Source organism: Cryptomeria japonica, chromosome 10 (genome assembly GCF_030272615.1).
Source record: "Cryptomeria japonica chromosome 10, Sugi_1.0, whole genome shotgun sequence".
Taxonomy (NCBI): domain Eukaryota; kingdom Viridiplantae; phylum Streptophyta; class Pinopsida; order Cupressales; family Cupressaceae; genus Cryptomeria; species Cryptomeria japonica.
In genome coordinates this window covers 347,895,358-347,967,446 of record NC_081414.1, presented here as the reverse complement: position 1 = coordinate 347,967,446, position 72,089 = coordinate 347,895,358, and the positions used below count along the sequence as shown (strand labels likewise).

The following is a 72,089-nucleotide window of genomic DNA, read 5'->3' as shown; positions in this document are numbered from 1 at the left end:
TAGCTAAGTTCTTCCCATTTGGATTGTTTATCTATTTTCTTATCATAAGTGGAAGCATCCATACCATTCAAAATGATATGCTGATGAATATCATTAAGTTCTTTTGAAACTGATTATTTTTCCAAGAAAATATTTTTGAATGAGAGCACACTCAAAATTTAATTTGTGATTTAACAAACTGCATTTTCTTGAAAAATTGGTACATCCTAGATCCAATGAAACATGGAGCACTTGATGAATAATGATGAATAACAAATACCCTAATCGGTATTGAGAGGGGGGGTGAATCAGTACATGTAAAAACTTCTCAACAACTTATCAAGTTAAAACAATGCTAACCGGTTGTCTTCATCACTGAACTTAACCATGGCAATACCAGTTAAACACAGTAAGACCTTAGACAGCTAAACCAGTAAAACTGAATACTTGAAATAACATTCAACACTTGATAACTACTTCACCAATATACGCATGCATGTGTTGTATCAGTAATACCATAACCATTATCTTTTCATGCATATTCACCTAAACAAAGACTGCTCAGTCATCACATGAAAAATGCACAACTCATGACATAGATTTTTCATGTGGAAACCCAAATGGGAAAAACCGTGGTGGGGATGAATACCCACAAGCTTGTTTTTTAACTCTTTTGAAGCTCGCTCTATTAGGAGCCTAGTCCGGTTAAACACTTTACAATAAGGTTCTGTTAGGAACCGATCTTGTTAAAGATCGCCTGGTTAAGGGAGTCACCTGGTTAGAGGGTTTGCAATAAGCCTGTTAAAGCTACTCGGTAAAGGGATTTTCCTACTGTTGAAATGGTTAGAAGACAACAGGTAAAGCTCTGATCTAATAACAGCACTACATGCTAAGGCAGATCCTTTTCAGCTCCTCTACTCTACAATCACACTCTGCAGTTTTCCACTCACTATTCTGGCAAGTATTCATCACTCAGATGCAAACACAATATTTTCCAACACAAACAATAACAAACATCATCGACCTTATAGACAATGGTCGGTAGCATAAACCTTATACATTTTAGGTTTACAATTACAAGTGGTCCAATCTTGACCATTCAAACATTTTGCATAGAAGAAAACAATCTCAAATAGATCACAAGTCATTTTACATTATCCATTCTTCACCGCATATGGAAATCAATAACCCATCATGCTCTCTTCACATACCACTAAGAAGAATGTTCATTCTCGAGGTAGACATTTAATGCAATAGATCTTCACATGCAAAATCCTCAAGGAAATCTTTCACATGCACAAAACTAACATGGCATCTTGATCTCATCCTTATTTCTTAGCTAACTCGTCACAGAATATCACTGGTTGCATTGCACAAGCTAGATTGCCAAATTGGAAACCCTAGAGCTGAGACTACCAACCGGTAGTCACACTTAGTGAAACCCTGACACCGGTCCACTTCATCTCTTCATACCGGTTCTCCTACTTGAACATCAATAAAAACTTCTTCCAATCTCCATACCGATTGACCTGCACTTATTGACATCAATGACAACATACATTATCATCATACCAGTTCATCATAAGCCAACAACACTCACCCACCATTGTCACAATAGAGGGAGGAAATGTGGATGCCTGAACCACATTCTCTCAAACCTGAAAGTTGGGTGATGAGAGGGCATTTGAGAGGTTGAAGAAATGGAGAATGAAACAGAAAAGTGATCTAAGAAAATAAGAGGTAAAATGTCCATTTCAATTTTAAAATTTTTAAGCAATAGATTCTGAGAAATAAGAAATCTACCTAATCTCTCAGCAATTTGTGCAAAATCTCTTCTCTTATTTGTCTAAGTAAACATGCCTTTCTGAGGGACTATATCTTGTAAATCATTATCAGAAATGAAACTTACAAAGTCATCAATGGTTTTTTGTGGAGGGATAATACCTCCTAATTTCCCTTGGAAATAGACAATGGCATTGAAATCCCCACCCAGAATAAAATTTTGATCAAGGGATTGTTGAATAATCTTTGATAAAGAGTCCCAAAGCTTATTTTTCTCATAGGTCTATGTAGGACCATAGACATTAATGATTTTAAAAGAGAGATCAAAACACTGAACATTGATCATTTGCCAATTATTATTTTCACCGACAATCTCTACAGTTAACTTCTTTGGATTCCATAAAACTAATAGACCTCCAAATGCCACTATAGCTGCAACATGAGAAGCTTTCCAATTAGAACATTTAGAAATCGTTGATTGAAAAGTATCTGATGATAATTTTCTCTCCTATAAACTATAATATCTCTACCTAAAGAGTCAAGCTAGAGCTTAACTCAGTTTCTTTTGTCAAAGGCGTTAATGCCTCTGACATTCCAAGAGATGATCTTCATTGTTGTCAAGGGGAGCGACATGCTCTCCTCCGTCTTTTTGTAACTGAAAATTTCCCATCTAAGGTGGATTGTATTCTAGCCTTGATCTCTTCTTTAAGTATAGCTACATTTGTTTTTCTCCCTCTAGGCTTTGGAGAATACTTTACATGATCCTGAGGAGTTGGAGACTGAGAGATGCATAGGGACTGTGAGAAATCAAAGGATGATTCAAGATGTTTCAGAGCACCGAGATCCTGACTATTGGAATTCTCATCCTCTTGAATTTTAGATCAAATGGTGATTGACAACAGGAATGATGAATATTATAATCTTCATCATAATTAGATAAATCAGAAGTTTGTGGTCCCTTATTAACAAATGGAAAACCATTAACAATATCAAAATTAGGGGCAGATCATTGTTCTGATGAAACTCTGTTTCAATTTGTGTGTCACAATAATTTCCTAGAATTTAATTAAGATGGTGGAATTCAGGTACATCTTCTTCATGCAAAATATCATCAGTAATTTCATCAAAAAGTTGGGATCCTATAGATCCAAGAAAATCATCAGCCATTAACTCCAGATCATCTGAAGGATTTGGGGGAGCTGGGTGTTAGTACCATTGAAGGTAGGAACATTGCTTGTGGCATTCTGAATGAATATTGTTCAGAATATGGATTGGTACCTTGTTATGACCAATCTCATAAACTAGGTTTTCAAAGAAAGCCATTCTCTCTTTTTTAGGGCTCAAGAAAGTTGGCATTAGAAAAAACCCCTCTTTTAACATTTGGAAAACTTCCTTAGAAATACTAAACTTGGGACATTTTCAATCAAAGATCTTAGGGAGAGCTAAATACAAAATGGATTGATTCATCTAAGATGAATTTACAAAGGAAACAAAGAATTCCACCAATGACTTGAGAAAGAGAAGGAAAGAGTGTTCTGATTTATAATTGGAAAACCCTTGATAGTCAACCATATGTGAATTAAATTCATAATATTTCCAAGAATTTTTAAGAGCACATGTTGAAGGGTCAAAAGAATGATCCTCACACACCTTAATCTCTAAATAAGATGGACCTTGGCATTAAAATTTAAAATGACCCAAAAAATCTAATTGACAGTCAACAACGATCGGATCTTGTATAAACACTATTTGCTCCCAACAACCATATTTTGAAGCAATAGAGATTGGAATTGGAACACCTTGGAGAGATCCAGTAATAAACACACTCAAGTAGGGAGATGGGTCATCTAAAAAGGTATAAGATCATGCTTTCCAAAATCACCCATCTGATTTGAAAAAAGTTCAATTAATTCCATATCTCTGTATTCTAAAGGGAGGGCAGGAAAAGGAACCCAGAAAGGGGCAAACTTGCATATGTTTGAATCTGTTTTGAAATTAGGAATCCATGGGATAGTAAATAAACCAAATCCCTTGCAAAACCAACCTTTAAATCGGTGAATCTTATCTCTATTTTCTTTTGACTCGAAAATTACAATGAATAAATCAAAACCATTATCAATATTAAAAATCTCTTTAACTCCTATCCAATATTTTTTACCCCAATCATTTAATTCAAAGGGTGATGGAGAGGACTTCCAAAACTTACCAATAAGATCCTATTCTTTAAGATGGGAGACATGTAGCAAAAGATGTTCAGGGAGCATGATCAAACAAGCAGCCTTTTGCCCGTCATTTTCTGTCATGAAAGTATCTTTCTTGTGAGGCATCTTATTACCATGTAGCTTCTTCCTCCAAACTTTAAATGAATCCTGAGGCACCCTCTTGAAGCCCTCAAAATATGGCTTCCACACAGTCTTTGCATGATTTGGTTTGAAGGGTGGTCTAGGGCTAGAAGAAGATGCCTGAAGTTTATTATTATCATGCAGAGGGATATTATTTGGGAAAGTCAAAAAGCTAGGTTTATGTAGAGGAATAGAGTTAGGCCAGGAGGGAATCGGATTTTGTAGAGGAATACAGTTGGGCCATGAAAGGGGAGGCCGAGGAGGACCTTTCAAAGGAAAACCATTAGGGTTTCTATATTTTAAATCTGAGTCTACCCTAGATCCCATTTTATCTAAGAATCCTAAGTTTCTATCTGGTTGTTTTGAAATAGGGGGCCAATCCTCCTCACATATGTCAAAAACTGGTTGTTTTTCCTTAGACAACTTCTTGTAAGGGTGGAAGTTATTTGATGACAAATGGTGTAGACCTTTGGCTCCACCTTCTCCTTGTCCATAAACTTTTAGTGACAGATGTTGGTGGAGGCCATAAAAGTGATTTCCATGATGGCCTCTAAAACCTCCACCTGCTCCTTATCGAGAACTGCTCCATTCTTTGCCACTGTACTAAGTCCTTGCCTGGGATGAGGTTTGAAATTTTTTTCCCGCCCAAGTCTAGCTCCCCTTCCTTCGCTCCATTAAGGAATGTTGATCTCTCATCAATCATTTATATTGGATATTATGTGTGTTGTTGTTACTTATTTCTTTCATGCTATTGTCATTCATTAGTAAAAATCTGTGTATGAATGTTGGTGAATGGTTTGTGTTTAAGACATAGGGAGATTGATATTTATACTTTGTTGTGAAGGTCATGTGTGATTAATCTCTTCTTTTCCTTTTTATTTTTGTAAAGTTTGCCTTTTACTTTCTGGTTAAAATCATACTCGGAAAAACCTAAATTTGTATCATAAGGGGGAGTTGTACCTCTAAAATTCATAGGAAAGTTGAAAAGTAATAGAAAATTCTCCAACTATTGTTAATAGTTTCTTCTCTTGTTTGGGTCTATGAGTCAATACTGCCATATTTTGAAGAGAACAAAATCTATTAACCAACACTATCAACAAGCAATCAATCATCCTTGCATCCATGAAGCATTAACAAGAATTTTCAGAGATCTTCAAGGATACATATTCTTCATTCAACCATTGTGGAGCAAAATCACATCATTCATATGAAAGCATGTACGTCGGATTAGCATTTTTTCATGTTCATGCCATTTCATACAGCATAAGTGATTACATTCAAGAATCAAAGTATCATCATCAACAATTTCAGATCTAAGGTATATCTTTCCATTATTTATTTCAGTGTTTACATTTATTCATTTAAGTTTAATTCCTAAACAAAGGTTTGACTTAGGCAACCCCCTATTCTCAACTTTTTCCCTTCTCTATTGTGTGCAGGAACATGTATAGAGCTGTAATTTTCAGGATTAGCATTATTCAAAGAGATGAATAGGTTCCCCTTTGGACGGCAAAAATTTTGGAGGACCAAAGTGATCGACACACCAATCTTGATAATTTAGGTTGACCTTTTGGGAACAAATCCAAACATTCACATATTACTCAAATCTAGTTCGTGACTCTATTTGATGACTATATAGCTCACTTTTTATGCATAATTACTTCAATTTCAACACATTTACCCTAATTTCAATATTTTCACAATTCAACTTAAAATGAGCGAATCATATTCCAACCAATGAATCCAATCAAAATTCTCAGTCCTATCCTTGTTGGATTGAGGCTAGAGTTATTGGATTCACCCCTCTTTAATGTAATTGATCCCTACACAAAAATTAGTGATATTACTATATTAAAGGGTGAAACCCTAATTTTTCACCTATTACATGTTCGAAACCAGAGAAAACAAACTCTTATATGGGATTCTTCACATCTAAAACCAGACATGACTTGCACACACGCACAAGGGTTAGTGGAACTAAAAAAACACAGCTAGACATTTCCTAATCTCCTCCCCAACATGGATCACCTAGAAAAACACAACTAGAATGTGTATCCATATCCTCTCTCAATCTTCTTCTCATGGATCACATAGAAAAACACATCTAGAATGTATATCCATGCTTTCTCTCTTTCTTGTCATAAGCTCATAGCTTTTATATTGGTATTTCATGGATGATGTGTGCTCTTTCTCTTTTTATGTGATCACTTGTGTTCTTGAGATGGCATGTTTCAAGAATGACATTAGTGGTTGAGACATTTTGATATCGAGGTCTCTTCGGCTAGTTGACTTCAGGTCTTGTTTTTGGTTTTTAGCTTTTTGTTGTGTTTCTTTTGCCTTTTTGTCTTTGTTTGTCTTTTTTTTCCTTTTTGTTCTTGTCTTGTTTTGTGTGCTCTTGCATGTGATTGAACGAGTTAAGATCCTAAGATTGGGGGCTTGGTTTTGCAAAATTAGTGATATCTTATACTCCTTGTGATTATGCTCCTAATTGCTCCTCTCTTTCATCTTTCAACTACTTTACAATGAGTATTTACATAGGCTCATACTCCTGTTAAAGTGGGGGCTAAATGCAGCATCATAAATTATAACCGAGCTAATTTACACCTCATGTTTGTGACCCTAGTTTAACGCCTCTTATCCTCATCTCCTATCTAGGTTCATTTAGTGCCTTATCTCCAATTTTGATGCCATATAAACCTACTATTTGATTTCCTAGAGGGGTGTCCTTCTCCATGGGGCTTAATGATGGTCCCTAACTGAGAAGGACCAAGGCACCCATGCCCTAGTCCTAGTACCAAAGTGCCCTCACCCTAGTCCTTCTTAGTTGGGCCCTATTTTGAAATGAGGCAAGGGCCCTATCTCTCTAGCGGGAATTCAACTTTATGCCTCTGCATGACCATTGGAGGTCAGCCTAAACAGTAAATGACCTAGATACCCCTATATAAAGATATTTGATTAAACTAATTTCATCTATCCATCCATTATATCAACAAGAAATCAATATCCTTGCATCTGTGAAGCATTAACAATAATTTTTCAAAGATCTTCAAGGCTACAAATTATTCATTCAAATAGTGTGGAGAAAAATTACATTATTCATATGCAAGCATGTGTGTGTTATTAGGTTTTTTTCATGTTCATGCCATTCCATACAACATATATGATTACATTCAAGAAGCAAAGCATCATCATCAACAATTGAAAATTCAAGATATATATTTCCATTATTTATTTTAGTATTTGCATTTATTCATTCAAGATTAATTCCTAATCTATGAAAGGTTAATTCATGTAGACGAACAAGTTCCCCTTTGGACGGTGAAAATTTTGGAGGACTAGAGAGACCGGCACTCCGATCTCAACAATTTAGGTCAACCTTTTGGGAACAAATCCAAACATTCACATATTGCTTAGATCCATGTTCGTGGCTCTGTTTGACGACTATAGCTCACTATTTATGCATAATTACTTCAATTTCAACATATTTACCCTAATTTCAGCAGTTTCACAATTCAACTTTAAAAGAGGGAATTAAATTGCAACTAATGAATCCAATCAGAATTATCAGCCCTATCCTTGTTGGATTGAGGCTAGATCTATTGGATTCATCGGTCTTTTATGTAATTGGTCCTTAGGCAAAAATTAGTAGCTTTACTACATTAATGGGTGAAACCCTAATTTTTCGCCTATTACAAGAGTGATGAAGATTTTGTTAGATTTGTGTGAATTTTGTCACCGATGTCAAACTTGGTGATCTAGTTGGACCAGATGTAACATATTGAGCAGAGCACTGATAATGAACAAATAATGTATGTAGTAAGCAGAGTAGTGATATTGAAAATTTACTAAGCAACTAATTTTTTATGATCTACTGAAGTTATTTGTTATTTATGAAAGATATTTTGCCTGGGAACCTTGTGTTTTGCTTATTTTGGTTTGTATCGAGTTTGAGTATTAGTTGTGTTTGTTGTATTGCATTATGATTTATAAGTTTTATGCTCTGGAATCTGTGGTTTTCGTATCTTTGAGTTGGAAGTCGTTATGATTGGAATTGGTGCTTATCGGTCTAGTAGACCCTTGTTTTGTTATGGTAATTGAAGCATGTGAAGGAAGCGTGTAGAAGTTCAAAAAAGGTCAACTTGGTTACCCTTTTTGGCTGAGGCATATTTTGATAACGTGTTGATCCCAACAATGTATTATTGTGTAAATCATTTGTGTGTGGCCAATATATTATCCTGGTGAATGTGCTTAATGATATGTATATATATAGAAGGACATATGAGTATGTATTTATGGCAGAGTATGAAGTGTGCAAGCGACAGAACAGCAATATTCAAGTAAAGTGAGAAGACAATGGAACAAAGTGTATGCAAGTAGTGTGTGGTATGAATAGTGAAGTATGAGTGAAGGTGTATGTGAAAAGTGTGAGTATATTTATAGTGTTACAGTAATCCCTTACTGGATCTACTACAAGCAGTTAAGGACAGGTTGAAGAGATCCCTTACCAAATCTGTTGTAAATTGCTTTTTTTATATTTGAGCTTATCTTGGAACTGAATTCATGCATTTGGAGATGTAATTATCTCCAATTCACTTATTTCTATTTTAGTGAGAATTTCAACAATGAGTCATTTTTGTAATCAGGCAGTGAGCCACCCTTTTTGTAAACACCATATAACTAGTTATATTATCTTGAGAGTTAAACCTCTCCTTAGTTTTTCCCATTTGGATTTTTCACGTATAAAAATATAGTGTTTGTTTTGTGGTTATTTTGTTTATTTATTTTACATTTGTTGTTTCATGTTGATGAGATTATTTGTTACGGTTTAAATTGGTGGAAAGTTTTATTAGTGTGGGAATATTGATTCACCCCCCTCTCAGTATTTTGATCCATTCAACCATCCAACAATTGGTATTAGAGCATGGTCCCTTGTTTTCTATCTTAACTACTTGAGGGAGATCCTTATTGGTTAAATCATGACACTGATGAGTATGACTGAAGAATATCATCTGGATGAAAATTTCAAGACTGCTCTTGAAGATCTAGAAACTGTGGAATTAGATAATGAGGAATTGAAAGAAAATGTGGAGGTAGCAAACGAATGTGTGTAGAAATCAAGAGAACTAATTTGAAAGTTCAAATTGAGGCATAAGGAAGTTAATAATCAGTTGAAGCAAGTAAATGAAATCGTTAAAATATGATGCTGAAAATTGAGGAGTAGAACAAAGTGGAAGAAACTCTGAAAGATTCAATTAAGCTAAAGACTGAAGAATGTGAAAAGCCAGAACAGGAAGTGAAGAAGCTGAAGGCAGAAAATAAAGTTCATGAAAGAAGCAAAATTTTGGAAGACTTGATTAACATGCAGAAAGCTCATGTAAACAAGACTAGATTAGGATTTCAGACCGATGAATGTTCAAATCAAATGATAAAGACAAAGGCAAGGATTTTAAGGAAGAAACAAAAAATAAACGTGAAGATGCAAGCGAAATCCAGAATTATAGATCTACTGCAAGAACATCACTGGTTCGTCAACTGAGTGCAAAGGTACCCATCATTTAATGGTTATTATTTTCAATACAATAAATTTGGTCATCAGGCTACAAAATGTATAAATACTCAATGTTACAAATGCATGAAGTTTGGTCACAAAGAAAATTACTATAGGAATCATATTGTGAGTCAGAATCATTATCAATTTGGAATGAATAGGATGAACATGAATTTAAAAACCTATTGTCATCTATGCAACAGTTATGGCCATAAACCTAATCAGTGCAAATCTAGAATACATTCAACAAATTCAGTGCAAAGGAACATCAAATGCTATAAGTGCAATCAATCCACACATTATGCTAATAAATGCATAAATGAGGTTGGCAAGGGGAAGTCTATGGAGAAGAATGTGGTTAAGTTTGGTGAATCAAAGAAAAAGGAAGTTATGGTATGGAGAAAAAAAGAGGTAAATAATGAAAGCAAGCCTAGTGTACTAGAACCCAGTGCGGGCACCTCTTCCTCCGATAATTGAGCTTATTTCTTTGGCTCGGGGGGGGATATCAACGAAAATATTCCATTCCCCCTCTCAAAAGTAGTTCATGTTGTGGGTTTGGCATGAATATGTTTGATATGTAATCTGGTAATTTGTTGAGCATGTTGACGTTATTGACAAGGCACTCTTTTTGGCAGGAAAACTCGAGAAGTAATTAGCAAGATAAATATGGGAATTTGAGATCATTTTCTACATTATGTGAAGAAAAGAGCCTAAAGAGTGGAGCAGTAGTTGACAAGTAGAGAAGAAGATCAAGAGTTCACATCATGGAATCGAATATGATTGTCGGAGAATCGAGCAATGAAGATTTTCAAACTTTGGAAAAGCAACGGTTAGATGAATTCAAGCATGAAAAGATCAAGAAAATTGAGAGCAGTTTAAGTGAAACAAATTTACAAAAGGTTAAGGAATTATGACAAAAAGGATTATATTTATGGAGCAAATTCCCATGGTTTGGTAATAAAGATGTGATCAAATTAATCTTAAGTAGAGTGCAGAATGATTGTATTGTATTGGATAAACCCTATCCAATTACAAAGGACATCATTTCAATTGTTACTGCTCTAGGTGACAAAGGGAATGTATCAGTTAAGAAGACTGTAAAGAATAAGGAAATTGAAACCCTAATCAGAGTAACGAGAGATCAAAGAACACTATTGATTGACAAAATCATCAATCCCGTGGTGAGGTATGTTGCATATAGTATCTCTTATAAAATTAATTTCAGAAATAAGGAAGGTTCTACTTAGCCATTGTTGTGTATGTTGTGCATAAGCGTACTATGGAAAATGTAGTTTACAATGTGTGAATTGTTGAAAAATCACTTGTTAGAAAATATCAAAATGACAAAAGATCAAGGCTACCCCTTTCGGTTTGGATCATTTCTTATGTGTTTAGCAATGTATTTTCTAGAATCTTTGTCGATGAAGATACATATATTATGGGAGTCTCAAGTCTCAGTTGCAAGACAAATTTTTTTGATATCTAAATGGTTTGGAAAAGAGAGTTGAAGCATGTGATGATGATTTTTATACATTTCAAGAGGTTTGGTGTATCAATTTGGTATCTCCTGCTACCGATTCTACTAAGGAGAGTCTGGTTTTCGGAAAGAGAAAGCTAAAGGATACTGTGTTTTCTGGTTCTCTAGAACTTGAGAAGAAGAAGAAAGAACTAAATAATGAAGATGTAATTGAGCTAGATGATCCAGAGTCTCCATTGGCTGGAGAAGAGTTGGAGGTTGCAGAGTAAGAAAAAGATGTTTCAGAGGCAGAAGAAGATGATGTGCAGAATATGGTGAAGAAATGCAATGATGCTAAGAGGACTTTATCAGCATGTGTGTCGACTTGAATTTCATCCTCAGAATGTTACCTCTAATAAGTTAGTTTCACAAAATACAAATGGAAATACATACAGGAAATCCAAACTCAACCAATGAAACTACATGAAATACATATGAAATAAAATATTAATATTACCTTCATGGCTTATGTCTCATTGTGTCCCAACTCCACTGTTCTTGGTTGCAGATGGTGTGCTCTCAAACAATGCACTGATGGCTTCCAAGATGGCATATGAAGAATGGACTAATAACTTGTAGTTAACTGATACTATGATATGCAATGTTACATGATTATGCTAAAATGATATATGGTAATTGCTATTGCTATTTGCTTCAAAACTAAAACTCATAGATGCATATGATTAGCTTGCAAAATGCACTTGAAGTCTCTTGAAGTCTAACTCTCTCTCAACTAAAGCTCTTGATTTTATAGACTTTGAGAGGATGAGATGATGTGGCTCACGTCAACAATCTTGATTAGATCTACAGATTTTGATGGCTCTGAGTAAAGGTGAAGGTTGAGAGAAAGGGGGAAGGAGAAGATAAGTGTCACTCATCTCACCTTGACTGGGTTGTTGACTGAGGAAATCTAGGGATGGTTGGAGAATATTTAGGCATGAGAGGACAAGTGGACTCAAGTCCTTCCTAAGATGTAGAGGGTGTTGGAGAGAATATAGGAAATGGTTATGAAATGTGTGTATGTACACAATATTCATTGAATTTTGGAAGTTGGAGATAAATGATGAATTAATATTTAAGAAATGTTAATTTCCTTAGCCACATGATGGATGAGCTGGCAAAGGAAAGATGAAGTGGAGATGAAGGATGAGTTGGATAAGAAAGATTAAATAATTTAAGAAATTATTTAATATTTGAGACTGTAGGATAGGAGAATAACTATTAAATATTAGATATTTAATTGTTTGGAGAAGATAATTAAATATTACATATTTAATTAACTTGGTTAGAAGAATAATTAAATATTAGATATTTAATTAATTAGAGGAATAGGATAAATGAATTAATTGATAAAATATTAATTAATAGAAAGACATGAAAATGAATTAAATAAATTAAACTTTTCGAATTAACTATTTAATAGAAGAATAATTATTAAATAAATATAATATTTTTATTTAATTGGTCATAGCCAATTCTATGTGGATACATTTTGCCCCTCTTTGAAATAATGTCAAGACAATATTGTTTCAAAGATTAAATCAAGTCTCGATAATGCACCTGATAGAGATAAAAAAATCCTGATTGTGTGCCCCCTCAGGAGATTGATCGTGAAATTGTCAAAAATTTTGTTTTGAACGATTGAACTCATGATAATTGATAAAAATTTAGTCAATTAATTTCATTTGTAAAAAACAAATTAAATTGTCCCATTTGAAATTAATTACTCTTCAAATAGTAAATATAAAATTAACCAAGGCTAATTTTAATATCATTGTTATCCTTGTCAGCATGTGGAGAAAATATTCTTGCTGAGGTGGTGAAATGGTGATTCCCATGGAGAATCATCGATTTGAGCATGTTTGGCGTTATCAGCTACCTATCAAGCATGTATATCCGGTAGGTATCTTATCCCGAGCCTTGTTTGCAAGTTTTCGTTCAAATTTTCATTTTTTAGGCATGTTTTTGAATTTTTTAAAAAAAATTTGAATTTTTTCGGCATTAGGTTAGCACAAATGCAATTTGATTTAGCGCATATGCAATTAGGATTAGCGCAAATGCATGTTTTAGTGCAAATGTCTGTTTTGTTAGCGCATATGTTAAAGTTGTTAGAGCTTATGCATAGGATAGTGCAAATGCATCATTTGTTAGCACTTTTGCTCAAAAAGGTTTCGCTTTTGTATGGGTTAGCGCATATGCTTGTAGATTTAGCGTATTTGTTTGAAAAGATAGTGCATATGCACTAGGTTAGCGCAAATGCCTTTAGATTTAGCTCATTTGTTCAAAAAGATAGCGTTTTTGCTCAAATTTGATGTTTTTGATAAGTGCAAAGGTTAAAAATCACTTTGATGATTAGATTTAACGTGTTTAATACACATTGATGATGAAATAGAGTCTTGAATGAGTGATTACATGATTGATAGATCAATAGATAGCATTGATTGTTGGATTGATTGATAGGATTGGTTTAATTAGCCTGATTGATAGGGTAGCTTTGATTAGCTTGATTGATAGATTAGCTTTGATTACCTTGATTGATAGAGTAGCTTTGATTAGCTTGATTGATAGAGTAGCTTTGATTAGCTTAATTGATAGAGTAGCTTTAAGAAACTGATTTAGTTTCTGATGTAAAATCTTAGTAGAGTTTTGAGTGAACTCAGTGTTTGATAGAAAACCATGATTGATAGGTTTTAAAATGTTTTGATAGCGTAAATTGCTTCAATTTGATTTGATACATAGATAGATGATGATTCGGTTTTGATTTGATAGATAGATTGATTTGATGATTTAGTTTTGATTTGATAAATAGATTGATTTGATGATTGAGTTTTGATTTGATAGATAGATTGATTTGATGATTGAGTTGATTTCTCCTGAAAAATAGGAGAAACATGATGTTCTCCAATGTCGGGAGAAATTAGCGGCAGTGCGTCATTTAGTTCTGGAGTTGACCCAGGCTGAGATTAGACATATAGATGTCTATGGTTTATGCCATTTATTGTATATGCTTGAGATTATGCATAATAGAGGATTATTGATGGCGTTGGCTGAGAGATGGCACAACGAGAATAACACTTTCCACCTGTCGACGGGTGAGATTAGTGTGACTCTTGAGGATGTCTACAGGATTTTGCACATCCTAGTGACTGGCGAGCTAGTGCAGTATGATTATCAGGATCGAGTAGGGATAGAGGCTTGCAGAGTCATGTTTGTTGATGAGAGCATTGGTAGAGGAGAGATTTGATGGGTAGATATGGTGATGTATTACGAGGCTCTTCTTGTGATTCTGGCTGGTTTGATTAGAGGTTTAATATGTCCTGATAGGAGATCATGAGGTTTTTCCATTGGATGGGGTGAGATTCGATATGCTTGGGGTGTTTGCATGTTGGCACACTTATATCATGATCTTCACCAGGTAGTTTATGATGAGAGTGCGATTTTGTCTACAGGATGCACTTTATTACAGATCTAGTGCTGGGAGCATATTGTTGTTACTCGGCCTATCCATCATGGAGTTCGAGGAGAGAGGCAGCCATATGTATATTTCTATGCAGGTATCCTTACTCAGCATAAGCTGGATAAGATGGAGTATTGGTGTTCAGTGCTTGATTCATTGAACAGCATTACTTGGAGACCATATGTTGATTGTGAGCCATGGATGGATGATGCATAGACATTACCATTTATCATGTAGAGTAGATATCTCATTGGTCAGAGACCTTTCATTGTTGAGCGATAGTTGATTGGTCGCATTTTGAGACAGTTTGGTATCATCCAGCCTATGCCTATTGGTGTGACGATATATGCTCGGCAATACAGAGATAGGCGAGATTGGGGACCTTCTTTGTCATTTGAGATTGCTCGTGCAGAGTTTGTTGCTACTCCGAGAGTTGCTTATGATATGAGATTACACATTCTTGATCCCGGGGTTACTACAGAATATGCCCAGTACATATTAGCTCATCCATTTCCTTGTATTACTGATCCAGCAGATCCTCCTCCTAGCTCAGGAGATGATGATGATGATGATTCAGATGATCCAGTTATTAGGAGACAGAGATGGAGATGAGATATCAAAGCTTCTCATGAGGCTAGGGGAGGTGGAGATGATGGTGGGGATGGAGGTGGTGGTGGTAGGAGACCTAGACGGAGGGGAGATTGACTGAGAGTTCATGGAGGACCGTTTGGACCGGCTAGCAGGATTGAGAGAGCACGTCCTATGGGTGGGAGAGATGTTGGACAGGTTAGGAGGGAGCATGGCAGGGTAGGCATGAGATCACTGAGAGGGTTGCCATTGACAGGAGGCAGGGTGAGTGGACTGGATGGGGTTGCAAGAGAGGTATTGATTTTAGATAGATTCAGCCAGATCCTAGGGTTATTGCAGTGCATGGTGGAGATGATGAGGATCCTGAGGATCATGTTCCCCTAATTAGATGATGGGTTCAAAGAGTTACTCAGACCAAGATTCCAGCAGTTGGACAAGTTGGTGGTGAGGGGATTGGGGTTCATGCACCACAGCAGGATTTACCAGAGCAAGTTGCACCAGTGCATGATATGCCAGAGTAGGATGTACCAAAGCATGATGTGCCAGGGCAAGATACTATAGACAGTCCAAGAGCACAAATTGATCAGCTTCGAGCATAGGTGCTGACTCTTATGACTGAGTGGGATAGATCTGTTAGGAGACAACAGGATACTCAGGGCCTTCTTCATCACATTCAGCAGGTTGGGTCAGGTACTCATTCGGCTGACATTATTAGAGCATTAGTTCAGGCCGGGAATGAGACTTTCCACTAGCGATGATGATATGAGGAGGCAATTATAGAGATCCAGAGATCCGGTAGTTATCATACCACCATGTTGATGGATACTAGCAGTGGTGGTGTCATGGGACCTCCTCAAAGGAGTGGTGATCATGGGAGACAGGCATATGGAGGATCTTCTCACCCACAGCCACAGAGACAGACAGAGTCAGGTGGTAGTGGTATAGGATAGTTGTGACTTGATTTGGAGAATTTGTATTGTTTATTTGATATCATTGTATACTTGGACTCTTATTGTTTTATGATGATCTATATGCAAACATGGATTATATGTGATGATGATGATTTATATGCATGTATGTTTTTATTTGATGATGATCTATATGTTGTGATTATATGGATGCAATGATTATATGGATGCAATGATTAGATGGATGTTGATCTTCATGGATGTTACTTTATTTGATGATGATGCTTTATATGATGATTCCATGATAAATGCTTTTGTTGATTTTCGATTTTGATGATCTTGGATGCAGAATGAAAATGATTTCTATCTTAAATGATGCAAATGTAATGATCTATATGGAACGCAAGTGAATGATTGATGTGGTTTATTTTATGATGATACAAATGATCTACATGAAAAAAAAAATTGTATGTTTTTATATGTAATGCTTATGATGATTATGAATCTATATGAAATGTTTTTTATTTTGATATGTGATGTTTATGAATCAAAGTGAAAAGATGCAACTAAATGACCGTTAATGGAATGATAATGCAAATAATAATGATACACTACATGATGAATGAAATGCACTTAATTGAATGCCAATTAATGCAATGATAAAATGCAACTAAATGAAATGAATGATGATTAAAATGATTCTAAGAAATGAATGCAGCTATAATGATTAAATGCAAATTGTTTTTTTTGTCCAAGTATACTCAATATTTATTTATGATCGTTGATCTGTTAATGAAATGATATGCTTATAATGCAATTGAATAATGAGCTAATCCAAAATCATCTAACTAAAAATTGTACTGCCATTCTTCATATGCGATCTTGTAACAGTGCTTGATTTCATCATTGAGCTTTAAATGTTGTAAGAAAATACAAGCAACTTGACATAATGATTCAAGATGACCTGAGTATTCCTTACATGGATTTTGATATAACAAGTTAATACAACTTGATATAATGGATCAAGCTGACCTGAGTATTGCTTGCAGAATAAACAAGGATTATCTCCTTTCATGCATGACTTGGAATGTCTTCCTTAATCTTTTTTCGATAATATCCTGAGACAAGTTCAAATTGTAGTAAGAGATAAACCACAGACAGCAATCAAAGAAAATAATCATGCCCCATCATATCTTCTCTAGTCATGGACATCCTTGAGTTGCATAGAGTACATGATTGGCAATAAAATCAAGATATAAACACTGAAACTTGTATGTCATTCATATGTTCCTATGGTCATTAACTAATATAATCATCTTGACAAATGATCTTTGATAATCCTTTATTACTTGTTAATTGATTCTTCGATTTCTGAGTTGCATGATTCAGTTGTTGATGTAATTCCTTGATTTTTGTTGCTTTGTTGCTCGTTATCTATTTCAAAACCCTAGGTGTTTTGGGTTTTTTTATGTTTTTCGAATGTTTTGGATTTTCAAAGATTCAAAAGATCACCTTAGCAAAAGGAAATAGGCTTTTTCCCCCAGCGGAAACAAAAATTTATTATGGATGTATGAATTGATCAAGATCCAAACCATGGAGAAATACAAATGCAGATTGATTGATTCTGATAAGGTCCAAGACACTGACTATGACAAGTATGTCAAAGATTGATAAATGTTGCTAGGCAGCATATTTTTTTGCTAAATGGTTCAGAGCAATGGATGTGAAAGATGGAATGGATAAGCTAAGATATATGGAAGTGATAGATGCGATACGATGGAGTGGATAGGTGCACAAAGCAATCTCATAAATGGAGGAACCTACATTTTAGATAGCGCCTGTTTACCAGGTTTTCACCATCTAAATTTATTGCACTTTTTGGATTTTATATGCTTTCTATTGATTTTTTCAAGACTGTATATGCTTTTTATTGATTTTTTCAGGACTGTATATCTCAAGCATAAAATTTCTTGAGATATATAGAATTGATAGGTTCATCAAACCAATCACCTTTAGGAGTAGATAACTTGTATGCTCCTGATCCATATGTTGCTACTATGAAAAAAGGTCCTAACCAATTTGGTTCAAATTTTCCCTTCTTTTCCCAGTCTTGTTGATTTCTTGGATTCTCCCTTAGAACTATATCTCCAATTTGGAAAATATGTGGCTTGACTCTATGGTTATAGCTTCTTTCCATTCTTTGTTGGTATACTTTCAAATGTTTTGTTGCATTTTGGCGATGTTCCTGAATCAGTTCTAGTTCCTGGAGTCGAGAGACTCATTGTTCTTCTTCTGGTATAAGACCGTGCAAGGATACTTGTAGAGAAGGTATCTCTACTTCTATAGGTAATATAGCTTTTGATCCATAGACCAAATGATATGGAGTTTCCCCTGTTGGAGTGCGGACGCTAGTTCGGTATGCCCAAAGAGCAGGATTTAGCTGAATGTGCCAGTCTTTTCCAGCTTCATTGACTGTTTCCTTCAAGATTTTCAAGATAGTTTTGTTTGATGCTTGAGATTGACCATTACCTTATGGATAATGTGGAGTAGAGAACCTATGTTGGATATGAAACTGTTCACATGGCTCTTTTACATCTTGATTTTTGAATGGTCTTCCACTATCAGTGATAATGGTCATAGGAACTCCACAGCGACAGATTATGTAATTCAAAATGAATGATGATATTTGTTTTCATGTCACTGTTGTTAAAGGCATTGCTTCAATCCACTTAGTAAAATATTCAGTAACAATCAGAATGAACTTATGTCCATTAGAAGATGAAGGATTGATCTTTTCTACCAAATCAAGGTCCCACTGTGAAAATGGCCATGATCCCATCATAGGATATAACTCTTGTGTTGGCGCATGAATGAGATTTCCATGGATCTAACATTGTTTACATTTTCTAGCATAGGTGAATGAATCTCTTTCCATAGTAGGCCAAAAGTAACCCGTACGAATAAGTTTCTCAGCCAATGTTAAACCACCTGAGTGTGTACCACAAATACCCGCATGAATGTCATTAAGAAATCTCTCGGATTCATCTTTTTCAAGACATCTCAACAATGTACCATCTAGACCATGCCTATATAGGATATCAGCAATAATAGTGTAGCGAGAGGACTAACAATTAAAGTTTCTTCGTTGATTACTAGATAATTCAAGAGGAAGGATATGATCTTTCAAATATTGGTAGGTTTGACCATATAATGATTGACTGGTTCTTGATATATGGCAAATTTTATAGGTATGTTGGGATTGGATGGTAGGGGTTAAGATATCTTCCACGAGAAATTCATAATGCTATTGATTCTCTTTATTTTGCAAGAGAGATGCTATTGTAGTCATTGCATCTGTTGCTTTATTCTCATTTCTAGGAATCTGGGTGAATGTGATTTCTTTAAAGTGTCCTTTAAATTCCTCCAAAAGTTGTTTGTATGGCATAAGCTTATCATCCTTTGTTTGATATTCTTCATTTATTTTATTAATGACAAGTTGTGAATCACCATAGACATGTAGTTCTTTGATATTTCATTCAATGGCCATTTTGAGCCATATAGCCAATGCTTCATACTCTGCAGTATTATTGGTGCATGGAAATCGCAGTCTATATGATTTCAAAATTGTGTGTCCTTGAGGTGTGATGAAAAAGATTCCTGCACCTAATCCATATTGAGTATAACAGCCATCAAAGTACAATTCCAAAAAGTTTGTACTTACTGTCAAGATATCTGCATCAGGAAATTTGATATGCAAAGGCATGTTATTTTGTAAAGGTGCATCAACCAATTGATCAGTGATGACTTGTCCCTTGATAGCTTTCCAGTCAACATATTCTATGTCAAATTCACTCAGTATCATAACCCATTTGGCTAGTCTCCCAACCAATGTTGACTTTCTCAACAAATATTTGAGAGGATCTATCTTTGCTATTAGTTTCATAGAATGAATCAACATATAATGTCGTAGCTTCTGAGTGGCAAATACAACTGCTAGACATATCTTTTCAATTGAAGAATAATTTAATTCATAGCCAACAAGCATTCTACTGATATAGTAAACTGCTCTTTCTTTTCCTTCATCATCATGTTGGGCTAGGAGAGCGCCTAATGATACACTTGTTGTTGAGACATAGAGTAACAATGGTTTCCCTTTGATTGGTGATATAAGTACTGGAGGACTCATAAGATATTCTTTTATTTGAAAAAAAGCTTCTTCACATTTTAGATCCCATTTGAATGGAATATTTTTATGTAGAAGATGGGTAAATGGAAGACACCTATCGGCCAACTAAGAAACAAATCTCTTGAATGATTGCAACCTTCCTTATAAGGATCGCAATTGACTTATGTTCTTAGGTGACAACATCTCCATGATAGCTTTAACTTTTCTAGGATCTACTTCAATGCCACAAGCTGATATAATGTACCCAAGGAGCTTTCCAGAGGTTACCCCAAATGCACATTTCTTTGGATTTAATCTCAATTGATATCTTTCCATCCTATCAAAAATCTTGCTAAAAACGTTCAAATGTTCTTTTCTTGTGTGATATTTTGCAAGTATGTCATCAACATAATCTTCCATAAATGTGTGCATCATATCATGGAAAATTGTCGTCATAGCCCTTTGATAAGTCACTCCTGCATTCTTAAGCCCAAATGGCATAACATTCCAGCAATATGTTCCCCATGCACAGGTGAAAGTTTTTTTCTCTTGATCTTCAGGTGCTATTCTTATTTGATTATATCCTGAGAAGCCATCCATTAATGAAAACATCTCGTGTCTTGTTGACAAGTCCACTATGATATCAATGTTTAGTAGCAGGAAATCATCTTTTGGACATGCTTTATTCAGGTCTCTAAAATTTGTATAGACTCTTATGCTCTTGTCTGGTTTTGATACTGGTACAATATTTGAAACCCATTCTGGATAAGCAACTGGTCTTATGAAACCCACTTCTAATAGTTTCTTCAGCTCGATCTTTACATGAAGAGCAATGTGCAGATGTGTCTTAATTAGCTTATGCTTAATAGGTTTTGCTTTTAAATCCACATTAAGATGATGCATGATAAGATCAGGATTAAGTCTTGGCATATCAGCATAGGACCAAGCAAAATTTATTTGCCTTTGATTAAAGAATTCCATGTATTTATTCCTCTCTTTTTCTGATAATGAGCAACAAAATGAAGTATTTTAGGATCCTTTGATGTATCAATTTTTACTGCTTCCGTTGGTTCTGTAGTACCCCTACTCGTTTGGACTCATTAGACTCATACTTTATTATTGTTTGTTTTTAGTGGATACATTACCATGATGTGTTATTCAGATTTTTATGACATTATTTCATGCTTTATCTGGATATGAGATGCATAATTTATTTGCAGTATTTCAGTACTTGTGATTTATGACATTTTATGGATTATTGCTATGTACTGACATTTTTCTTTATTTATGCAATGTGGAATTATATGTTGCGTGTCTGTGAGTGTATTGGATGCAAGGGGACAATTTTCCTTCACTCATTTCGGTGAGACAGGGAACGCTGCGATTCTCCTTCATCGTTGTGTATGTCGTGTTTTCTATATTGTATATATATGCATGTGTGGTTCGGTGATGCAGGATATTGCAGGTACAAGTACCGGGTAGGTACGGGGTATCGTCTCCACCTGGCTTCACAGGTCTCAGTGTACCTTATATTTTCCGATGAAAGTGGAGGAGATAGCAGTTGACCCTATTTTTACTCAGTTACACTCGTGTGAGTGTCGTCAGTTGGTCGTCCAGTCAGTTAGTTCGGCCTTCGTATTTTGTCATTTGATCTTTTTATGAGTATTTGCTTGAGGTTTGTTCTGTTGTGTGTGTTTTAGTGGATTCAATTAATTAATTAATTAAGTTTATAGAATTATCTCATAGTTAAATTGTTTATGTATTGAGATTATAAATTTAGTTAATTAAAAGAAATTATTAAATTAAGTTGCAAGCTGCATGATATTAGAAATATATTTTTATTCAAATTTTTGTGAAAAATAAATTAAATTAATTGTATTTATTATTTCCTAGAATTTTAAATAAATAAAAGAATAAAATAATAAATAAATAAAAGAATAAATAAATGAATAAAAGAATTAATTAGAATTAAAGTATTGCTTTAATTCTTTATTTAGAAAATTAATTAATTTGCATGAGAAAAGAAAAGAAAGAATAAGGATTTTTAATTATTGCATGTTAGTTTATCTTTTGTTATAAAATTAGAAAAGAAAATAAAATTACTTTTATTCTAAATTTAGGTTTTTGAGAAAAAGCTATTGAACCTAGAATTTTAGTTTAAAAAGAGGAATAGGTCATTATGTTAGGGCACACAGGAAACAGGTCAGGGATTTAGGTGAAGAGAAATTTATTTGAAAGCTTGTTGAAGGATTGGTTCTCTTCTACAAATTTCTTCCAGGAAAGCTATACCAGGTTGGGTGGCTTTGTTTGATTGTTTGTTTTATAGAGAATATTTTATTTCTTTTATCTTTCTGAATGATGTGTGTGTTACAATGTTTGTCAAATTTAAAATATTGTCTGATTGTTTCTTGTTCTTGGCTAAAGTCAATTCTTGAAGTTAATTTCTAGTTTATGGAAAGAAGTGATTTCCTAGGTGTTTGTAGATTAAATTTTAAGAAAATTAGAAAAAGTTATTATGGCAAATTTCGTCCAGATTTTTGTTGTGCATGGAAAATTACAAGATTTGGGAAGACTGGGGTTTACCAGATAAATCATTCCCTCTTGTTTGATTTTGCTTCAATATTTTGCTATGGTTGTTCTGTCAATATTTGTACATCTCTGTGTAATTATTTAATTACTATGGTAATGAATTTAATTTTAATTAAATTTATTAGGTTATTAAAAGTTATGGAGAAATTGTTTTATTTTAGTATTTTGGAGAAAATCTGTATTAATTAGATTCTTTGGAAATAATTTAATGTGTTTTTTAGGTTATTGGAATTTTTTTTTAAAATTAAATTAAAAAAAATTAATTAAAAAAATAAAATAATATTATATATATATAGTATTGTGGTTTTATTATGTTATTTTGGAAATAAAAAGTTATTGTAAAATTAAATCTTCATTTTATTATATATTTTTAATGTGATATAATTATATAATATTATATTCGTAGAATATATATATTTATATAATTATATTATATTATTATATATAATTTGGAATTTGGAATTTAATTTAGATTATTTATAAAATCTAATCGGGTTTATTTGTAAATTAATCATGAACATATAATTAGGGGGTTAATTTTTATGTGATTTTATTTAACTTTATTGGACAAATGACAACATTGATTTTTTGTATTAATATAGTTGTATTTTCTTATTTTCAGAAAAATTCCTTATTTGCAAGTTATTTCTGCTTTTGGTTGTTTTAAGAAAAGATTGTCTGTATTAGGATCTTGTGTAAATGGTGTTTGCAGTCAAGCTTAATTTCATTGGTATTTTGGTTAAATTGTCATTCTGTCCTATGTTATTATTTCTCCTAGACCAGGTGTTGTTGTATAACCTATTTGATATGAGCCCTTGTGTGTCTTTGTCCAAATGGTCAATCTTGGGTTGGTATTTGTGAATCCTTCACCTGTGCTTGTCAGGATTGTTTATGGTTGCCTGTTTCGCCATAGAGTTCTCGTAGAGAGAAACATTTCCTGTTAGTGTCCTAGGAGAGAGAGTGGCTTTCAAGTGGGGGTCATGCTCGAAGTGGATGACAGGATAACCCGTCGAGAGTTAGTTAAAAAGTGATAACCTAATAATTGATTAGGGGGTGGGTAGATTAAATATTAATTAAGATAAATGTACCTCGTGCATAGGTGAGTGCTTGTATAGGGCTCATAATGTTACGAGAAGGCCTGGAATGGCAAACTTACCACCTTGTCTTCACGAAAGGATTGGTAGGGTCCGCATGAGACTTAGTTGGAACCGGAGGCTCGGGAGAGGTTACCAAGAGAAACCTGAGTATGGGGGCCGGGACTTATGGAGGCTGTACCATGGTAACCATCAAGCTATGCGATGACACTCTCTTCTTAGAGTCACTAGTGTTTTGTGAGTTGTGTTACATGGATGGTTGCAGAGTCTTGTAGTCCTTTTGTACTTGTCTTACTTTGCTTGCTTGAGGGTTTTCTACTATCTCCTAGCATGGTGGGGTGGTTCCATTTCAGGATCACATGGTCGGGTGGTAGTGCCACTTCCCATCAGATGTTCTGGATTGTATCTTCAAGCGAGGAAAGGCTTCGCTGGTGTTTCTTGGATCATGGTTTATGTACCAGCTCTTGTTCAAGATCATTGTTCAGTTGAGACCTTGTGGTCATTGTATCAGACTTTTATGTAACCTTGATATTATATCTTTGCAACCAGTGGTATTATTGGAAGCCATGTATTTATGGATATTGTAATATTATTATGTCAGTGAAATGACTGTTATTGTTTTGATCTTATGTTTAAATGGTTTATGGAAATTGGATACATTGGAATACTTTTATTTCTTTACTGTGAAATTTGGATGTGTGTGTAATTTTAAACGTAAGTATTCAATTTATCTAATTAAATGGATTAACTGTGGTGTTAATATAATCTATGAAATTAATCTTCGTTGGTTACCCTTAGGAAAACTTATGATAGACTTCCGCTGTGTTGATAAACGTGCAATGGTTATAGTTAGTGCACTTAATCTTTAAAAAAAAAAAAATTATTTCACCCTTTAGTTGCCTAGTTGTGTTGTTTTCCTTTAGGATTCCTGGCAGGGCATTACAGGTTCTATCAGGATAGCAGATCTCTCTTGAAAATATGTAGGAAGAATGTCAAGCTTTCCATCTTCTGGCGCCTCAAGGAGGTTTTCACCATCAGATATGTCCTTTGTTTTCTCTTTTGATTGATCTAATGTTGCCATGAAATGGTTTTCAACAATAGGTCTCTTTCCTTATTTTATTTCACTTTTGCAACTGGAAAATTTGGCATTCTCCTGACTATGAGAAACGTCACTTGATTCTGCAATGGAAGATATCTTAGTTGGGATGGGTTCAACAATGTTAAGGTACACGGCTAAGTCATGATCATTGGAAAAGACATTCAGTTTGGGGTTGTCTAAATTACCCCAATCAATTAATTCATGATGAAGAAGGGGTAAATCGTAATCACTGTCATCATTAGGTGTTTCAACATTCATGACATAGTGACCATAGTTTGGCATAGAATAGGTATTTTTTAAATGTTTTTGAGAATTGTCTTTCCCAAGCATTTCCAAATTAGTCTTAACAAAATTAATATTAGCATTGTGTAGTTCACACTCAAGTGGTTCTTCAACTGACATTTATCCCTTAAATGAATGGATTATGTCCACACGCACATCTTTAACACTGCAAATTGCTTCTTGATTGAACTCATCTATATTTTGGAGTTGAGATACTTGTGTATGTGATAAAGAGGATTCTTTTGCTAGATTTTGTCTTCTTTCAAATTCAACTTCTTCTGGACTAATAGTCAATCCAATTTGACTATCTCTTAATTTTTCTATGGTTCTTGCACATCTGATCTTTGTTTGTGCTTCTTGTGGCATTGCTTCTCTGTCTTTGTCTTTTCCTTTTCTTTTTGCATACGCCTCTTTTCTTTGAATTCTGACTCTCTCTTGTCTTCTTTCTAACTTCATCTTTTGTTCTACAATAGACAAGTCTTCTTTCGTGATAGCTACTTGATTTTCATTGTTTTCCTTAATTGATCTAGTAGATAAGACATCTAGACCCCATTCATATTCATTGGAATCTGTCTTTGAATCTTGATCTAAGATTACTCCACTATACCATACTGGAATGTTGTATGGTACAAAAAGTTCTCTGATTTTTGTCATCTCTTTTTTTACTACTTCTGGAATATCTTGTTCAGATTTTGCCTTTGTTTGTATTTTCAAAACTTGTTGACAAGATTTTTCATCACCTTGGATGATAATCTCCTCCTCTTTCTTTTCATGTTCTTCTTGCTTCTTTTGTTTATTGGTTACTGTTTCAGTCGCTTGATGTAACTTTTCTTGCCAATTTCTTCTTTTAGAAACCAATTTCTTTCTCCATTTTTGTTATTGATGATTATGTTGCTTTTGATTAGACTTTAGATATCCCAGCCCAGATTTATCTTCTGTGGATTGTGAGTGCAGGCAAATAGGTTCTGAAATACCTTGATGTTGCTTACCAATTGGTCTGTTTCCTTCATATCCCATCTTTTGCATGATTTCATATCCTTTGCCATATTGTTTTATGGGAATATTGACTTCTGTTGTCGTTGCTATAGTTTTCTCTTCATCCTTGTATAACCAACCAAGAATGTCTTTGTCTTCACTTTCCTTTGTAAGAGTTCTAGCACTAACAAATGTTCCTTTAAACATATGTTTTGATCTTTCTGATGGCTTTGATTGAATATCTGTAGGCTTTCCATATGACTTAGGGGAAAGTGGAAAATTATGCAAAGAATATTTTCCCATTCCTTCATCATTTAACTTGAGCTTTTCTTCAAAAGTTTCCCATAACTTTGCATGAATTTCTTTGGTAGGATATATTGATTCTCTGTTATGTGGAACTCTTGTATCTTGTGTTGGCTTTAAATTATTGCAATATTGACTGGAATCTACAATTATAGTGATTTCTTTTTCTTCATGAGGAAATTTCACACATTGATGATATGTAGAAGGAACTGCTTGCATCTTGTGAATCCATGGCCTTCCTAGAAGAATGTTGTAAGAGAGGTTCAAACCTAAAACTTGACACAATGTATCCTTTTCCACAGGTCATATCCTTATTGGTAGCACAACAGTTCCTTTACAAGAATGTTCTGCTTCATCATAAGCCTTGATGGTTATTTTCTTTTTCGGGTCTACTGCATTCTCTAAATATCCCAAAGCTTTTATCAAACTTAATGCACAAATGTTTAAGCCAGCTCCTCCATCTATGAGCACACGTTTGACACAAGTTTTATTTATGGAGACTTCAACATGTAAAGGAGCATTGTGAGGATGTTGTAAGGATGCGTCATCATTTTCAGAAAATGATAAGTAATGAGGAGCTATGAGGTGTCCTACCATGTTTTGGAACTGATCTACGTCCAAATATTTTGAAACTGTTGTTTCCACTAAAGCTTCCTCCAAATTTTCCTTATGCATAGGTGAAACCTTGAGAAGTTCCAAAATTGATATTTGAGCGGGTATTCATTGTAATTACTCTACTATGTTATATTGTTGTGGATTAGGTGTTGAGTCTTTTGCCATACCTAGAAAGGTAACCTTTGCTTTGCTTCTCGTGATAACATTTATTGGTTCTGAAGATGAATTTTTGTTAACAATGATCACATTTACCACATCATCGTATGTGTAAGTGTAATTCACCTTGGTTTTTCCTTTATCATCTTTTAATTGGAACAATTCACCTTTGTCATAATTCGGAAGTGGAGTTTTGAAAGCCAAGTGTGATTCATTTGTCTTATGGCTATCCACTGTAATGGTTCCATTATCGATTAGATCTTGGATAAGGTGTTTCAATCTCTGACAATCATTTGTTAGGTGTCCTTTATTCCGATGGTAATTGCAAAAATGATTGTCATTCCACCAATTGGGCTTGACTGGTGGTTCATAACTTCTTGCTTCCGGCAAAACAATCAATTTGTTATCAAGCAAAGTTTTTAGAGCTGATTCCAAATATTCTCCAATGTTTGTGAATTTCCTCCGCGGATTGGAGAAAAAGGACTTGGCTTTATTATTTTCTGGATTGTTATTGCTTGGGATTTGACTTGATAGATTGAAAATTGGTTGTTGCTGTTTTATAGTACTAATATCGTCATTCCCTTCATTGCTAACATTCATATTCTTTGACCAAAACTTGGGTTTGTCATTGTCATTGTTGTTGTTGTTGTTGTTGTTGTTGTTGTATGAATTATTGTAAAGTTTTAATTCTCCTTTCTTTACCATTGCGTTCTCTATTTTCAGACCATTCTCGATCATTTTGGCAAAAGAGGGAGGACATTGCATCCTTAGTAAGATTATCAATGAATATGTCCATTTTTCTTGATCAAGTACATCTTGGGGATACCTATTAAACATGCATTTCCATCGTTGTAAGAAAATCATAAAGGATTCACCATTCTTTTGTTTAACATTGCAAAGATCCAGCATTGTTATTTCATTCCTTATATTGTAGGAGTATTATGAAATAAACCTATTCATAAGTTCTTCAAAGGATTTGATTCTGGATGGTAATCTTGAAAACCACTCCATTGATTGTCCATTTAAACTCCTAGGAAAAAGATGCATAAGGTAAGTTTCATCATGAGCAAATTCCATACTCATAGTACAAAACTCCCTAATGTGATCTTGAGGATCAGATTTTCCATCGTATTTGTCATATTTAGGAATCTCGCAATGTTGCGGAAATGGTATCATATTCAGATTTTTATCAAAAGGATATGGGCATATATCTTCTAATGAATATTTCTTGGAGCTTGTCCCATTTTGCATGTCTTGTATCTATTGTTGTAGAGTTTGTATTTGTTGAGTAAGGTTTGACAATGGATTATCCACATAGTTTCTCCTTGTTTCTTCGTGAGTTCTCTTATCACTACGCTCTTTTCTTGTGTCATATTTTTCTTTCCTTGTTTCTTCATGACTTTCTTTGTTTATGTTCTCGTTATCTAGATCATCTGTGTTTTGGGTGTTACTTTCCTCGACATCTTGTTTCAAACTTTCTATGTTAAAGTCTTGTGGTAGTTTAGCTCCAGATTTTGCCAACATCAAGAGATATTTTTCTTTTTGTTTTGCTAACAATTTTTCCATTAGCCTATCAAATTTGAAATCTTGCTCAAGGTCTCTAATGGTGCTATTGACTGCTTCTTCATCAATAGTGGTAAATCCAAAAGTGTGGAATACAGGAGTATCTTCTTCCTCCATTTGTTGTTGTTTTCTAAGTTGCTCATGTTGGGCTCTAGTCCAAACTGGCATGTGATTATTTCAAAAGTTGTTGAAAGTTTCGAAGGACAAAGTCAATAGGTGATAATTGTCTTAGGAAGATATGCTTTGTTGATCTTACCACTATTGTTTGTTTGTTGGGATAAAGCATCGATTTGTTGAAAAGCACGTCTTTGTAGAGTTTCACCATCAAATTTTGTAACGCAGCCACGTAGGTAGTGACGAAAACAGTGTAGGAATGTCCTATGTTTCAATAAGATCTTGCGATTGATATACAAGAATCTTATCCTTTTCTAAGTAGCTTTATAACTAGGTTTTCTTTTCTTAAGGTGATACTGAAAAGTCATATAAGCATTTGGAAATTCACAAGTTTATTTGATTCCAATGTTGGTGCGATTCTCGTTTTGATATAACCTAGGTTCAAAATAGGAAAGATATATCCAAGATTAGAAACCTAGTATAGTTTGATCAAGCTTCGTGATAGAGGATTTGATTATCTTGATGAGAAACTTGACAAGGATGTTGATTTTTGCACTTAAGATGTTTGAATCAATAGCTTGTTGAATGTTGATGTTTATAGAACCTTTTGGGTATAACTTGTTGGATTAGTGACCTAGTTGTTTGAGCTAGTTTGAAAATACGTGATAGTTTAGAGACAAAACCTACTTCAAGAATTATTTTGATATTTGATGTTTTGATATTTTGATTTGGTGTTTCAAGTGTTGGAAAGTTTTTGTATTCCCCTTTTCAATCAAACTTTTTCAGTAATTTGTTGGATTTTTGCTCACTTGTAGATGATAATTTTCTTCAATTTTTGACCATTTGGAACATGTTACAGACATGGAAGACACAGTATCTAATAAATAAAATTCACAAGCAAGTACAATCCCTATGGAAGGCTAAGACAATAATTTTTTAATCTCACATGGGGTTTCCCCCGAGGCTACGCTATTCAAAGCGGATATTTAGATGCTTGACCCCACTGGCTCCACCCTTGGCACTCACTTCTTCAAGGAAGCCAAGTACCAGTTTCCATGAAAAATCCCAATGCCAAACTTTATATCTCTACTAAGAACCTTATGTTTGTGAGCCACTTCAGAGGTCTGACCTCCTGCGCCAACAATTAGAAGGATTTTGGCAACTAGTACAAGTGGTTTTTAGTAAAGGCTTCCGGTCATGTGGCCATACATGCGACACTTTCAACTCTGTAAATACAAAAGGTTCATAGCCTATAGAGGTTACGCTCCATAGGGTTTATGGGGAAACATAGTTTCGGTATGAACTTATCAACACATGTTGTTTGGGACTTTCGTCACAAAAACAATTTATTTATAGTGGATTGGAAGGACTCGGTATTATCCCATTTCCACTTTAGGTCATTCTCCTCTCACTAGCCCCCTCAAGGCAGCTCAGGAAGGCAGGCCCTCTAAAAAATTTAATTGCTTGAAAGTAAAGAAAGCGTAAAAAAGTGGGTTTGGCTTTTTGGTCACCCAATTAAGGGGAGAGCATATACCTACCACTTTCAAGAGGTGGAATACAAGCGTTCTTTTTAACCTTTTCAAAGCAATTGTTGGCTAAGTCCTATTTGGAGATGTTGCTCCAACAAGCATGGTGTTCATTTTAGCCCTTTTAAAAGTCTATGTGCAACTATTTTGGAGAACATACTAAAATGCAAGTTGCATGCTGTAAATTCATCCTCTTAGTTAAACTAGATGAACAAGATATGATATATTACTTCCCAAATGAAGACTTTTAATTAACTAGATGATGAAATGCATAAAATTTTCCTTAAATTCCATCCTGCATATGCATGTTAGTAATCTGAAAAATCTAATTTCTAGGACATTCGGACCTGCAAAAAAAATTTGTCAGTTTTATAAATAGAAGTGCTAATCTAACATATGCGCTATCTTTTTTCTCAAAAGCGCTAACCTGTAGATCAAAAGTGCTAACCTAGACTACAAAAGCGTTTCTCTATGGATACAAAAGTGCGATTTCTTTGACATATGTGCTAACCTAGGGCACAAATGTGCCAACCTGTAATGCAAACGCGTAGATTTTAAGACAAAAGTGCTAACCTAGAATGCTCATGCGCTAACCTATAGTGCAAATGCGCTAACCTAGAAGGCAAATGTGCTAACCTATAGAACAAAAGCATTGTTAGAATTCACACATGCGTGAATCTACATTACAAATGCGTTAATTTAACTATTTGCGAGATTTTTAAAAGTATATGTGAGGCTTATGGGCCCCACAGTGGGTGCCAAAATGTGTTGACTTGAATTTCATCCTCAGAATGTTACCTGTAATAAGTTAGTTTCACAAAATACAAATGGAAATGCATACAAGAAATCCAAACTCAACCAATGAAACTGCATGAAATACATTAGAAATAAAATATTAATATTACCTTCATGGCTTATGTCTCATTGTGTCCTAACTCCACTGTTCTTAGTTGCAGATGGTGTGCTCTCAGACAATGCATTGATGGCTCCCAAGATGGCATATGAAGAATGGGCTGATAACTTGTAGTTAACTGATACTATGATATGCAATGTTACATGATTATGCTAAAATGATATATGGTAATTGCTATTGATATTTGCTTCAAAACTAAAACTCACGAATGCATATGATTAGCTTGCAAAATGCACTTGAAGTCTCTTGAAGTCTAACTCTCCCTCAACTGAAGCTCTTGATTTTATAGACTTTGAGAGGATGAGATGATGTGGCTCACATCAACGGTCCTGATCAGATCTACAGATTTGGATGGTTGTGAGCAAAGGTGAAGGTTGAGAGAAAGGGGAAAGGAGAAGATAAGTGTCACTCATCTCACCTTGATGGGGTTGCTAACTGAGGGAATCTAGGGATGGTTGGAGAAGATTTAGGCATGAGAGGAGAAGTGGACTCAAGTCCTTCCTAAGATGTAGAGGGTGTTGGAGATAATATAGGAAATGGTTATGAAATATGTGTACGTACACAATATTCATTGAATTTTGGAAGTTGGAGATAAATGATTAATTAATATTTAAGAAATATTAATTTCCTTAGCCACATGATGGATGAGTTGGCAAAAGAAAGATGAAGTGGAGATGAAGGGCTAGATGGATAAGAAAGATTAAATAATTTAAGAAATTATTTAATATTTGAGACTATAGGATAGGAGAATAACTATTAAATATTAGATATTTAATTGTTTGGAGAAGATAATTAAATATTACATATTTAATTAACTTGGTTAGAAGAATAATTAAATATTAGATATTTAATTAATTAGAGGAATAGGATAAATGAATTAATTAATAAAATATTAATTAATAGAAAGACATGAAAATGAATTAAATAAATTAATCTTTTCAAATTAACTATTTAATAGAAGAATAATTATTAAATAAATATAAAATATTTATTTAATTGGTCATAGCCAATTTTAAGTGTATACAAAATGCATTAGTGAAATCAAGGATTGTATCAATAGTTCCAACGAAGTGTACAGGTATTGTCTCCAATGGTTGGCAGCTATGATGAATTTCAAAGCAAAAGTTGAATCTGTTGAAGAGGAGTTCAGTTCTATTGGTAAGATATTTAATTTTTTGAGCAATAAAGATGGTGATCAAAGGAAGAAGGTAAATTTCCAGTTTAAGTTACTATCTTTGAAAAGACAGAAGGAAGATTATGTGAGCGGTTTTTGGAGAGTTAAGGAAATTGTTGAGGCTAAACTAGAACACTTCTTAGCATTGATTAATGATGCAGTTGAGTATGAGTAGAATTCGTCCATTCTAGACAATTTAACTCATGCCATAGATTTATTAATTGAAACCAAAATTTTATCAGTGAGCATCAAATTGGTTGTGCATTCCTAGAAGGTTCTCCTTCCAAAGCTCAGGGAGAAATATAAGCAAATTTTTAAGAAGAAGAGCATTTAACGAATCTTTTTGGTTGACATACAATTTTGATATTCCGTTTTTTTTTTTTTGTTTATTGAAGGCACCCTTTGTTCTTGATGTCAAAGGGGGAGAAAGGAAAAGGAGAAAAGTAAATAGAGAAATAGAGAAATAGAGAAATATGAGTGATATGAGCAAGAGGGAGTTATATGCGGATATACATGAGGACATGTTTTTGAGATTATTCTTTTTGAGAGGTTTTGTCATCAATGACAAAGGGGGAGATTATTAGATTTGTGTGAATCTTATCATTGATATCAAACTCAGTGATCCGGTTGGACCGAATGTAGCATATTGAGCAAAGCAATGATAATGAATAGATAATGTATGTACTAAGCAGAGCAATGATAGATATTGAGCAGCTAAGTTTGTATGATCTACTAAATTTATTTGTTATTTTTTGGAAAATCTTTTGCCTCAAAATCTTGTGTTTTACTTATCTTGGTTTGTATCAAGTTCGGGTATTAGTTGTGTATGTTGTATTGTGTTATAATTTATGAGTTCTATGCTCCAGAATATGTTGTTAGAGTAAAAGGTATTAGTTTACTTAATTAATTAAATCAAATTGATTTAATAATTAAGTCACCTTTTCTCTATTTCACTTAAGCTAAATTTAGGAAGCTAACTTAGGAATATTAATTATTAATTATTAATTATTTTTAGGGATTATGTTTTTAGGTTTTGATCTCCCTTTATAAGGATTGATCCCTTTGTAATCCTTAACCAATATCATTATCATTATTGCATCCTTTTGCTCTAGGTTTTTAAAGCAATCTTTATGTTTTGTGAATCTTCCATTGTTGTGACAGGTTATTTGCATACAGGTGTTCACTGGGTTTTGTGAGGTTGTATTCTACAACTTTTACATGGTATCAGAGCTTCAAACCTGAGGCTTTCCTATTCTTCTGATTGGGAGATTCTACCTATAGCAGGTCTTTTGTGCAATTTGGGTTGATTTGGACCTCACCATTGAATCTAACATGTGTGAAATAGTCAAGATTGACCTTTTGTTTGTCAATTTTTTCTTCACCGGGCCAGATCTGTGAGGGTTTGAAGATTCAACTTTTTTTCTGATCCAAGCGGGCACCTTTTTTTCAGAGCAATTTGGGTCCAAAAGGACCTCACGATTGGCTTCAAGAGGTCGATTCCACGAATTTTGATATATAATTAAACTACTTTGGGCATCGTTGACCTATGAGGCAAAAAAAAATATATGTACGGTTGTACAGACTGTGCACGCACTTCGAAAAAATTGGGTATTTTTTATTTTTTGGTTTATTCTTTTCTGAAAAAAATTGTTTAAAAAAAAACAATGTAAAAAGCTTTTGAAAAAAAAAAGAAAGTCATTAAGGCCCTACGCAAGGTACTAATAGTACCCGCACTGCGCAGGGCTATCAGTACCTGCGCAGGCCATGGGGTACCGGAAAGTACCATCGGTGGTCCTTCCCCTGACAGCCACCAGCACAAACACCTTCGACGCCCACGGTTTCCCGCACTACCACAGCTTGTTTTCAGCTGCCACAAAAATATTCGGCTCTCCACCATATTTCCAGTCACCGGATTTGTTTCCAATGATTTTTCCAACAAGGGGGGGGGGGGGGTTCAATAGGAAGGCAATATTCTAAGAATATTTTGCTAACGTCAATAGTACAGACTGCACAATGGCCCCATTTGTTTCTCTTTGTGCCCTAAAAGAGGGTTTTTTTTCTTTTGGCCATAACTTGGGCATACGATATCATTTTTTGGCAAACGAGATATCGTCGGAAAGCTAGTTTCCTCTACTTTCCATATTTGTGGGTTTCATCACATGTTTTTGTTGTTGGTGCATTCTACAACCATTTGAATTCAGAGGTGTTGTTTTCAATCTCAAGCTCATAACTTTTTGCCAGTTTCTTCATTTTTTGCGATTCTAGCAGCGTTGGGACGGTGTTTTAGAGCTCTCCACAACCATCCATGCACTTTTTCCAGTTTTCACTCTAGGTACATTTTATTTAGGTTTTTTTGTTTTCACATTGGTGAATTACTTAGACATATGAGCTTGTGGGAACTTCTCGTTTGTGTGGGATGACTCATCTTTTGTTGTTCTTCATGTATTTCCAATCTTATGTCTTTTTTTAACATTCTAAGTTTTCATTCTTAGCACTTATGGTTTTGTAATCGCACTTACATAAAGTGCCTCTGTATTGCACATGTATTATGGGATCTTGCATATCAGTTTTGTGCCTTATTGTACCCGCACTATGATATAAAGTGCCATGGGGATTTGATGTTTTCCTTTGTTTGTCTTCATACCTTTCTCATGTGAGTGTGCATTGGTTTGCACACCCATTGGATTTGCTTGTACTTTCATGTCTGCACGATCAGATGTTCTTGGTTCTTCTTCATGTGCTACATTATGGCTTTCCAATTCAGTTTACCTGCCATACCTCTCCCTTGTCATCATTATGGGGGGGTTTCTACTATTGGTGCTAATGTTTCCTTGGTTTCGTGTTGGAGTGAGCTATGTATTCAGTATTTGTTCCTATGTACTAGGCGGATGCAACGGCTGGTTACCCATGCATTTCGGTGAGATTGAATACTTACCATATGGACACTCCTGGATTCCTATTTTTGCAAGCAACCTTCCATTTTTTCATTTGATCAATTCTTCAAACTATTGGTACTTGTGCCATCTGTATCTTCGAGTTCCAGATTTTTTTTTTGTGTTTGCCATCTAATTTGGATTTTAGTAGTGTCATTAAGGGCACTCATGCAGATTCATGTCTTCTTGATCCTTATCATCTTTTGTTTCAGAGGAGGTTCTTTTTTTAGTATCTTCGCAGTCATCCTATGACAAAGTTTGTAGGTTCTTCATGCTTTAGTCATTCTCCATGCTCGTCTTTTGTTCCTATTTTTTGGAACATTCTTGTTTGGAGGCTTCTTAGTCCTTCACTTGAGATTTCATCTCTTCTTGGAGAGGAGTTTTGTTCCCACAAGGTTTTCTCCTTTTTCTCCATCTTATAGAGATTTCATTGTACTTGGGTACCTCATCAGGCCTTGTTGCCAGGACCCATTTTTTAGCTTTCTAGCATCTTGTCCTTAGTTTTTTTTAGCTTCTCCCTAACTTCATCTTAGGGGGGGGTGTTAGAGTAAAAGGTATTAGTTTACTTAATTAATTAAATCATATTGATTTAATAATTAAGTCACCTTTTCTCTATTTCACTTAGGCTAAAATTAGGAATACTAATAATTAATTTATTATTAATTATTAATTTCTTTTAGGGTTTAGGTTTTTAGGTTTTGATCTCCTTTTATAAGGATTGATCCCTTTGTAATCCTTAACCAATCTAATTATCATTATTGCATCCTTTTGCTCTAGGTTTTCAAAGAAATCTTTATGGTTTGTGAATCTTCCATTGTTGTGACAGGTTATTTGCATACAGGTGTTCACTGGGTTCTGTGAGGTTGTATTCTACAACTTTTACATCTATGGTATTCATATCTTGGAGTTGGAAGTCGTTATGATTGGAATTGGTGCTTATAGGTTTGTAGCTATGGGTCCGATAGACCCTTATTTTGTTCTGGTAATTGAAGCATGTGAAGGAAGCGTGTATAAGTTCATTAAAGGTTGACTTGGTTACCCTTTTTGGTTGAGGCATATTTTGGTAACGTGTTGATCCAAGCAATGTATTATTGTGTAAATCATTTGTGTTTGGCTGACATATTATTTTGGTGTATGTGCTTACTGATATGTATATATATAGAAGGACATATGAGTATGTATGTATGACAGAGTATGAAGTGTGCACGCGATAGAGAAGTAGTATTCAAGTAAAGTGAGAATACAATGGAACAAAGTGTATGTGAGTAGTGTGTGGTGTGAATAGTGAAGTATGAGTGAAGGTGTATGTGAAAGGTGCAAGCACAATTACAGTGTTGCAGTAATCTCTTATCGAATCTACTGCAAGTAGTTAAGGACAAGTTGAAGAGATCCCTTACCAGATCTACTATGTTAGTGTTTTGATATTTGAGCTTATCTTGGAATTGACCTCGTGCATTTGGAGATGCAATTATCTTCAATTCACTTATTTCTATTCTAGTGAGCATTCCGGTAGTGAGCCATTTTTGTAATCAGGTAATGAGCCATCCAGTAGTAAGCCACCCTTTTTGTAAACACCATATAACTAGCTATATTATCTTGAGAGTTAACCCTCTCTATGGTTTTTCCCATTTCGGTTTACCACATATAAAAATCCAGTGTTCATTTTGTGGTTATGTTATTTATTTATTTTGCATTTGTTGGTTCATGTTGATGAGATTATTTGTTAAGGTTTAAATCAATGGAAAGTTTATTAGTGTAGGAATACTGATTTACCCATCCCCCCCTCTCAGTATTCTAGTCCATTCAACCATCCAATAGATTTTTCTTCATGATTTATGAACAATTGGAAGAATCGCAGACATGTGGTTGGGGGTGTTAGGATGGAGGTGTCAAAGGAAATTATGATTCAAGTTACTAGGATTAAGTGCAAAGGTGAGAAGGTTCCTTGTTCGATCCAAAAACAATCTTAAATAAATATAATTTTTTACTTTTTGGGGGGGAAGGAGAAAATCTAAAGAGGCACCAAAATGGTTTAGTAGAAAAGATTTTCTGCCACACTGGAAAGTTGTGAGCTACCATCTTATCAAATATTTCACTTTGTAAGGGAGATTTGCTACAATTCATGGCTACCACTCCCCTCTCTAAATCATTTAAGGCATAAAAAACCAATAAGTTACCCATTCTTTCTTTTCTCTTCTATGGGTAAATGTGTTGATGAGGGGGTTTATCCTCCATTGCATCGGGGCTTCATTTATTCTATTTACTAGTTCTTGGAGAATATGCATGTTGTTAACCCTACCCACTTTGTAATTCCCCAAATGTCTTGGATCAAAACCCTCCATCACCATGCAACTCCAAAACAAGAATTGCCTTTAGGGATGAAATGTCATTCTCCTCACATGTTATTTCCTTGCACAAAACCCTTCTCTGCTCTCCTGAAGCAAAAACCTAATCTTGATTGTGATACTCCCCCTAATTATTGACATTGAGCCAAAAGTCACCCCAGACAAAGGCAAGCAACCTTTCACAAACCCTAAAATTTGTCATCCTAAGTCTGTTAGCAACAAAGGTAAAGTAGTCTACAAGTCCTTAAAGAAAATCCTACTTGTTCTTTCCTCCCCTTCTATCGACATATAAGACAATGAGCTTGCCAAGGATAGTGTTACTAATTCCTCTAGGGAGTGTAGGTCTACTAGGCTTTCCAAATTGACTACAGTTAATAAGATTGTGGAGGCCAATGGGAAACCCCCCTTGAGAAGAAAATTAAAGATTAATTGAAAGACTCTACCTTTAATGGCACTAGTTTTGAGAGAAGTGAAGGGACCTAGGACAAAACTCTGAATATAATCCCAACAAGATTCACTTTCTCATTACCTCGCAATGGAAACCCAACTTAATGAGGGTCTCAAAGGGATAAATAGCCTCAAAGATTATGTTGAAAAGGAAGGTTAAGAGGTTGGAGGAGGCTTGAGTGAGCACCACAACTAGTAGACAATGACTGAGGAGATTAAGGATCTTAATGTCAAGGTTCAAAACTTGGAAACATCATATAATTGCTTAGGTTGTAAAAGAAACAAGGATTGGATCAAATGGCTAGAGTGTGGCATTGAGAACCTAATCAAAATCAATAGAGGCTTGATGCACAAAAGTGTGATGGAGGTCATGACCATGACAAAGAAGATCAAGAAGAAGAAGAAGAAGAAGAAGAAGAAAGGAAAAAACCCTACTATGATGGATGACAGATGGACTAAGGTAAAGATGAGTAGCAACTTACTGTTAGGATAACCGATGGACAACTGAGAGGAGGGGGTGAATCAATTGTCAACAGATTATATTAATCAAACCACTTTAAAACCTTTAACCGGAGCACATAAACATTGAATACCGGAATAGAAGAAACAAATACCAGTAAGCAATAAAACTTAAGAATGAAATAGAGAACTAACACAATGCAACCATACCACATAGCACCATGATTTGTACGTGGAAAACCCGGTAAAGGGAAAAACCACAGCGGGAAGCCTACCCACAGTCAGATGATACTTCTGCAGAAAGTATGTGATACAATGAGGGGCCTGCACATGCAGGAAGGCACATTGCCTAGAGCATACTGCTCATTACAAAAGAGTCTCACTGACTACAAAGAGGTTATAACCACCTCAAGATAATTGGACAACAATCCAAAAGAATGAACTATCAAAGATAGCATCTACCACGCCTGATTACAGTCCCGATTAAGCTCAATACCAAAGGCCTTTGACCTCTTACTTAAACCCAATTCGATCACCTATGATTGACCAAATCTCCTTCGCATATGATATTACATTCCACAACCACGACACATGATCTACAATGAGATCTTACATCATTTTATACAAACCCTAAGGCCTAAACCAATTAGGTCGGCCATCTAAAGATATTACAATAAGATCATTACATACATCCATATTACAATGATATGCCATGTCGTCTTAAGACCAAAATAACATTAACCAATCCATAAATCATCCCGGTAACGTGTAGAGAACACGTTAACATGATATTGGTCCATAACCTAGATAGGTATCGGACCTAATCTGGGTCCACCACGCCAAAGCGATGTCTCCAATCAATCGAGCCATGATCAAGGATCACCTTTTGCATCCTGAATTCCATCTAGAAGCTGCACCAACACCACTTATGCATCCTATCAAATTTTCTTAGTAAAAGCTCTGTCGGTTAAACCTTAAACCCTTACCGATAACACAAGATCTTATGTTGGTAACCAAAACCTGTCTGTCGGTAACCAACCATAACAGCTAGTGTTGACATCAATGACAAAACATCAATGCAACACATAATCAATTCATCCATATTGCCAACACTTACTCCCTTGGGAGGAGAAGTTGAATGATATCTTGGATAGTTGGGGCTATACCTTAATGCCTCTGACTATTTTCTTTTTGTTGTCTTTCACCTTAGCTATTTTTAGTTTGATTTTTCTAAACATTAAAATCTACATTTTTTGGTGGGCTTTCTCTCCAATCCCTACTTCGTTTTTTATGATGGTTGGTTTTTTGTTTTGATGTGTAATGGGTTGGGGCCCTTCTCCACTTAACTTAGTAAAAAAATATAGTCTCAAATAGACTTTGAATATTTACTCGAAAGAAATCAACTAATGGAGATTGGCTTCAAGAGTGGTATATATGCATGGATGAACGGGTGAAGTGGTTTTGGTACTATTGCAGTAAAATTAGATACGTTTTTCTAGCGGGGAGATTTGGAATCTTTCACTTTTAGGTTGGAAAGCGAGATCCTTCCTTGGTCAAGACAAAATCATTATCCAATTTAGCTATTCATTGCAGGGAATAAATGACCAATCAAATGCCCCTTTAAATTTGAAAACATGTGGTTCAATCATCAAGACTTTTGCGCTATGGTTGAAAGTTGGAGTGGTGTGCAAGTGAATGGATCAACAATGTTCAAGATAGTAACCAAGTTGAAAGTAATTAAACAATATTTGAAGGATTAGAATTGGCTTCATTTCAAGAACATTTTTTAAACCAAAAAGTCCATTGAAGCTAATTTGGAGGAGCTCGGTAAGGAAGTTTTGGCACAAGTTATGGACCAAGAGCGGTTCGTACAAGAAAAAAGTTTGACTGAGGAGTATGAGGAAATCTTAGCATTGGAAGAAACCTTTTGGAAACATAAATCAAGAGAAGCTTGGTTCAAGGACAAGGATAAAAACTCAAAATTCTTTCACAATAGCACTAAAGCCCATAGCTCTATTAATAGAATTTCCAAAATTAGGATGGAGGATGAATTAACATTAGAGGATATGGATGTTATTAGAATAAAATTAAACTACTATAGTAATTTCACAATAATTGGAATGGATAGAACTTGTTTCCTCAAAGGAGCATCCTAGGGAACATTCCCAAGTTAATTACAGAGGAACAAAACAAAATGATGTTAAGGCAAACTTCTCAGAGGAGAAAATTAGGGCAGCATTCTTCCAATTGCATCTTGATAAAGCCCCTATCCTAGATGGGTTTCCTATTGCATTCTTTCAAAAAAGTTAAAACTTCATTGGTAAGGAGATAATGAAGGCTATTGAAGACTCCAAGGCTTGAGGTGTGATTTTAAGAGGCCTTATTATTACCTTTTTGGAGTGACTTCCCCTATAATCCTTTCCTTCAAGTTCACCATTATATATACTTCTCTATCTTTACCTTTGTATCTTCATCTTGGGAATTTGCCATATTTTCTTCACTTTTGTTGTTCTAGAATATATGAAAATACTTTTTATTTCAAGTAAAGTTCATTTACCAGAATTTTGGCTTGATGGATCTCACCAATCTAGTTCCAATAAGTGTATGCAGTCTTTTGTTTTGACACATTTAAGAAAACAAAATCTTAAAGACACAATATGATAGTACCTCATGCCTTTTTATCCACCTCTTTCTAATCTTCATGACTAAATTTCTTGGGTTTCTTTTCATTTGTCATAGCCACTCATTGATCTCGTTCTTCTTTTCAACACACAAGTTAAGAAAGAAGACTTGAGAAAACTACAAGAGAACTAAAAGTTGATGAAGAGATATCACTGCATGAAAAGATGAATGTGGTAGAGTGAAACATTATTGATTTCAGGAAACTTATTAAGAGAGCAATATGGACCTATGAATAAAAAAATATTGTTTAGAACCATATGTAAATCAAGAGGTAAATGTTGTAAGGTAATCATTGAAAAGGTTAGAGCATCCTAATGCATATAGAGTATCTTAGTTACAAAAAGACAATAAAATTCTAGTTAGTGAATAATGTCTTAAATTTTATGATTGGAGGATATGAAAATGAAGCTCTCTACCACATCTCGCCTTTAGATATTTGTCAGATTTTATTGGATAAAGCAAGACAATTTGATAGAAAAATTATACATGATGGTAGAGAAAATGCTAAAAGGTTAATGAAAAGTGGATTAAGACATGCATTGTTACCCTTGAAAGAAGGAGATGAGAGTGGGTAGTCTTAAGAAAATAATACTAGTTGATACATATCACTAGGTAGCTCGTAGATTGATTTCAATTGAAAGTACCTATTTGAATTCACAAATAGAAGAATTATTCAAAAAAACTATAATAATGAGAAACTTTAGTCCATAAGCAATACTAATAGTTTTAGCAAAGAAGAAAGGTGCAAAATGGAGGATCTATATAGACTCTAGAGCAATAAAGAAGAATAGTATCAAATATAGATTCACATTGCTAAGTCTAGATGATCTTGTTGATTGCATGAGTGGTGCGAGGCATTTTAACAAGATAGATTAAAAAAGTAAATATCATCATATCAAGATAACAAAGGAGATGAGTGGAAAATCTCATTCAAGATAATAAGGTTTGTATGAGTGGTTAGTTATACCATATACATTAACAAATGCACCTATACTTTCATTAGGTTGATGAATAAGGTTTTTAAGCCACATATTAGCAATTATGCTCCATGTTTGAATAATATTAGTCTTTGGTAATAGAAAAGACCATTTGAAACATCTTTGATTAGTGTTATAAAGACTACAATGAAAAATTGTTGAATAGGACAAAATATAATTTCGTGAATTAAGGATCGGTATACTTGAGTTTTCTTATTTTTGTTGATGGACTAAATATGGATCTACATCAAGTATCAACAATTGTCAAATAACTTGCGCCTATGAACATCTATAAGATTCGATCTTTTCCTTTCACAAAAAGTTTATTAAAAAATCATTGACATTTCTTGTTCAATTAATAATATTTGAAGAAAGATAAGAAGAAAAATAAGTGGATCATCAAAACTAACAAGTAGATGATGTCACAAGAAAACAATACTTTAACATTTCAAAATTTAAGCTAAATACAAATTGCTAAGTTAATTTTTACTTTAACAATACAAACAAAAGTAGGTGATGTCAAAGAAAAGAATAAAAAAATTTAAAAAAACAAACAAACATATTACTGAATTTTGTTTAAGCTTCTTGACCTAGGTACTCTTCTCATATTCCAGATTGCTAAATATGTGCTAGATGATCCGTTCTAGTTAGAGTTACTATTTAAATACACTGTCCTCATTATCAATGCAACACAATTTATACTTAACTCAATTCATAACAATTAGTAAATAGACAAAGATTTATATTTAAATTATTTAAGTTTGAATTGAAAAGAATAATTTTGTGAGGAAAACTTATCTAAATCAAATTTGCACTAATTTATCAAATCCAAAAAATAAAAATAAAAAACTATTTATTAAATGAAAGTGATTTCTGAAAATAAGTGATAATCTCTAATGGCTCATTACTGGGCAGCGGGCATGCCCATCCTGTAGCAGGATAGTCCCAGGTAACTCTATGAGCCTTTGTGGATCTGAAATTCCTCTTACAATTGGGTGTGATCTTTTAGCCACCATGACCAGCTGGCATCTGATAAGCTGAGCATATGCTCTAAGAATATTTTCTGGACCCAGAATTGAACTAGGAATTAAGTAGTCCTTATCGTCACCAAATGGGAATTAAAAACATTGTCTGGTTATAGGGAATGACATGATTTTATACATTTTGTATAAATCAATACTGAACAGTAAATTCAACTATCTCTCTCCTCGCTTCATTGTTCCTAACTGTTTTTCAGTCCCCTTCAAGCTCAACTCATCGATTAGCATGAAAGGTAAGAAATTCAACACAAACACACTTTTCTGATACAAGGAGTAATCTATATGGCAAGAATCAAATAAAAAGGTGCCGAATTCTGAATTTACTAGGTAAATTTCTCATATATTTCACATAAGCTATTACAGTTAAGCTGAAACTTAAAAATCTAGTAATCTTTAACTAAGAATATGTCATTGGCAAATAACCCGAGTTGCTGAAGTTAATAGTTATAAGATCAATAAACAGAAACTGCATTGTTGGTGAAGTCTTCGTTATTAGAACAACCTATTCTTTTATGCTTACTTCTTCCGACTGTACATTGAAGAAACAATTTTGCAAAGACCCAAGCCACAGAACGCAACAATAGCCCAATAAACATTTTCATCCTTTTGGTTGGCAAGGTCATTGCATTCCCTCAAAATCTTTTCTTTTTCATAAATTGCTTCTTCTTTTAATCTCGAGACCTCATTTAGTTGTCTGGCAATCTTTTCCTTTTCCCTGCAGGCTGCTTCCTTTTGATAAAGAGCATCATCTCTTTGTCTCTCTAGTTGATTGATTTTCTTGATTTGAAAGTCATATACTGACTCTTTGTTGTAGTTAAGTGAACCCTCAATATTTGCTTTTGCAGATTCAGCATCCTTTCTGGCTTTCCTTTCAATTCCAAGCTCCAAAATAGTCGCATCTCTTTGATTAGCTGCATCTTCTTTCAATCTCAAAGCTTCATCCAATTCTTTGGTAATACTTGTCTTTTCTCGCAATGCTTCATCTCTTTGCCTTCCGAGTTCATTGTTTTCTTTCAATGTTTTAATTGTGACTGTCCTCAGGTGATCTTCTTAAAGAACATCTTCAACAAATGACGGTGTTTTCTGCCCAACAAACACAGTTCACATTTATAAAATTTCTAAATTGAAATTTGGTTACTTGCTGCAGGAGAGGATCCAAGAAAACATCATTTTATTTATCTAGAATTTTATCTGTTACCGATATATTTATATCCCCAGGAAATGTTTCAAAATTGAAAAAACTTACTTGATAAGTTTGTTATCATTTTCCTTCCCAAAGAAGCCTGCATGAGGGAAGTTAAAGACAATCCTATCGAACAACATCTCTCTTAATATCTCACGCTTTTTCATTGTTTTTGCATCAACACTATGCAATGTCATTGCTCTACGCTTCTCCAAACTCCGAAGGTTATCTTGGCCGGAATTATATGAACTTATGACCTCCTCTGCATCGTTGGGAGACATGAATACACAAGCAGAATACAATGCAAATACACGGGAAGAATTTTGATAATTGGCAAAACTTGAAAAAATACTGCCAGTAGAAAAATTGAAAGAAAGATTTTGAACCTCTGCTGTCAAGAGAGGTGGCAACGATGTTTTCTGCAGAACCAAATGCTTTGGCCAAAGCCGCAGAAAATGAAAAATCTCCTTCCCCCACTAATAAAATATGATGGAAGTTGGAGTAGTGCATAATCCTTTTCTCCAGAGCAGGCTGTCCGAGTGGATGTTTGGAAATTAAAATATCTCCATCATGTAGATTGGAACCCATTTATAATTACAAGGAAGAATCCACAAAGATCCAAGCTACAAGCCCCTGTCAAAATTTAAAACAGAGTAAAGAAGAAGTCCTGAAAGCTAACTTTGGATAAGTTTAAGATCTCAAACAACATTTCTGTGAAAGACATTATGAAAGCCACACTTGAAATTAGATGCATTCGAGAACCCTTAAATGCACTCTTGTGAAAAACAAGATGCAGTTCTTCATCCGTAGACAATATTGATCTTCTAACTTGAAAATTTCTTACTTCGTTCAAATATTTAAGGGCAATGCTTTTAGCCTTGATTGCACAAGATTTTAGGATTGTTATTGCTACATGACAAAACTAGATGTCCAAATCTTAAGTGCTGAATATACCTGGCGAAATTTTCTGTGGGGGAATTTGAAAAGCATGTGACGAATTCTAAGTTTTTGGCAATTCTTATTTTATCTTCAGAATGATCTCTTATAAAGTTACCAAGCGGGAATTTGAAAAGCATGTGCGCGCGCCATTTACCTTGTTAAAGGAAATCCTCTCGCTTTGGCTCGTCTCTTCCTGACAGATCTCTTTAAACTTAGAAATGAATTTGATGTACTGTGAAATCTTCCAATTTAATGGTGAAGATTTTGTTGTGCTCCTGCATCTGTGAATTGAATGGGGAAAAGAAAGCATTTTCTCTTCGATTGCTTCGTAGCAGGGTCGGAACTTGGTACGGGAGAGCTAAAAAGCGGAAATTCCTTTACTCTTTGCCACCGTCCAATCAAACTGTCCTGTCAGAAGCTCCGCCCCCAAAATTCGTACTGTCCTCCCGCCTATATTTATTTTAATATCTTTTTAATTTATTATATATATATTTAAAAGTTACAATTAGTAATATTATAAATTAATAGTTGATTATGTGTTTAGATTTTTTAATAATAAGTTATATGTTTTTCTGTTTGTTTTTTTCTATTTATTTTAATAAAAATCATATTATAATATGTAATTGATGATTTTAAGATATATGTATTATATTATAGAAATTTTAATAATATTATTTTTTAATTTTTTACATACATATAAATAGGTAAATAATAGTTTATTTTTAACTAAATTATACATTTTTAAGTTTAAAAATATTATCAAATTTACTAATACTAAAAATAAACGTAATTAACTAAGTTTCTTAGTTAAAAATATTAGAGTAAAGTAATTAAGTGACCCATATTTAAGTTAAAAAATATAAAAAAAATTTACTAAAAGTAAAACTAAAAGTAACTAAATTACTTAGCTAAAAATATTTAAGATAAAAATATTAACTTACACATGTTTTTGATATTTTTCATTTAAAAATAAAAGTAAAAATATATGTAACTAATATACAAATTTAACATATATATTAAAAAAATATATTAATATAACTTAATGATTAGTTACACATATTTAAGTTTTAAAAATATTAATGATTAGTTATGTTGGGAAAAATGGTGTCTCAACCTTGCATTTATGTGAGGTTACTATTTATAGTAAGTTTTCATTTGAGCACGAAATGGTGCAAAACTCTCCCTGAAGCTTCCGGTTGGCTAGATAAGCATTCCGGTAAAGTTGCGTCGCAAGGTCACAACTAGTTTTGAAGATATTAAAGTTTTCATCTTGGAGGGGTGCGATAAAATGTTTAAACTTAATTTTGGGGGCTTTAGAGGCTCTGAAACGCCCTGAAAAGTGGTCATAACTAGCATGAGATGATAGAGCACTTCGTGAGCTTTCCGACGCTTCAAACGGTTCGTCAATCGGACACCCGATTCTCAAGTTATGGCCTCCGGAAGTTTGTACTCCTGAAATAGGAAAAATAATTTGTATCGGATACATAAATGAGCTGTAAAAGGGAGCGACACGTGTTGATGTGTAGGGAGCGACACGTGTTGATGTGTGCTTTAACATGTCATAGGGCATATAGAAGGGAGATAAGGTCGGCTACACCTTATTGGGTGGTTTTAGCCCATGGTTTTGTAATACCGTTTGACGGTTTCTTGTATTGTATCTCCTATTTATGAGGTGTGTGAGATAGAGGTTGGGTGTAAGAGTCCTATGGCTATTGAATTGCCTCTGAATCTCTGATTAGTGGTACTCCTGCGAAGAGCTTGCTCTACAAGTATGTTGTAATCTGTTTTTGATTGTTGAATAAAATATTGAGCTGCTTTTGGAGTGTGGGGTTTTTCTTCCGAAAGGGTTTCCCCCACGTAAATCACTGTGTTGTGGTATGAATGCTATTATATCTATTTCTATTTTCTGTAACTATTGTAACGATCTGAAAAAGTTTTGCATTACCCTCCTCTCAAGGTTAGTGTAGGAAGTTGTTTCCGCTACTTAACTTCCTTACAAGTTACACATATTTAAGTTTTAAAAAAATAAAATAAAAAATAACTAGAAGTAAAAATAAAAGTAACTAAGTTACTTAGTTAAAAATATTTAAGTTACTAAGTTTAAGTTAAAAAATATCAAAAAATTTACTTTTACTAAAAATAAAAAGAATTAAGTAACTAAGTTAGTTAAAAATATTTAACTAAGTTACATATATTTTTTAAAGCTTATTTTTAACTATATTTTACTTTTATTTTTAAGTTATATTAATAATTTTTTTAATAAATGTATTAAATTTTTATATTAGTTACACATATTTTTACTTAATTACAACTTTTTCACTTTTATTTTTAAATACACATTTAACATTATATACACATTTAAAAATTCATATTAAAAAAAAAAAAAAAATAATAATATAAACATATAAAAAACTTTCATATAAAAATGAACAAATAAAAAAAAAACCTCCTTCCTTTACAGGGCATGGAGTAGCCGGCACAACAGTGGAAACAACAGGAGGTATCTCCATTCCTGAGTAAAAAAAATTATAAACATTTTGATGGTACCGTTTGAGTGGACGGTGATGGCATGGGGGATGGGGATGGGAAGGCAAGGCATGGGCGGGCCGTTTTGTCGGCTGCGTAGCCATTGCCGAAATTTTGAAGTCTTACTTGTAGGACAATTCAAGATTGTAATTAATATTCTTTCACTACTTCAGTCTAGTTTCATGGTCTCTTTTGTGAGGAGGGTTGACCACTGGATCTGGAGGCCTATGAATTGATTGTCCAAGTAGCTGAAAAGGAGATAATCAAATGAGGGTTATGCCAAATTCTCATTGTTAATACACTACCAAAGGAAAATCCATGGGTTTTTGTAAACACCTTGCCACATTTAATAGCAATTTATGGATATATTTGTGGTATGTATAGGTAGAAGCCATTGAGTGCTGCCATAATATATGAGAACAATGGACACAAATGCTACATCAATCAAAATCAACATTAAATGACTAAGTTCACAGTGCTACATCTTTTACACATTATGGGTACCTTGTGTATTTTTTCTTTTACGACCACTTGAAGTTATCCTTTCTTTATCCAACCATTTTGAATATTGATAATTTGAATTTTGAAATAGTTTGTTGAAGATAATGAAGATTTGCCTATAGTTGTCTCAGCTTTTGAATTTTGAGTGAAAGGATTTTATTTCATGTTACTTATGATAATTTAGTCAATCCCATTGTTCTTGCAGGAAAATAATAAGAACAAACTTGAAAGGTTTGAACAAGAAAGATGCAACGACTTCTTCAATATGTTGAAAGGATTTGTTTATAATCAAGTAAGTTGGATGTTAGCATTGCATTAATTGGATATATTGCTTAAATGATTAAAATGTTTTGTTTCTCTTTATCACTGAAATGATGATTTTATAGAGGAACGTATGCATGCAATCAGTAGCTGGACATATGAGTTTGTTCATGTAGTTAGCTTTAGGGCATTGTTTTGTAGAAATACTGTTGGTGATTATTTGTTTGAGCTACAATTTACAACTATTTAATGCACAATTGACACTCTATGAGTTTGGGCAATGATGCACGGATCTGATTCCAAGTCAGGCTTGGCAAACCTGTAGTTGAAACATGTAGATTTGGCCAAGTTTCCTTAAAAAATAGAAAGTCAACTCAAGAACTTATAAAAAACCACTAAAAAAATTATTTAATATATTATATATATTTCAATTGCCAAGTTTTGGTTGAGTCTAAGTCCGAGTCAACAAACAACTTGTAGAATAACTAGTCATTTGACATTAGTGGTAAGTCCTTGGATTTGCGTCATTTGTGATTATGTTTATGAAATAAATAAAATCCTTGGATTTGCCTTATGACTATATGAAAGAAATAAGAAACACCTTATAAAAATATTTGTCAATGGTACAGTAATGTACGACCAATCAAGATACTCTTAGGAGGTGTATGAGAACATCCTTTATCAAAGATTAAAAAACAACTAAAATATCTATATAATATGCAAAGATAAGGTAAATCTAATAAATTAAAAACCACATAAATTACAACAGTAGATCGTCCAAGCTAGAAAACCATACTAGAAGATACAAAAGAGGTACTAGTCATTAGGGTTTTGATAACACGAAGTCTTTATTGCCAGTTAGTTATGGGTGGGTATATTTCACCTACAATTTGTTTTGAAGTGAACAATAACAAACAAATATGCAATGTTGAATAAGTGTAAAGAGAGGCCACATTATGACACTTGAAAGTTGAGGTAGAGATTAGATTTACTAAAGTTGAAAATAAGGAGAATGTTATGTATCTAGCAGCCTGCCAATTTTTTTTAATAGTGCAATGTTAGAGCTTGTTTTTATTGTAATAGGGGGTAAAGGATGTTAGTATGAGCTTCTTGAAAAATTGTGTATATTTTGTTTACGTCAATGTTTGATTCACACTTTGATCCATCATCAAAATGGAAGCAAAAGGTTATAGTAGTCACAAATAAAGAGCTAGGAATGACATGAAAACTAAAGAAGAAAAACGAGGGTAGGAAAATGTTGCCAGCTAATTTTTGGACTGTTGATATGGATAGTTGTAGATAATTGCATTGAACTTGTTGATCACATGATCAAAGGACATGTAAGAGAACTTAAAGTCTACTTAAGCTTTAGGAGGTATAGGCTTATCTTCAAGGAACTGAAATTGTTACCTTTTCATCTTATCTCACTAAAGTTTCTTTTATAATACCAGTGTATTTGGTATCCTTAAAAAGGATTGTTTAAACATGGCATGTGATTGAACTTTTGACCTAAATAATGGCCATCAGCTATCCTTTTACTATCTTTGTGCTTTGAACCTTGATGTCCTTGACTTTGATACATCTTTGGATCTGTTCACTATCCTTGTATTGTGAATGCTGAGTTATGCCCTCCTTTTATAACGGTGGTTGCATGTATTGTAGAAATCCTTTTAGGAATGCTCTTCTAATTTTGTAATCTTCCTTTTCATGACTATATAGTCATTTTAACCTTGTCTCTAATAATATCAACCTCTAGTGGATTGTTTCTCTTCAAATAGGACCATTATGCTCCTTGGATCTGGGATTACTTCTTTTGTTGAGATGTAGCTTTTCATTGGCTTGAGGCTTTGGCTTGATTTGATTTCATTCTCAAGTTTTCCCAATGTTGTCCACCATTGTCTTACTATCTTTATTCTTTTAAATGACCTCATAACTTATATCTTCTATTACTCAATGATGGTACAAAGGAATGCTTATTCTTTTAATAATAGCTCACTTCATATGGGACTATATGGGACTATATGGGACTATTTGTGACTATCTTGATAGTGAAGGAATAATAGTCTTATACCTCTATAGTCCTTGTGCCTTTGACCATCTCTTCTCATACCACAAGCTTTGTCACCCATTTAGTTGTCATGTGACTATATTAATGGTTGGTCATGATGGTGATTTTCTATCTAATCAATTTTTGCTCCTTGAGGACTGCAAAACAATGCTATGCCTTTGCAAGATTGTCATACGAACTTGTGAATGTCTTTTTTTTTTTGTCTTTTACAAATGTCACCATCTTTACCTTACTGTGTTCTTCAAGGGACTCTTATCACTGGTCTAAAAATGAAGATGCTACTTCTCATTTGTCTCAGACAAAAAACTGAGAGTCTCTATTCTTTGTATCTTTAGGAATATGATCTTGAAGGCTTCTTATATTGACTATAGCTTCCTCTGTCAAAAAAAAATTGCTCTTTGATTGTTTCTTTGTCAGGTTATGCACTTTCTTTGGGGTATGAACTGATTTGTGTGGTTGTCTTAGACTTGGGACTATTTTTCTATTCGGTCTTTCCTTAAAGTTTGATCTATGAATGACCTGCTCTAAATTTCTCATATATTTCACATAAGCTATTACAGTTAAGCTGAAACTTAAAAATCTAGTAATCTTTAACTAAGAATATGTCATTGGCAAATAACCCGAGTTGCTGAAGTTAATAGTTATAAGATCAATAAACAGAAACTGCATTGTTGGTGAAGTCTTCGTTATTAGAACAACTTATTCTCTTATGCTTACTTCTTCCGACTGTACATTGAAGAAACAATTTTGCAAAGACCCAAGCCACAGAACGCAACAATAGCCCAATAAACAATTTCATCCTTTTGGTTGGCAAGGTCATTGCATTCCCTCAAAATCTTTTCTTTTTCATAAATTGCTTCTTCTTTTAATCTCGAGACCTCATTTAGTTGTCTGGCAATCTTTTCCTTTTCCCTGCAGGCTGCTTCCTGTTGATAAAGAGCATCATCTCTTTGTCTCTCTAGTTGATTGATTTTCTTGATTTGAAAGTCATATACTGACTCTTTGTTGTAGTTAAGTGAACCCTCAATATTTGCTTTTGCAGATTCAGCATCCTTTCTGGCTTTCCTTTCAATTCCAAGCTCCAAAATAGTCGCATCTCTTTGATTAGCTGCATCTTCTTTCAATCTCAAAGCTTCATCCAATTCTTTGGTAATACTTGTCTTTTCTCGCAATGCTTCATCTCTTTGCCTTCCGAGTTCATTGTTTTCTTTCAATGTTTTAATTGTGACTGTCCTCAGGTGATCTAGTGAAGATTCCAACTCCGCTTTTGCAGTTTCCGCTGCCTTCCTGTTTCGTCTTTCTGTTTCAAGCTCCAAAAAAGCCGTTTTAAGGCTCTCCGGATGACCTTCTGAAGAAATTTTAAGTGACATACATGGTGTGGTCATGGATTCCCTAGCGTCAGAATTCATTTAGTCATTAATGGCGGAGATGCAAAACGAGAAATTTAGCATGGAAGAAAAAATGCATTAATGCAAGCCTACACACCAAAAAATAAATAATGAGCTAAGCATGGTAATAATTTTACCTTACGATGAACATGTAAGTCCGACATTCTCCCAAATGGAAAGTATAGCCAATCTTACGCCCCGCTCCTCTTCTATTAGTGTAGCCAGGGTATTCTGCTTTGTTAAAGTCAACGGATTCTTTAAAAAGCAAACCGCATGTTTCTGCTTGTTCCACAAGTTTCCACTTGTCATATGGATCTTTTTCTTTGTGGGTAACATGGATTTCTCCCATGTTGTTAAGCATAGCCATTCCATTCTTGAAGAACATCTTCAACAAATGACGGTGCTTTCTGCCCAACAAACACAGTTCACATTTATAAAATTTCTAAATTGAAATTTGGTTACTTGCTGCAGGAGAGGATCCAAGAAAACATCATTTTATTTATCTAGAATTTTATCTGTTACCGATATATTTATATCCCCAGGAAATGTTTCAAAATTGAAAAAACTTACTTGATAAGTTTGTTATCATTTTCCTTCCCAAAGAAGCCTGCATGAGGGAAGTTAAAGACAATCCTATCGAACAACATCTCTCTTAATATCTCGTGCTTTTTCATTGTTTTTGCATCAGCACTATGCAATGTCATTGCTCTACGCTTCTCCAAACTCCGAAGGTTATTTTGGCCGGAATTATATGAACTTATGACCTCCTCTGCATCGTTGGGAGACATATAAATACACAAGCAGAATACTTTGCAAAAACACAGGAAGAATTTTGATAATGTGGCAAGACTTGAAAAAAAACTGCCAGTAGAAAACTTGAAAGAAAGATTTTGAACCTCTGCTGTCAAGAGAGGTAGCAACGATGTTTTCTGCAGAGCCAAATGCTTTGGCCAAAGCCGAAGAAAACGAAAAGTCTCCTTCCCCCACTAATAAAATATGATGGAAGTCGGAGTAGTGCATAATCCTTTTCTCCAGAGCAGGCTGTCCGAGTGGATGTTTGGAAATTAAAATATCTCCATCATGTAGATTGGAACCCATTTATAATTACAAGGAAGAATCCACAAAGATCCAAGCTACAAGCCCCTGTCAAAATTTAAAACAGAGTAAAGAAGAAGTCCTGAAAGCTAACTTTGGATGAGTTTAAGATCTCAAACAACATTTCTGTGAAAGACATTATGAAAGCCACACTCTTGAAGTGAGATGCATTCGAGAACCCTTAAATGCACTCTTGTGAAAAACAAGATGCAGTTCTTCATCCGTAGAGAATATTGATCTTCTAACTTGAAAATTTCTGACTTCGTTCAAATATTTAAGGGCAATGCTTTTAGCCTTGATTGCACAAGATTTTAGGATTGTTATTGCTACATGACAAAAGTAGATGTCCAAATCTTAAGTGCTAAATATACCTAGCAAAAATTTTCAGAGGGGGAATTTGAAAACCATGTAACGAATTCTAAGTTTTTGGCAATTATTATTTTATCTTCAGAATGATCTCTTATAAAGTTACCAATACCAAAATTAAAAAATAGCACATGTTATGAGACAAACAATATCATGTTGCTTTCTGTATGAGCAATGAGCATTGGTGACAAATTCTTGATGCGTCAAACAATACTATCTCTTGTTGCTGTAGGAGTTGAAGGTGACTCAACATTTTTAGAATAGCTTTTATAAGAAAGAATTTCTGATAATTTGTATAATAATATATTAATTCAATATGAAACAAATGTATAAGAAATCTTATTTATAAGGTAATGTGTGACGTAGTATCAACAGCTAAGATGATACAAATATTAGATCCATGATTAACTGAATTTTTTACAATAAGAAATTTGAAAAACAAACCATCACACAGAACTTATAATATTATCTAGATGCATAATTATTTCTTTCCCTTTAATAGTATTTGATCTTTTCTTTCTCTTTTAGGCAATTCTCTATGTTTTATTTTGTTTACTATATAAATGTATCCAAGGATATATTCCATGCTGTAAATTATCACTGGGAAATATATTTTTCTTTTTCAGAATTTATTGAGGACCCAGGACTGCATTCTATATTACACTCATAGGGACATTATCGTTGTCAAAGTGTGCGACTTGCCCGAGAAATTTTCTTTAAACCCTCCATTTCCTAATATTGTTGAAAAAGGTCAACGTCTTCAACTTAGCTTCAAACTAATAGAATCTATATTTTTTTGTATGTAACTCTAAACTAACAGAAAATATAACTCAACTGAAACTTTGAGCAAATATGTTTTCAAGTTGCAGGTTGGAGATATCATTACTGGAGATTGCCTTGTATTTTCATAAAAAACTAATCTCATCCCTGATATGTCCTATATTTCTCTATCATTTGTTTAGCCATTCAAAGCGTAAATTAGGTAGTACTGCTGATAAGTACTTTTGTATGTCATCAGCTGAGGCAATCTCAGTGTGTATTCATGGATTATCTTTAAAAACAAATTAAAAAATATATATTTTGCTGGATTTATCCCTTTATTTGTATAGGTCCAATTCAGGGCAGGGGCAGGACAATTCTAGGTTCACTCAGGACCAGCCTCAGACACCTCGAATGAAGGATCCATAGGGAACCTGAAACAGACCCAGGAGACCCCCAAGCTACAAGTAAATAAAACAACATTTTTGTCTCCAAGTTACCATTGTTGTTTTTTAAGGTAGTGACATTTTTCTCCAAGGTAAAGGCTATAGGAAAGAAAGAACTATTCCAATAGGAGAGATATAGCTTATACACAATATAAGGGTTAAAACAGTTGTAGTGTTGCAAATTTATAAATTTGTTTGGCTTTGTTATGTTCATACAAAATGGTTAATAGTCTTTGTTCTCCAAGGATATGTCCCTTGTCAAATATGATCTCATCTTCATAGGGGATATTTGAGGGATGCAAGGACAGGTAGGAAACATTCACACCCCATCTCTTAGATTTTACAAAATTTTTGGAAATGTCTCTAATACGCACAAATATTTTTTAGGGGACCTCGTCCTATATAGTGCCAAGGAACTTGCCTAGGGCGTTGCACCCTGACCTTGCTGAGGGCATTGCCCCTCAAACTTACTGGGGGCATTGGCTTCAAACCCCTACCAAACTATAAGTCTAACCACACTTAAAATTTATCAATGATTAATCATGATTATGAATCTACAAACTACATATACCTTGTTGTGAATTTCTGCATCTTCACAATTGAAGTCATAGTCAATGATTATATTGTTTCATACATTGGACAACTTGTTCGATACACAAGGATTGCCAGAGATAAAGTTGGCTTCTTGTAGCCATTTTACTGCTGAATACAAGTTAAGTCATAGTTGGCAAGAAATGCCACTTTCATAATGCAAAAATGTATCAATCATGCCTTGCACGAATAACTCATGGAACAATCCCAGCTATAGTATCCTAGTTGAGATCAAACTAAAACATAACCAGATATCTTTTAGCTTAACCATTCCTCTTTGTTAATGAGTTTGACAACAACATGCAATCTTGAAGGCTTCAAGAAAATTTCAATAATATATCCCTCACCTAAATATATATGCTAGTATTTAAACACGTCTTCATTAACTCATGCTCACAAAGGCTCTATAATGTCTATGGTGAATGCCTAATTAATGTTACCATATAAATATTGATCCCAAAATGCATCCCTTCATCCCTTATTGTCCCTATCTTAGAAACCTAGGGGATTATAGCTAAAAGTTCTAGTTTAATTTTCTCGCATACAGAGAATACAATTAGCTAGGCATTGTAATCTTTGTTGGTGTGAAGCTCACCTAGCATAACACAACTTGCTAGCCGTGTAGCTTTGTGGACATGGCTCTTAGTAAGTATATGAGGATCTTACTAGTCCTAGAGGCCATGATATGTGTTTGTAGCATGACCCTAGTAAGTTTCTAAGGATCTTACTAGTCCTAGATGTCATGCCTTGTGTTTTCAATATGGCTCCACTTATCCAAGGATCTTACTAGTTCTAGATGCCATACATTTGTTTTTTGCATGCTCCATGTGTGTTACCAATGATTTATCATATTGCTCACTTTGTGCTTGCATTTTATCTTGATATTATAGATTGATAAGACCCTAAGTCTAGGGGCCTACTTTCTTGTCAAGCTCGGTGTTGTCTTGTATCTTTGATGTCTTGATGAAAGTATCTTTCACTTCTTCATAATTTACCAAGAGTGTGAGTGTAAGTTCATACTCCCACTAAAGTGAGGATTAAATGTAGTGTAGTAAATTGTATCCCTTTACAATTTCACACTTAGTTTGGACCCACTTTGGCAGTTGTGCCTAATGTATACTTAATTTAGGCTTGATTGTGCTCAATTTCGGGACCATTTCCATTAACTTGGTTCATATTCACGACCAAAATCCTGGGTCAAAATGCTAGGACCAAGGTACCCAACACCACTATCCAAGCATTTTAGCCCTAAAATTTAAAATATCAATGTTGGCTTTGCAAGTAGCAAGAAAGTGCCCTCCGATATTAGCCCTCCCCAAAAATTAAATTTGAAAAAGTGTAAGTTTCATATAAATACATACTCTCTCTCTCTCTCTCTCTCTCTCTCTCTCTCTCTCTCTCTCTCTCTCTCTCTCTCTCTCTCCAAGCATTTTAGCCCTAAAAATCAAAATATCATTGTTGGCTTTGCAAGTAGCAAGAATGTACCCTCCGATGTCGCTTCTCCCCAAAAATTAAATTAGAAAAAGCGTGAGTTGCATATAAGCATATAAATACAACTCTCTCTCTCTCTCTCCACCCCTATCCAAGGATTTTAGCCCTAAAAATTAAAATATCATTGTTGGCTTTGCAAGTAGCAAGAATGTACCCATTGATGTCACCCCTCCCCAAAAATTAAATTTGAAAAAGTGTAAGTTGCATATAAATACAACTCTCTCTCTCTCTCTCTCTCTCTCTCTCTCTCTCTCTCTCTCTCTCTCTCTCTCTAAGTCTTCTTGAGATCATCTTATGAGCATTCAATCAAACATATTTGAGTCAATTGAGCATAGATCTATAATCAAGAAGCAAGAAGCATTGAAGTCTATTTGTCAAAAAGAATTATCAATCATAATACATGTTCCTCCATGATGAAGACATGCACTAACATCCTCTAACAACATCAAGCCAAGATGTGAGACTTCATGCCAAGAGTTTCATATATGAGGTAATATTTGTGAATTCAAGAATTTCCATTATTATTTTAGCCTCTATCCTTCTAAGGACAAGTTCTCTTTTTCATCAATCATTGTTGTTGTAGAGGTAGGAACACCAACATGAGGCTTCACTTAGGCAAGCCCCTATACAACACAATCCTTGTTTCTCATTTTCTATGTATGCAGGTTCATATTTGACAATTGAGTGTTACAATAGCGCAGAGTAGACATCAACAAATATTCCCAAATTTTGAATAGGCAAAAACCCCTGGACTAGGACACCCAGCACACATGTCCAATTGTTTTCAATTGAATTTCAAAGAGAGAAACCTACAAGACCGCCTGATAGAAAATCTTCACCTTTTTGTTTGCACGGACAACCTCTGGCTAAGGCGCCTAGGACACCAATCAGGCACTTTCAAGATCAACTGGCAATTAAAGGTTCCATTCTATGTCCTCTTTTGAGATCTGCCTTACTGTGTTGGTTTTTTTGATTTGTAATTTACTACTATTGTTGGAAGTTATTATTTTCTTATCATTAAACCTAGATCTTAAACACACACTTCACAATCTCAAATCTATTACATCTCAAAAAGGAACATAAACCCAAGTATTAAGCTCTCCTATTAGGATTGTAACTAAACCTTATGATTATTCTTAATGATATCCTATGGAGATCTAAGATCTTAGTTTGCATCCATAGGCTAGGATCTCATTTCCATACTAATCAAAAGGTAAAACAATGTTCATCAATAAATTGTGGATGGTTTAAGGACTATGAACAAGAGTGGATAATTTCTTCTAGACTTCAAGCTTAATTTAAACCTAGTAGGGTAATTCCAAAGTTATACCTTAATAGGTAGTTGAATTAATTATATTATAACATGACTATAAAAATAGCAACTATACCCAAATGTACACTTGACCCCTATAGTTGTCAATAGACCAAGATCAGCTAGTTCCATATGACTTCTATATAGCTAATAATACACCTTGCTCCTACATTTGTAGATGAAGATGACAATAGGCTTATAATCCATTACACCAATTTATTTTAATGTTCCATACAAAATGATAAGGTACAAATATACTAAACATGTTTCTCTAAATATTTGAAATTTAGGAAAACTTAAAATAATTCCTTGATTGAAACTACTAAATCATGAACATATATACCTTAAAAACCCACAAGAACACATCATACTTTATGCCTTTGGTTGGGTCATTGAGAATTAGGGTGACAAGGAACTCCTATCATTATGATATGAAAAACGAAGTAGTATCGAAATGTCAGGGATCATGAGTGGAGCATACCTTATGACAAGTACCCAAGGAGAGGGAAAACTGAAAGTTTGACTCCAAACAAGTACTTAGAAGAAGATTTGAGAGTCAGAGAGTCGAAGTAGGCATGATAGGTAAGGGAAAGTCAAAAAGTTTAACAACTATACATAAAAAAACGTTTAGAGGACCACGAATTAGGAAGTTGGGGATGAGATGGAAAGGTACTTAGGTATGGGATGGTCTGAAACTCCAATTTGAAAGACGGACATTTTTTTGGTATCGAAGGCCCAAGAGGTCAAAATGAGTAAAAAAGGTATGCTAGGAAGAGAAACTCCAACAAGTCGATAGAAACAAAGAAAAATCAAACTTAGGCAAAATGGCATACTTGCGTGAGAAAGTTCAAAACTCTAATAACCACCCACACTTTGAGAATTTACCAAAAAATGACCAACACTTAAGATTTTAGAATTTTTGTAACTATTAGCACATGGCAACACTTATGCAATTTTAACAACTAAGGATCCACACAAAGGTTTCTCAAATCAATTATGATTGATGAGCCAAAAACGGTCAAGACACACAAAAGGGAACAAACTCTAGCAAAATTTGACACTACAAAATTGAGTCCCAACATAGACAATGCCTTATCTTATGTTCAAAGGATGGACATCTAAAATAAGTGTTGGAAAAATTGATATACAAACATCTCTGATTATAATTCATATTACTTTTTGAATATTGATAACTCCTTAAGGTATTTGGATTGATTTATACCTCAACACAAACATATTTTAGGACAGCTACAATAAAATTTGTTGGGCTCAATGTAAACAACTCTTCATAAAGAGTAAGTGATATGATCCAAGAAAGTTCAACAACGAAAGAAAAGCCCTAAAACTCAATCCACACTAGCTGTTAAATCTTTTGTTGCTCCAAATCAATGAAAATTCTAAGTCAACAAGAAAAAGAAAAGTAAAGAGCTAAGAACTATGGACATATAGAGCCCCAAGCTTAAGGGTAGCATCCACATGGTTGGCCTTAGCAAAATAAACAAAGAAAAAGAAACTTGAAGAGATTTTCAATAATGTGTAAACAAACATTGTAAGGGACCCAAGAAATGCTAACCCAACTATGAAGCATTCTTTTTTATGGAACCCATCCCACAAAATAATCTACTAATGTGAAATGCTTAATCCATTCAAGCATGCCCTATCAAACTTGAGAATGAGTAAATCACATCAATAGTATTAACAGAGCTCTTGCGTGCCCTACCATGGGCACAAACTTTCTAGGTTTCTTTCTTTGTGGTGTCATTTTCAAAAACCCCAAAGCTAGTGCTCTAAACATCTATAATTGAGTCATCAAGACTTGAAACCATTAAATAGGCTTACACCACTCAAGAATGAGAAAACTTAGAAAAGGAGTTGCAATAAATGTGGGAGGCTATAAAAATCTTGTTCAAAAGAAGTAAAGTGGTATGATAAGACCAAGTACATGAAAGCAAAATCTAAGATTCTCAAAGTCATACTCCATCTCCCCCCTCTCTCTATGTTTATTATTTTAAATTTCAAATACAATATAATGTGAATGATAATTTCATATCATATATATTTTTAAAATATAACTTTGAATTTATTATCACAAAATTCTATTCAAATTTTTTATATGAATGTTATAAAATATTAGAAAAAGATTTTTTTTTAAATTCTTTTCATTACATTTCTCTTATTAGTACTTGTCGTTAGGCAATACTATTGTAATGAAAATTCATTTGTTGCGCTTATATGGTTATTAAAAAAAATTATTTAGACCAATGAAAAACAATTATTTTTCTTTCTTTAAATTTTTTTTAATTTATTTTATAGTATAGATGCACATTTGTTAATATTATAATTTAAAAAAATTATTTTTGTTGCAAACGATTGGCTAATATTGTTTTGCCTCTTATAGGCGGGTTTCTCGGAATAACGCATAATCTCAGGTTTTTCGGAATCACCACGCATTTTAAAATTATTTACCTTCTTTAATTTGAGTTTCTAAGAACTTATAAACGACATTTATTTGTTATAATAGGTAGTTCTTTTAAGTTAACCTATGAACAAGATAAAAAATATATATATTTTAAAAATATGTATTATATTTAAAATATTCTTTAATTTATAATCAAAATAAAATAAATTTCAATAATATTTTTTTGGCAAAAAAGATTAATATCCATATTAATTTAATCATAAAACCAAAAAAACATTAAATCTTATAAAAACGAGGATAATGAAACTAAATCATTGTGAAAAAATTCTAAACATAAAAGAAATTGATCTAAAATATTCATTGCATTATAATATAATAATATAAATTATGAGTTTATTCACATGTGATATAAGTTATAAAAAATTTAATGACGTTTTTTGATTTATTAATTTATTTAAAAAAAAAATTAAATCAGTTTTTTTTTTTTTTTTCCAAACAAATCAATTATTCAAAGGTTTATTTTTACAACTTAAAAAATAAAATAAAAACAATATATTATTTTAATAATATAAATTATTAGTAACCCGTTAATGGGTCCTGGAGGGTTAGTCCCCTATCCGAACCAACAAAAGACGAGGCTAAATGGGAACCACCATCTAAGGACTGGATTAAAATCAACTTTGACGGGGCATCTAGGGGAAACCCAGGTATCTCCGGAGTGGGAGTAGTTGCAAGAGATGATAAGGGGACTATCCTATTCAAGGGGGCTCAACGACTTCAGAATGGGACAAACAACGAAGCAGAAGCACAGGCAGCACTAATGGCTACGGAATTGGCTATTAACATGAAAGTGTCAAAACTACATTTGGAAGGGGATTCCCAAGTAGTTATCAATGCAATAGCGAAAGGTAACACCCCCTCCTGGAAACTATCTCATTGGGTGGAGATAATACGCGAAAAACTTACCTCATTTGAAGCTTTTCGGGTCTCCCATGTCAGGGGAGGTGCTAACGTAGTGGCGGATCTCCTCTCAAATGCAAGATGTGATATGTCAAACCAAGTGGCCAAATGGTGGAAGGGTAATGGTAGTGTTTGGAAGTGGTATTAATGCAGTTCGTGAAGTGCCAAACCAGCAAGCATGCTAGACGGCTCGCAAGGATGAGTACTTGATATCACTGGCTTTGTAATTAATGTGGCAATTCAAAAGCATAAAATATTGGTTCAAGACAATGGCGGAGGGCAGGAAATCTGTTGTGGAATATCTTTCCATTATTTCACAGATTATGCATTTATATCCCGTCGCAAACAACGGCGGATTTATAACCAATTTGAATATTGTGTTTTGTATTTGCCAAAAATCGGATTAATGAAGCTTGTTTGTGTCTTTGTAGTTTAGTTCTCTGGTTTTAACAGGTTTCGAGCAGTTTTCAATGGAGGTAAATTTCACACTCCGAACAGAGAAGAAATTGGTCCTGTTCCTGGGAACGGTTTCGGACAAACGTCTGCAGGGTCTCTTCAAATACAAGGAAGATAAGCTGTGGAGCGTGGCTAGATTAATGCTGGGGGAGGAATTGGTGCATATCCATTTCCGGTACAGAACAAATATGGAAGTCTACTCCTTGATAATGGCATGGGCGTGCGAATTCGACCCTAAAGTGGAGAAAGTCAAACTAACAATGAAAAAGCTTATTGATGGGGATTACTTAATTAATATGGACTCCATTCTGGAATGGGTGATCCCCCAGACCGGAATCCGTATCCAGGAAGGAGAAGCAGAGGAGGAGATTTTACCGTTTGTTAGGGGACCTGAAAGTCATTTAAAGGAGCAATGCAAGGAAAGTGCTCGAATTGGCTGGGAAGCCTTGAAGCTATGTGTGAAGTTGATACGAACAGATGAGGTTTTAAAGGCACTGAAGGCGGTGGCGCGCATGGAGGTGGGAAGAGAGCTCCGGGACCGCTTCGAGGAGGGGAGAGCGGTTCAGTTCCTAGCCAGCGTGGAAGGTGACCCAGACTTTGGGAACCTGGACTGCATCTCGAAGATGAAGTCGGAAGCGGCCAAAGGGAAAGCTTTGGCGGATATCGATGACGTGGAGATGAAGAAGCCAAACCAAAGTGACTTGGATTGAGCAGTCATGGTGCAAATCTCTGGGGTTTTTTGCTTTCTGCTTCGTTTGGTTTTTTTTGTTTTTTAAAAAAAAACTTTTATGGATTACTGTAATATGTCGTGCATAAATGCACAGTACTACGATACTTCTATTTTCTGTTTAGCTGGAACTCTGCATAGTAGGTTTGAACTGTTTTTTGGGCTGATGTTGATATCTGTTTGGCCCTAGTAGATTGTTGAAATTTTCTGAAAATTAATATATCAAAAATTACCGATAAAAAAAAAAATAATATAAATTATTAATAATAATCAAAATCTTATATATTCACAAAAGGAAAAAGTCATACCTTTCATTTTAAATAAGGGAGGTTTTTTTAATATGTTATTGCTTTTTTCCCTTTTTTAGTACTTGTGTTAGGCAATACTATTGTAATGAAAATTCATTTGTCATGTTTAAATGGTTATTAAAAAAAATTATTTAGACCAATGAAAACAAAATATTTTCTTTTGTTTTATATTTTTCAACTTTTTTCTATAATATAGATGCATGTTTTTTAACTTTATAATTTACAAAAATTATTTTTCTTATAAATGATTAGCTAATATTAGTTACAATAAATAATATTTCTAATAATTATAACAAATATTATTATTAAACTAAAAATTATTAAGGCATGTACTCCCCACTATGTGGCACTTGTTATAATTGTAATTATACTTCGAAACATAATAAAATATTAACTATAAATTAAAAAACACATTCATAAAAATAATACTAACAATATTATCCCTATTAAATTTTTTTAAAAATTAACAATAAATTTGATTTAATTCCAATACAAAACTAAATAGAAAAACTTCTTTTAACATAATATCAAATTATATAACCATAAAAAGTAAAGTTTATTTAAATGCAACTAAACGAAACAAAAATGATAAGCAATTGCTCACCTGATTTCCTTGGAACTAATGTTTTATTATATATCCACTAGAGCTTCGATAAAATTTCACTGCACCTATATACATTCCCCCTGAGTTTATCAAATACGAAACTTTGAAAGCCTGTCCATAAACAAAAAGATTTTAAGTGAGTCAAATTACAAAAAAAATATTAAACTCTATAATTGCTTGGTCATTGCCTTCCGCCTATTTCCCAAAAATTTACAATAAAATTAATTATTAAAATATTTAATTGTTTTAAGATTGTATATTACTAACAATTATAAGTGCATACATTTTACAGAAATGAAAAGAGAATATCTAGAGTGTATTTAAATGTAAGATTATTTAATTAAAATTTTATAAAAAAAAAAATTTAAAAATAATTTTTTTTTTAAATATAAATTATTATATCAAAGAGATTAGTACAATTGATAATAATATTAAATTTTTATTATACAGATTTAACTTCAAAATGTGGTGAAACTTAAAATGAAATATTAAGTTGTGATTTTAGCTATTAATTTGAATAAAAGAAATATGCTAAAGGCGGAATCTTTATAATCTTTACAAATACTGCGACCACCTAAATAATCATGTTTTATGAATTTAATAAAAAAAAATCCAGAAATCTTACATAGTTAAATCCAGAAACTATTAATGTTTATTATCATGAACTGTAGAAATTTTATATCCTCCAAAATAAATCATTGTATTTAACCCAACCCACAAAAAATGACATTTTCTATTTTCCATCTTTTTTAATTCTTAAAATAAAATTTTAAACTAAAAAAATAAATAATCTTTTATAAAATTCAACAAATTTATTTTCATTTAAAAATCAAGTAATAATCAAATCGATTTATAATGAATCCTGTAAAACTTTCCCCCACTGTAAAGATAATTGTCTGCCTTTATTTTTCTGGTATTGAAACAATGCAAGCTACTCTGTTTAGTGATGTTGAAAATGGTATGATATTTCTTTATGTTGAAAATGGTAAAAATCAAATGATAATAATCAATCTCACTTATAATAAAACACTAACTTTCCCTACTATAAATGTTTCCCCACTGTAAAGATAGATATATGCCTTGATTTTTTTGGTCTTGAAACAATGCCAGCTACCCTGTTTATTGATGTTTTACAGAGGAAATAAACAGCATTGATCCCAGAAAAAGGAGGGTTTGTATAGGCAATTGCATGATGATGGGGCAAACTGCCAGTTAAATTATTATAAAAGCTAAAAGCTAAAACGTTAGAAACCCCAGTAAAATAGAAAATAAAATCCTAAACTTCACTGAAACGCAGATTTGCAGAAAATAAAATCCCTTAACTTCACTGAAAGCAGATTTTCCGGCGTCGCTCGTTCTTCAACTGTTAGCTCTCCGTCCACTGCTACGGCCGATACAGATCCTTCAACCTTCACAAGCTGCTCCAATGGCAGAGCACAACTTAAGGGCACGGATATCTGGAAGCTGCGGGCGCCATTTACTTTGTAAAAGGAAATCCTCTCGCTTTGGCTCGTCTCTTCCGGACAGATCCCTTTAGATGTAGAAATCAATTTGATGTACTGGCAAATCTTCCAATTTAATGGTGGAGATTTTATTGGGCTCCTGCATCTGTGAATTGAATGGGGAAAAGAAAGCATTTTCTCTTCGATTGCTTCGTAGCAGGGTCGGAATTTGGTACGGGAGAGCTAAAAGGCGGAAATTCCTTTACTCTTTGCTTTATCAGGTCACACTAGGTACTTTGGAATTTGACAGTGAATTGTTTGTCTGTTCGACACCACCCGAGGAATCAGAGGAAAGAATTAAAAAATTAATGTTTTTTAAGATATTAAAATCCACATCGCTACAAGAACAAAGACTTTTATGAAGAATCTAATAATTTATTGCACGCGCCATATTGCACATTAATGAATGGCTGGACTTGTAAACTATAAATGCTAGTGGTGTACGGTACTTGTTTTTCAAAAAATATAAGAAAATAAATTATTGTAAAATGATTTTGAGAGGGTTAATTACATACATTTACTCTTTTATCTCACCACTGCCACTAATTGTATTTTAGTTTAGCCTTTAATTGCATTCATAAATGGTGGATGTATTTGGTATTTCGTTGATATAAAGAAGTGTTCATAAATGTTAAGAAATATTGTATGCTCTTAGGAAATGCATGTCATATCTCCTACAAAATTCATCAATTCTTTTGTGAGATCATAACCCTAATGTAATTTAGACTAGGGGTGGAGTTTTGTATTTTGTTATGTGGACCTATGTGTGTGTCAATTGTGAACCTTAATGCTAATGCTATTGAATGAAATTACTATTCTTATCATGTGTTTGTAAATTTAATATATTGATTTTGTTTAGACTAACCCAAACTAATAATATGGTTGGTGGACTTGTGTGAGGTTTGTCATTGGTTGAAGGTACTTGGGGTGCAAGACGAAGTGAATTTTATGGTTCCATTAGTGAGAGACAAGTAGGTCATTATGTCAACCTTTGTGTCTAGATTTTTTTGTTAACCTTTGTCCAAACTTTGATTCTTACAATCAAAGCAGATTGAATTTGTGATAATTAATAATCCTTCAAGTGGATAAGCAAGTCTAGCAAGACTTATTTTGAGTTAGTGTCAAACCCTAGGACCCTAGACATTTATTCAATCGTCATGTTGTCACTCGATTTTTTATTATGTCTACAAGGCATCGATGAGAATTTAATTTAATCAAATTGTAGGCATTGAAGAATAATGATAGTAGAATCATTAAAAATGGATATTTAAATATAAATCAATAATAGCTATAAATAAATGTTGTATGTGTGTGTGTGTATAGTGCCTCCTATGTTTGCATTATGTCATTATATTTTTTATCTGATATGGGTACTATATATGTTATTGTTGGATTGTGCTTATGATCATTCTTTTGTATTAGCATCTATTGTCACAAAAGTTTGCACCTTTCTTGAACACTAGTGCTCAACAACCTTGTGAAACATGGAAACAACCTCCAAGTGTACGGCCTTGCACAAGTGAGGTTCAATCTCTGGAGAAGGTTGGCTTCCTTTCCAATCAAGGTGCAGTGTTGATCCAACTCAACACTTATAAAACCTAGTCTAATGATCTAAGGGGAAAAGGGGAGAAGGAATGTTGAAAGGGATAAGAGGTGATGCACCTAGGTTGAAATATGTTTCTTCCCCTGCTTGTGAATGCACAAGACATCAATAAACCACCCAAAGATATACACAAATCTCTATCTTAACAAATATCTCCAAAGAAAGCAAGGAGGTTAGAACCTGGCTAGATGTTGAGAGAGATTAAGAAATACCCATAGACAACACATACAGGCAAGTTAACGTAGATTGAAATCAAGAGACAAAAAGAAAGAAAGATTACAAAATAAGAGGTGAAAAACATTCAACAACAAAGATAAGGTAAGAACAAATGCTTTATTAACATAAAGATAAGGTGATTTACAGTTGCAAAAAAACATAGAAATTTGGCAAGAGAAAAGGGAGAAGATCCCCTTGAAAGAGCTACAAAATTTTGTCTTTATAGATCAAGCATAACTCAGATGGAACATTAGGTTTAGAAACCCTAACCAGCTAGGTTTAGGTTACAAAAAGGAGAGGATCAGATCAGACGATTGATCTAATGGATGCGTGCCTGAAGATCCCTCCCAGAACTAGGAAAGAGCAACAGTCCCTGAAAATCAAGAAAATCCCTGCAAGAAAGGCATTTGATTGTCCTCTACCAGCCCAAAAGTCTTCATTCTACAATAAATGGGCAAGTTTGACATATTAAAATCCTTTGCAGAGTCATGGCGTAGTAATGGCACTCACCCCTAGCCACCTAAAAGCGATTGAGATGGATCGGGTTTGATTTGGACCACTGATGGGGTCAAAAACTCATTTTTGACCCATTAAGTAGATAACCACTCTTGAGCACCTGTTTGAATTTCAATGATCACCTCCAGTTGAAATTTAGGCCACTAGATCCTCATTATCGCATGCAGATGAAGGGTTGAGATTGCACCTTGAAAATGAGTTGGTCCTGTAGCATCATAAAATTGTGACCCTGCAATTTTTTACCACAATTGGGTCTTCGCATTGGCAGAAGAATCCCTAAGCCTAACTGGAGACCCAAGACATGCTCATACCATCAGAAAATTGCATTTTCTTGCACCCCGCACTGCCTTCTCTCACTTCCTGTCCTAGATTAAGGTAGGACAGGGGCGCCACGCCCCCTGTCCTTTGTTCCTGCCCTATTTTGGGGCTCCCATGACCTATTCTTGCATTGGGCTTGTCAATTGCGAGCGGGAAAAAGTTTTCCTATGTCGGCCTAAGACAAAAAATCAGTTAAAAATCCTAATTGGCAAGTATATAAGGAGCATTTCCCCTCCTATTTGCATAAGTTCAATAAGTTCAATCAAGTATGATCAAGAGAAATAAGTTTAACAAGTGAGTCAATGATAAGCGAAGTTGATCACAAGCGAAATCAAGTGCAAGCATTCAAGCATTGAGCATTTCAAGTCTCCTTTCAAGGATAGGTGTTGCATTCAAGTCAAGGATTTAACCATTAAACAGGAGATCCCTACCAACATTCAAGACATTCAATTCCACATATCCTTCCAAACAACTCTATCTACATTTTAATTGCATCCTCTCTTGAGGTTAATTTTACTTCAGACATTTCCTTTCATTTACTTGCAAGTATCTTTCATCATTTGGTTAATTCCAAAATGGGGTTTGACCTGGAGGCAAACCCCCAATCCCAACAACATTTCTTCTCTTTTCTCAGTGTAGGTTGCAGGTGTGCAGCTGTAATTGCAGGTTTAGGCTTCATTTTCAGAGATGGAAAAACCCTTTTCAATGCGCAGATTTTTCGGAGGACCAAGTACACTTTCAACCCAGTCCTAGCAACTTTCATTCAAATTTGCAGAGGAGCTTCGTCTCAACATTTTACTACTAATTCTAGGTGCATAGCTTCATCTCGTATCTCTATCTCAAGTTATAGTCATTTCTTTGTCATCCTCATGCTTAGTCTCAATTCACTTCATTCAACTTGTCTATTTTAAAAGAGGGTTACTTTACTTTTCAAATTTATTGCAAATTCCCTACAATTCACTTAGCATTCAAGCTCCTTTCATTGAGATTGGATCTAGTAAATTCAATCCCCTCTTTTAAATGTAATGTATTTGAGAAGTTGAAGGGAATCCTTTGTGAAACTTTCATCCCTCACTTGAGGGGAGTAAATCTTTCCACTTGATCTCCCATCATCACTTTTCACCACATTATATTTGTTAGGATTCCCACAGATATTGAGGGGGGGGGGTGAATCAGTATCTAATCAGTAATAAGATTTTCTTAACTTAAAACATGTACAACATATTAGAACTGTGTACTGGTAAACAAGAAATAATGCAATGAACAAAGATAACAACAACCACATGAAAAACACATAATAACACAATATTTTAACGAGGAAACCCGGTGTGGGAAAAACCTCTGTGGGATTTGTGACCCACAATATTCACTTATTGGCCAATAAGAGAATATTACTACTACAAGAGGGGCCTGCACATGCAGGAAGGCCAAGTGCCTAAAGCTCACTGCTCAATTACAAAATGGGAAGTCTCACTGACTTACAAAATAGATTATATAAATCCAATGTCTTGTACTACTTCAAAATAGCATCTACTATGCCAGATCCAGTATAGGTTTATAGCTATGCTTCTTACATAAACCCTTAACCTATAATTCGCATAATAGGTCTGTCTTATTTCGCCTATATATTTTCTTCCATCTATTACATATTTGTTCTACAATGATCTCTTATATATATGAGTCATCTTACAACTTGCCAAGTCGGCTTATAATGATTTTACAACAATAAACAAAATATATTAACAACAAAAATTTTGTTGGCTTATGTGCCGATATGCTTCCTTTCACTGCCAGTGCCGGTAGTTTGTGTGTTGGTATAGAATCTAACTTTGCTGGTGCCGGTAGATTACCTTGCCGGTGTCATAGGATTGTAAGGTTGTCATCAATGACAAAACCTTCAATCACCTACAATGTCTCATTGGAGTGTGCATTTTCCAACAATCTCCCCCTTTGGCATTGATGGCAACACTCATGAGAAAAATTCAGAAGTGTATCCAAAAATTGAAGTCCAAAAATTGTTACCAAAAATGTGTGCTCCCCCTGAGTAGATGATCCCTAAGTTATTGGATTTTTCTCATACCACTACTCCCCCTTTGGCATCAATGACAAAGGTTGTGAAAGTGTCAATAGAGTGTAGTTCCCTTTCTCAACCTTGTAACCAGTTGGTTACAATCTGAAAAAGCTCTGCCAAAACCAGATTCAAGTTGTTAATGAACTTTTTACTGTCTTTTATTGTGCCCTCTATCCTCTGAACTGTACCAGTGAGGTGTTGCATTTGCTCTACCGGTATTTTCTGTCCTTGTACCAATGCATCAGATATTTCTTTCCTTAAGGATGCTAGGTAGTCCAGTTTTGGACTTAGTCTTAATTTCAGATCCTTAGATTTACTTTTTATTCTCTCCTTTTCTCTTTCTAGCTTTAGTAATTCTTCCTCAAAACCTATTATCTTTTGCTCAAAAACTGATAATGAACGAGATGAATTAATAAAATTGTCAGCTAGTTGATTTATTTCCTCCTATATCTTGCTGATCTTCTTATCTATATCAACTGTCAAAAAGTTAGTCTTACAAGTATCTTTGTACAAAGTTTTGAATTCCTTTAATGTGCTACATAATTTTGGTAGAAGTGTGTCAAACTGCCTTGTACACTTCTTTATTTGTTCCTCAAAGAATTTCTATTTTTCCTTTTCTAACCTCTCTTTGAATGCGTCCTCCTTTATTTGTTCAACTATCACTGTGTTTTCAGTAATATACTTAGACAAAGTGTCAAGTTGACTCAAAGAATCCTTATTATCTACATTACATTTTGGAGCTATCATCTTCAAAATTGGAATTGTGTCATCTATAGCCTTATATGCCTGTGAACTACAATCTGTTATTTTCTTTATAGATTCTAAAAGAACTTCAGTTACATTTGTTGTCTTGAATCCTGTAGTTGAAGAGCCAACACTCTGAATTCCGCCTATGGGAGCAATATCCTTGCTTGCAGTGACCGCTGGTAGGTCGGTTTGTGTTTCCATTTCCTTAAGCAATGGTTTGTTTTGCTCAGCAGTTGTTGGTGGCACTAATTCTGTATTAACCGGTTCCTATGATGGAGCCTGTTGCTCTGCTTGTTGCTCTGTTTGTTGTTTTGAGTTACCATCTATCGGTTTACCTTCTGTGTTATCTGTTACCAATGACTCACTAACCATATCTGTCTTACCGGTTGTGTCCTTATCTACCACAATTTTGACCTTCTGAGTATCAACATCTACTATATATAATACCTTAGAATTAGGATTTGTATCCTCTTGTGATAAATCCATACTCTCATCAGCTGGTTGATCTTCAGTTATTGTTACCGGTGGAGTATCTTGAGATGGTGGGGTAGATTATCTATTATTTTGATGCTTGGAGGTCCACCAACCTTTCCTTTTCCCTTATCCTTGTCTTTTTGATATACCTTGATTGGTTTGGGGTTTCTATATTCTTCCTATTTTTCCTTCTCAACAAGGAATATATCTCATGCGTTAGCAGTTTCACTTGCAACCTCATTTACTCTGCCAACCATAAGTGCTACATGTCAGTGTGCAGTTGAGAATACTGTCTGGTTAGCCTCTGAGATCATATCATCTATCTCCTTTGGTGAGTTAACAAGATAAACAACAAGTAGTTTCTCAATTTTCATTTTCTTGTCAAGCTCTATAACACTTGCCTTGTAGCTTCAAGTCTCTTAAATAGTTCTATCGGTACTTCATCTACAATTTGCATCAAAAATTTCTTATAGATATCCAAGTGTAGAATTACATTGTTTTCAACTTTCTCCTTGTCATCAACTGATAATGTATCATATAGTTTGTTGATGTTTTTCAGTCGTCCATCCTCTGTTATTTCATCTAGTAGTTTGTCAATTGGAGCAATATTTTGTTGAGTCCTTTTCTTTGGTGTTAACTTTTTCTTCTTTGGAGTTATCTTCTTAGCCAGG

At 34.2% G+C, this 72,089-nt stretch overlaps 2 protein-coding genes across 2 annotated transcripts; both read right to left on the bottom strand.

The window, feature by feature from the left end:
* Positions 1 to 43,858: 43,858 nt before the first annotated feature.
* LOC131030308 (heavy metal-associated isoprenylated plant protein 41-like) lies at positions 43,859 to 45,412 on the bottom strand. Its single transcript, XM_057961033.2, has 3 exons — positions 45,141 to 45,412; positions 44,818 to 45,016; positions 43,859 to 44,654 (listed from the first exon to the last, which is right to left on the bottom strand). The coding sequence occupies exons 1-3, from the start codon at positions 45,340 to 45,342 to the stop codon at positions 44,609 to 44,611; spliced, it is 447 nt and encodes a 148-aa protein (XP_057817016.2). The 5' UTR covers positions 45,343 to 45,412; the 3' UTR covers positions 43,859 to 44,608.
* A 6,182-nt stretch (positions 45,413 to 51,594) lies between these two features.
* LOC131859454 (uncharacterized) lies at positions 51,595 to 65,645 on the bottom strand. Its single transcript, XM_059213210.1, has 6 exons — positions 65,295 to 65,645; positions 63,972 to 64,082; positions 53,334 to 53,580; positions 53,008 to 53,206; positions 52,575 to 52,844; positions 51,595 to 52,441 (listed from the first exon to the last, which is right to left on the bottom strand). The coding sequence occupies exons 3-6, from the start codon at positions 53,533 to 53,535 to the stop codon at positions 51,763 to 51,765; spliced, it is 1,350 nt and encodes a 449-aa protein (XP_059069193.1). The 5' UTR covers positions 53,536 to 53,580; positions 63,972 to 64,082; positions 65,295 to 65,645; the 3' UTR covers positions 51,595 to 51,762.
* Between the last annotated feature and the right edge of the window lie 6,444 nt (positions 65,646 to 72,089).

Bases quoted from the DNA above. Each gene is read 5' to 3' on its own strand.
- LOC131030308 (XM_057961033.2), bottom strand. From the start codon at position 45,342: ATGGGTTCCAATCTACATGATGGAGATATTTTAATTTCCAAACATCCA. The intron at 45,017-45,140 runs GTTCAAAATCTT...CCAACGATGCAG, and splicing joins CACCTCTCTTGACAGCAGAG to AGGAGGTCATAAGTTCATAT. The intron at 44,655-44,817 runs GTAAGTTTTTTC...TTTGTTGGGCAG, and splicing joins AATGATAACAAACTTATCAA to AAAACACCGTCATTTGTTGA.
- LOC131859454 (XM_059213210.1), bottom strand. From the start codon at position 53,535: ATGGGTTCCAATCTACATGATGGAGATATTTTAATTTCCAAACATCCA. The intron at 53,207-53,333 runs GTTCAAAATCTT...CCAACGATGCAG, and splicing joins TACCTCTCTTGACAGCAGAG to AGGAGGTCATAAGTTCATAT. The intron at 52,845-53,007 runs GTAAGTTTTTTC...TTTGTTGGGCAG, and splicing joins AATGATAACAAACTTATCAA to AAAGCACCGTCATTTGTTGA.